Genomic DNA, 70012 nt, shown 5'->3' with positions numbered 1-70012 from the left:
GATTTTGTTTAGAAGCACACAAACAAACAGGAGTGTTGTTATTTCCACCCATCTGTCCTATTTTTCCACACACTTTATCTTTCCACCCACTATATAAATTTGGAAAAACATAATCCTATTTTTCCACCCACTATTATTCCTAAAATACCCTTTATAGTGGATCCAACCTTTGTTTTTGTAAATCATCCATATGAATTTAAATCAAGGATTAAAATATCGGCTGTGCAGATAATATCAGGCCTCCAATTTACGGATATTTCGGGGGATATATCGTTATCATTTTAGGTATCAGGAAAAAATCAACAAAAATGACATATATATGCATTGAAACACATAATTTTGGTGTAAAACTTTCATAGATGTTATGTACATTATTAATGAATATATTGAACAAATGATTAAATACAAGTGATATGTAATGCGTGTTAATGAAAAGTTTGAAAATAAAATGTTAATTAGAATGAATAAACCATGCATAAAGCCATAGTTTGTTTAAACATTGGATTACAATTTAGATAAATGTCCATCTACATAAATGAAGAACTCCTATGAGGTTCAAATAATGACGAACAACCATCTAGATTCATACAATAGTCATACCAAGTCATGTAACCAGAGCAGCTTGTAAGCCATGTTTGAACATGGTGCACATAGGTCTTTCTTGAGCTCCCTATTGTCCTCCCATATATGGGATAGTTAGGATTAACCAACTAGTAGGTCCATAATCTGTTTTATCATCTTAAGCTCCATAACTAGTTCCACTATAATCAGACATGACATAACCACAACCATCATAAGATTCATTTGAATTAGTACTAGGTCTAGTTCCTATGCTCATATATCCAAAACTGATTGCCATGTCCTCTTCGGATGGATTAGAGGTATGTGGGCAGTGGACTGTGCATAGATTCTTCATATTAATTAATTATAGGGTTCTAGACAAGGATTATCTATTTTTGGGTTTCAATTTGCTTTAATTGCCTTCAAAACTTCTGAATTTTTTTGGGTTCTGTTATGGGTATCAGGAAATATCGGGGATATATTGTCGAAACAGGGGAAGATATGGCCTTACCCGTATCGGTGTCGACAGTTAAAAATATCAATATATAGGCAAATATATCGGTGTATCGGCCGATATTTCAATCCTTGATTTAAATACAGATCATGAGTTTGGGAGTTGTCTGTGTAGATAGAAACTGAGGAATTGAAACTAACTTCAAATTTGGGAAAAATTGAAAACCACAAACATTGCATCACAAATCCAATGGCGGGTAACAAATTTGTTTCCTTGTATTTCAGTTTCTTTGTACTTTAGTTTTACTTCTTTTTTTTTTTTTTTTGTGGGTGTTAGTGCTCTAGCTTTGTACAATCTGTTTGTCCTCTTCGTTAATGAAAGCCTACTTTGATCAAAATAAAAAATCCAATAGCGGGTAACAAGAACTTGCAGAGAGAGAGAGAGAGAGAGAGAGAGAGAGAGGTTGAGTTAGGTCAATAAGGAGAGGGTGGGGGTGGGTGGGGGTGGGTGGCGGTGACACGAGGGGGTAGGGTGGGGGTAAGGAGATGGTAGGGTGCTAGGGTTTGGAGAGGGTTGTTGGGGATGATTTTTTATATTTATGAAAAATTGGAGATGAATTTTTTATTTTAAAGCTTTTCCCTTTGTTAAAGTTTTTTATTTATAAAATATTTAAATTTTACATTTACATTTAATTTTATTATTTTTAACTTCATATTAAATATTAAATATTTTTTCCTAAGTCCTTAGAAGTCATTTTATAAAGGGGTAAATTTGTCTTTAAAATTTTGAAGATAAGGTGGGTGGGGAAATAGAACAAGAGGGTGGAAATAGTAACACTCACAAACAAATATTGTCATTAATTTAAGATTCTCATAAAAATTTTGGACCACAACAAAAGCAAAAATTCTTAGACAAACAAGGTGTGATACAATTGGCAAACTGCCACCTTCAGTTGGTGAGCTACTTGAAACAACTAAAACAACTATTTATAGATACCAGGAAGATATCACTTACATTGAACCAAATCCCCCTATTTATTGTATATCTTGAATCTACAGTTGTTCGTCTTTCATAAATCCAAGAATTTCACCTATGACTAGATAATCCCAAAATATGAAAAGACTCATCTTAATTATAGATCACTAGGACACCTATTTATTATAACTGAATGAACCTCATCTTGCATGAATCCCATGGTCATGTATGTAAGTGCTAATCTCACTGCATCACTAACCAAACATTCAAGAGTACATGTCACAGACAATTACAATATCAAAATACACCTACATATATGTCAAGTACTATCTCATGCAAGAACTCATGAGTACTGACATGCTATACATTCATACGCACACATCTGACGGGGTTACGAAAAAAGAGAGCAGAACATAAGAAAAAGCTTCACAATGAACAAAAACAATCCAGCTTGTAGATTGTATGCCGCTTCGAGTAGGATGTTCAGTGGCCTACATGCTGATGGTAAAATTTCTCTCATAAGGTTATGAATGGTGTGCATTCAGGAGTGCTGCATATACCATGTCGATGAAATGATTGTCCTACAACACATTATCAAATTATGAACAGAGTTAGTAATAATCGTCATTAAGAGGAACATAAGGATTAGGCAGGAGCTTAACTCATGCAAAAAGGTTGAGTTCTTATTTGGTAGTTTAATTCAGAGTCTAGATAATTAGAACTCTAGTCAACCATTGACATGTAACAACTTCGGCCAAATCATCTCTTTTGTCAACTGACTTGAAATTTACCAGAGTTTATTTTCCACAGACTAGATTAAAATTACCACAAAGAAAACACACACACAAGGGGATAAAAGAGAGATAAGCTTTGAATGCACATTTCCTGGTTAAATTTAATTTCACTAGTATAATTTGCTGAATCTATTAGTAAGGGTTTCAGATCCTAGGTAATGACCACAAGGAAAATCATGTGCAAGAAACAACAATAGCTAAACTCTTTGTTCACAAAACTGGCACATTAAATCCAACAATCAAAAGATATCAACAGAAACTCAATAATTTTATCCTGTACAACCAGTAGCTAAACTAGGTATTGGTTTCTTTGATATACAGTATACCCTGTACAACCAGCTCCAAATATTTATCGAACATAACGCTAAAAATGTTCCTGGTGCATTTTGTATTTTGAAACGCTTGTCACAATATGCGTGAATGAATTTTAAAGATTAATGCAAACATGCGATCTTCTCAACTAAAAAGTGAAAGCAGTCACATAACTATGTAACACCAGTACTGAAAACTAACCTGCACAAGCAGCATGAGTGCATTTCGAACTTTGTCTCTGTTAAGTGGCCCACAGTTTGGGATAGGAAAAGAAGCAGGAGTGAGAGATGGTGGAGGAGCTGGTGGTGGAAAAGGTTGTAATAAAGCAGCACCATATGGACGTTGTAGACTTACAGCAGGGTAACGAAGAGGCGCAGTAGGCACTGATGAAGAGACACGTGGCATCGATGTTGGTGAAGAGGATGGAGGAACAAAAAACGAAGATGGCTTTACAAGATTATTGATCAGTTTGGTGTTTCTGTGGGATTCAGGGATGTCAAGGAAAGGGGATAAAGTTGCAGATGATATCTGCATGCTAGGAATAGGGGAAGGGGCAACTCCGACTGGATGGGAAGGTAGAGAGATTGTCGAAGAAGACTGGTAAGGCTGTCCAGTAATTGTTGTAGTTGAAGAATTCACGATAGTTGTAGCCGTCTGCAATTAATTATAAAATTCAGTCCAGCCCAGATATGGGAAAATGAAATAAGACGCACATTTGTTACATAAATTTATATCATCAGTATGTTGACCAACATATGTGCATATGCAAGGGTGGAATTGTGACAAACATAAAGTTATCTGCTTAAGAGAAAAGGACAAGAGTCAGAGACTCAATCCTAGATATCCAAGCTGTGTGCAGGTGTGTGCTGTGTTAATGTATATATATGCAGGCATCCATCGAGTATAAGAACAATATATATGTGAGCATAAAATGTGAAAGAAAAAAGAACACTAAACCCAGCACATTTAGGGAGGTAATCCATTGGAATTATTTATTTATTTTAATCCAACAAAACGACTCTATTACACATCACTGAATTTAAAAGTAGACCCAACGTTAGCATCAACAGCAGAAATTTTTAGACAAGCAAAACATTTTGATTCTACTACTGTGTATAGAACAATCAAAATTCCTACACCAATGACTCAAAAGTTAGAAATTCATGAAACCCTAGGCAGTTGATGCTACACACTTGAAAATCATGTTAGAATCATCCCATAATCCACATGGTAAGACTAAAAGTGCAAAAATAAAATACATACACAAAAACACATGCCAACACACAAATAGAGTGGCTACATTTTCTGTTGTTCAATATTACAATCATATTTACAAAAGATCCAAAAACAAGAATACTATAACAAAGATATCAAGTAGGAAAAATGTGAATGCCAGAACATATTTCCACAACCACATAATATCAAGAGGAAGAGAACATACACTAAAGAAGTTCACAAAGGCAGGATCATCTGGAACATCTGTGACAATGCAGGCAGTTGATGATGATGGCTCCAAAGGACCATCCATAAGAGCTATAGTTGGGACTGCTTCCAGTTCCTCAAACTCGCTACAAAAGAACACAAGACAACTGAACATTTAAGATGCTCGAAACCCAGAAGTTCTTATACTATTGTCCTGAGACCAGAATATAGGTAAAACATTCCAAAGGTTTAAAGGAAAATAAATTGTGTAATAACCCAGATCTCAGAAGTATACAAAAACAAAATATCAACCTTCAAGTTGATCAATAGCACAAACCCAGAAGTTCATAATACTATTGTCATGCAAGGAAAAAAACTCATAATACCACAGATTTCAGAAGAAAAAAAAAAAAGTCATTATCCTTTCAACATTTCAAACGGTATAACTAAATCTGTGAAGTATGAATGAACTAAATATTACCTCTTTGTCGATGACACCTTGGAATATGCACCAAGTATCCTGGACAAAAATAATACAAGATAAAATTTAATAAGAAACAAGACAATTTAGAATAAAGAAAAAAATCTGGTGAAATAACATTACCCTACAAAAACAGCAAGACATGGAAATTCTTTAAATACTGAAGAGTTCAAAACCCATTCCTCAGCCTACATAAATGCCTTATTGTAAATTGTAATAGAGATTTCAGACTTTGGCACTCATTTGAGATATATTGAGTTTACCCCCCAACTTTGCCTCCCTTTCTCTGTTTCTCTTTTCTCTTTGTAATTTTCAACCTCTATTCTATCTCTCTTTCTCACTCTATTTTCTCCCAGTTTCTCTCCCTGTCCTACACACTACCATGTAAAGGTACATCCATCCACTGCTATACTTATAGCGTCCACAAAGTTATTGATTGTATCAAATCAAAAACACCACAAAGATTAAAAAAATTTCAATCAACTTAGACTGCAAGACTACAGCTCTACCTGCTAAAAAGATTTGCCACATCTTCACATTCACTTGCATTGTAGAACCAAATACCATTGACCTCTCGGGCTGCATTTCGATACAAAAGATATGGAACTTGAACTTCGAATTCAAAATCTCCCAAAAGATCCTCCACCAAATTTTCTGCTTATGCAAACATACTGAATTGTTTTAAAATACAGAAACTGAGAAAAATAATAATTAAACAAAAATGTAAGCCATACAAAAATTGAAAATTAAAAGACAAAAACATCATCAAGCTTGTTAGTAATGTGAGATAGTCAAAACAAAACAAAATTTCTAGAAAGTCTTATAACCATACCAAAAGATCAATTGGAAGTCTTAAGTAAATGTCTTGTCAAATCTTAATCTCAAATACTGTCCTCTTGATCCTTAACCTTTCATGCAGGAGCAAATGCAAAGGATTTTAAGACGAGAGGCAAAGAAGAACATCGAACCAGAAAGGAAAGGAAATTGAACAGAAAAAATAACCCAGAAATGTGGTCCAGACTCCAGTAATGATGTGACATTTGGCTTACTTTCTAAGTAAACCCTAAACCTGTATCAATAGGATCATAGCAAATTTTCCATCATTCAATTTCAGTAATTTCAAGCATATAATAAGGAGTAGAGTTTAGCTTGTAAAAAGAGAATCTGATAAACCCATTGTCGAACACCAATAAAACTTCCAGTCGAAATAATTAGCTAAGCACCGAATGACAAATGTATCAAGAATTAGAACAAAATGCAAACACACTAACCAGTACTCCGGCGATTCATCACAATAAACTGAAACCGAGGTTGAGCATTCCTGAAATAACAACAGCACGAAACTTAACCCCATTTGAAAAAAAAAATTAACACCAAAACAAACCACCCCAAATTTTGCAATCCAAAAACCATCAACATAGTAAAGAGAAAATCGCCTCTTGACGACGAAGAGAGATCCTTCGACGTCCTTGCGACTCTGAAATTTGAAAACCCACAGAAAATGAGTAGAATGCAATCAGAGAATGACAAAAAAAATTTAAAAAAAAGAGAGAGAAAAAAAAGAGCATACCCATTCGCTGAGGTCAGTGTTGAACTCGTAGAAGGTGACATGAGTTGCGGTGATGAGAATTTCGTCGATAAATGGGTCGATTCGCTGGAGAACAGTAAGATTGAGAAGCTTTGTGCTCTGCTGGTCCAGATTTGGCCTTAATTTCCCGTCCTGTGCCATTTTCTTTCTTCTTTTTTTGCTTTATTTGTTTTCTTGTGCTGTCACTGGTTTGGTTCTCAGCCAGCAATGCCAAGCTTCCGCAGAGGAAGAGGGAGGAAGAAGAGACGCTATTTATGGAAGATGGAAAGGGCCCCACCCAAGCCTTCTTCTGTAAGTGACCCCGCGACGCCGTTCTTCACAATGACGAAAATACCCTCACATTCTACTGCAGAATTTTCTAGAAGAAAGGAAAGGGTAGTTTCGAGTTCTCAGCTCTGTCGTTCTGCCGCTATTCTATTTTCCCGCCTTTTTATTAAAATTGTCAACGACAAATTTATCCACTTGTCGAATGACGTGCGATGCAAGGACTAACTCAGGGCTGAGTTCTGACCAAATACCAAAAAACCGGAGGCATAAGTTTTGACCATACACCAGAACAAGGCAAAATAAGGATTAAAATATCGATAATATTGATGAAATTTCAAGAATATTATCATTTTTTCGGATCTATAATATTTTGGAATATATCCATACATATATCGTATAAGTATCAATAATATCGACGATAATATCGGAAAATATCGACGTCGATAATTTCTCACTTCAGCAACATTTTGCCTAAATGTCGCTACAATGTCGATAATATCGAGATGATGAAGACACTGAAAAATTTGAAGAGCTATTTACACTAACACCCCTTGAAATTTCTTGTGTTTTCACAAACCCACATCAAGTCTCAAAACTTACATGAACACCATATCAAAACTTACACGAACACTCCTTGATGTTTCAGTTTGTTTTCACAAAACCCATTTTTGTTTATTGTTTGTCCAAAATTGATGATTTCATTGAAGAAAAAAAAAACTTATGCAAATGACAAAATTAACCTCAAAGAAGTATATGCAATATAAAATCATTAATCTTTGGATGGAAAATCAATGAAAATGAGTTTTGTGAAAACAATTTAAAACCTCAAGGGGGTGTTCTTGTAATTTCTAAAATCTGAAGGAGTATTGTGAAAAAATCGAAAACCTCAGGAGGTGTTAATGTAAATGATAGGACCCGACCCAAATTCCACTTTGGAATCTGCCGAACCACTGCGTGTCAGACACAGCGGCGAGTGCAGAGCACAATGATTAAATTGCCCTGCTAGTTAAAATTCAAATTTATTACAAGTTCGACTTCTATCAAAACTTCGGCAGAGCCCTGTAATTTGATCATTTCCCAGAATTTCCATATGCCAAAAGCATATATATATACACATCCCAACCGACATGCAATCAGTTTACGTCTAAACAGTTCTACTAAACTAAACGGCCTCAGGCCATACAAGAAGTCCTAGGGCAATTCATCAGAGCAACTAATTCAAGAATTTACAATAGCACAATATAATTTCAAAAGAAATCCTACATAAGAGGGAGAGAGTGGTGCGAAGTGAGGAAACTGCCTGGTGGTGGCGCTCTGGTGCACATCTAATGCTTGGGGGCGCAAAACATTCAAAAATGTGAGTGGACAAAAATAAAGTTTTAGAAAATAGAGTATGAACAAACTAACTCCACTGTTAAAACATTTAGAAAACTTAATCAAGTTGCATATTATACTCGTACAGAAATCAGGCATGCATATTTATATTTATATAACATTCACATGCTCACATAAATCATCAAACCGTTTAAATATTGAAAAATGATTATTTCTCTACCACCTAGGTATACCTATTTTATTTCCGTCAATTCCTTTAGTTTTCGTCAATTCCTTTGTTTCCCATCAATTCCTCGTGCCACCGAAGTGACACGTCCTCGCAGGTCTCGAGAAACACAAGGTCACCCGAGCTGCAATTCTTGCTGGACTCAGGAGACATTTGGTCAATCTGATCCGCATTCCTCGCTCCCAAGGTCCGGGCGTCCCCGAAACTTATGGGGCAAATGTCAAGCACGCTGACAAAACCGAAGGCAACCATTTTTATTCCGAATGCAACATTAATTTTGAGGCAAGTTTTAAATCCGAAGGCAACCTTGGGTATCCATGGTAGCATTTATAAAACTATTCTTCATTATCTTAAAATCCTGTTGCCATTCAATCCGATAACTATCTCAATTCTTACTTTCCATATCCTTTAGCATATTCAACTAGGCAGCATATAAATAAAAATATTTAACTTCAATAAATCATGCTAGGGAAGCCATAATCAATAAAACTTATTAAAGATCAAATAATGAAATTCAATTGCATAAAATTATTTATAAACAAAAGTCCACTCACTGAGTGTCCGAGCTAGCTGGACCTTTGAAGGTCCCTCCTGCGTCATTTGGTGCATGAGTACCTTGATCGTCGGAAATAGTGGTGGAGGGGAGAGATCGAAGCCGTGAAGTTTCAAACGAAAATCGGGGAGTTTTCTTCTATTTCCGGCAACTAGAGTGGTGGATGATGGCGGTGATGGGCTAGGGTGTGACAGTAGGGCTTGGTCGATCGTTTTGGTACCAGTCTCGTCGATCGGGGTGGAGGTTGCAGTGATTATGGAGGAGAGAAGGTGACAGTTGTGCCACACGGAGGGGAGGAGGGGATGTGTTTGTCGAGACTATGAGAGGGAGAGAGAAAAAAGTCAGTTTTTAAAAATCTGATTTTTTAGGATTACAGTTTTGCCCCTCATCACAATTGGATAGTATTTTCTTCGTTATAAGTCCGATTCGAGCCTACTACGTGTCCATGGACTCGATTTGACGCAATCTACGCACCCGTACAATTGAAATTTCAAAATTCATTTCCAGTCAAAAAGTCAACTTTAAACCTAATAAATTATTCTAGGGGTATTTTAGTCTTTTCTTCAATAAATTAAAAATTAAATTAGGTTTGGGTCATTACAATAAATAACTCAAAAACCTTTGTTGAGGCTCAAAAAATTCACGGTTGGCCCCGAATATATTCTCGGCCCAAAACTATATATTATTGAGAAAAGACCTGATTTGGAGCACACGAAAGTCCGCCATGCACGAGTCGCACTCCACGTGCCACCCCAAATAAATAATCCACCATACTAGGAATCGAGATTAAGATTATAAAATGCATTAGTTCTACAAATTCATGCTAATTATCCCATCAAGCATCACAATTAAAAACGTGCCAAGCGACATGCCATGCCAAGCACGAAATCGTTATTTCGCACCCAACCACGCTACAAGTCTAAGCAGGCCCAAGCCGCTCAAATACCCGGGGCTTGCTTGAATGGGTTGTGGTATGGATAGTAATAAATCAACATGAGACCCATCGATGGGTCGAGAAATAGAAGTCTCGGGTCGCTTGGGAGCCTCGGGACTCAAGCCTATTTCTTAGGCCCAAACACATGGGTGAGCACAAAAAGGAAAATAACCCAACCAAAAATAAGCCCAATCAAAATAGTCTATTGACTCAACCAAAAAGCCCAAACGTTTTAAATAGCCCACTTACTTAAGGAACCACCTTGGGCCATACAAAACTCCAAAATAATCCACAAAAGCCTCAGCCCTTTGCGAAAAAAATAGAAGCCACATAGAAAAGGTCTGTGGGATCATTGAACATGGGCTGCTGGAGATTTCAGCACATGGGGAAGTAAGTTTCAAGCCAGAAACATTCAAAGAACCAAGGAATATTAGCATGCGAGCTGTCAGAAGCACCCTTTGAACCAGCATGTATATTCACTTCCTTTCCTTCATCAGATCTGGCCAAAGAAGGAGGAACAAAAGTAGCCAAGAATGGAGCTTCCCACTGAACAGCTGCGGGAAATGGGGCATTGAGCTCCCAAAATTCCTAAATTTGTGCAAATAGATAGAGGCAATTTTACTAAGATAGGGAAGTCAAAGGAAGAGGATGAGAAAGAAAGAAAAAGCTTGGCCAAAATAGGTAGAAGTCATTAGGGTTTCTTGAGAAGCGGTGGTTTCCAGCGGCTTTAAAATGGGGCTTCTCCTACCTAACAAATCCAACTCAAAATTAGGGAGCAAGCTTTCTCTCTAACTTGCAAAAACCCAACAATCTCTTCCTCCATTCTTCTCTGGCAGACAGAATATCTGTCGAGTTGTCGGAAGAGCATCGTTACTTATTTCTCTCTTCTTAGCCAAATCTCCGACAAACCTTCTTCTTTCTCACCTTAACACTTCCCTTTTTCCCCTAAGAAAGCCTAAATTCCCCCTCAGTGCTAAACTCATGTTGGTTTTGTTTCCATGCCACATGCCTCTCATGCCAAGCTCAAAAGTTTATCTGTAAGCATGCAAAAATTACCTGTAAGTTGCTATTTGTTTGAATAGTGAAGGTAACCAAAATACTTCATGAGGCTCTGCTGCCCTTTCGAGGTATTTTTGGGGCTTAATTTTCGAACTCAGACAAAGGGGACAATTTCATCAGTTTGCCCTTTGCAGCCCATTTACATCTGCCGGAAGAAAAGGTCCCCTACAACCTTATAAGAACTCTATGTGGTACTAAGTCATTCATGTATCTTACCATGCAATTTATAAAGTGTAAAATATTGTAGTAAATAATTATAAATAAATTATTATGGTGTGTTTAATCTTCTTTAATTAATTACTATATATATATTCTACACTCCCAGTGTTTGTCAGCTCACTATATAATCAACTTAAATCAATTTTTTGTGATAAAGTAATAGATAATTGACTAAATAAACATCCTCCAAAGTTTCAAGAAAAATTTCCAAGTTTTTCTTACAATTTTCTTGATTTTTATTCAATCTTTATTGATATCGATAATTTCCCAATATTTTCATCGAAATTTCCCTATTTTTGGACTACCAATATTTCCGAAACCATTGATATTTTAGACATTAGGCATAAGTTTTGACCAAAAGAAAAATAAATAAATAAAACTAAGGCATAAGTTTTCTATATCCAGCAACTTGGGATTTCGATTTATGGTGGAATTGGGATTCTCAAGTGGATTTTCTGGTGTATTTCTGTTTTTTATGATTGATTGTCTAAGATGGCATATTTGTGTTTGGGCCTAAAAATTGACACACCCAGCCCGGCGGAAGAGGCCCAGAATAAGGCTGCAAAAAATCAAAGCAATTTGGTCTTCGAGAAACAGGAAGATGGAAGCCCAAAAACCGAAGAGCCCAGCCCAAAGCTTATCAAAGCGAACAAAACTAACTGGGCCTCACAGGCCCGATGTGATAAAAAGGGAGCCGAAGCAGAAACAAACCCACGTGACATCTCTGGGATAAAAGAAAGTCAACAATGACAACTGTCATAGAAGAAGTGATTGAAAAGTTTATGACATCAAGCTGTTATGAAAAACCTGAAAAATCTGAAGATCAAAATCCCTCTTACATATATATATTCATAGATTTTTTCTTCTATTTTTACAGAGAAGGTAATTCTCCCAAAGAGATAAGCAAGCTACAATCTCAGAGAATGATAAGCAGGAAAGCAGGGAGCTGTCCAGAAAAGAAGTCAAACTAACCATCACGGATGAAATCTCACAAGGGGCAGTTGAAATTGGGAAAAGAGATTAGGTTCTTTTTCAAGAAAAACAGGGAAGTGATTGCCTATTTGAGAGCCTATCTGCCAAACTGATGAAATCCTATTTTCTTTCTTTTCATTAAAAAAGAAAAAAAAGGGAGATATCTTTTTGCCGCCCAATATTAAACAAAATCACCCTACTCCAGAAGACAATAAATACAAAGAAAGAGTGAACAAGGAAAAGGGACGAAAAAATTCAACACCCAATCAAACAAAATCTTATACAAGAAAACCATCAGTCAAATGGACAACTCAAAAATCAACCAAAAAGCCCACTTGAGTTTCAAGTGAAACCAGCTTCAGATCAGAATTTCCAAGGCTCAGACTTAAGGAATAAGTCATTCAAAACGAGATTTCTCTCGTTACAAATTTGGTTCAGCAAAAAACCAAGACAGGTAGAGCTTGAGCTTTCCCCAAATATGAAAAACCTCAACAAAATTCACAGTGCAGTCTCTAGCCCCTAAAGCCCTCAAAACACTGCGCAGTGAGAAAACCGCATTCGCCCACTCAAAAGCTTCACAACAATGAGGTACATTGAAGCTCACAGGATCAACCTTTGGTATCGATTTATAGTTGAAGCTTAGCAATCAAATTGGTCAACGGTCCAATCCAGCATGTCCAGTCTAGCGGATCGAACCTTCCATCCCGACAAATGGAGTTCCAGCTGTCTCTTCATCTCTTTCTAGCATGAGTATTTATTGTTATAGTTTTTGTAAAAGGCAGTTCCGCCTAAAAACAGTTTAAATTCCATCAACCATTCTGGCCAGAACAACCTCTTTATACTGAGATAAATTGTTAAAGTCCTCACCAGTTTGAGGCAAGAAAAGAACTTACTTGGGAGAATATTCCTCACCCAAATTCACAATGGTTTGTTTGCAGAAATCAGTAACTTGGCGCAAGTTATCCATTCCAAACTAAGTCTGCTAGAATTTTTATTACTAGCAGTGGCACGCTCGTACACCAAAGAAAGCTGACTTGTTGACCAATCTATGGTTCTCAAGGCAGTGGGGAACTTTGCCCTTCCATCATGGGAGTAAACGCAAAACGAGTGAACAATTTGTGTTACTGTGTTTGTAGCCTCAATTTATGGTGTGGTAGCAGTTTTCTGATGTCAAACGAGCCGTGGCATGGCGGCCCGATATCTGATCTTCTCAACTAAAATCTTAAATCCAGAAATTGAATACAAAAAAACAAAGGAAAGACAACAAAATCCACTCCTTTTTATATGGGTACTGAACAACTGACCTTCTCCCCAATATAAACAGAAAGGGATAAATTGCCATTTGGCAATTTTTATATAGTTCGTATCTTTAATTTACCAAAAAAATAGATCAGAAGATAAATTGACAATTATAACATCAAGGGGCAAAACAGCAGTTTACCCCTTTGTTGGGCTTTTGGCCCTTTGTGTGGCAATAGTTGGCCTTACCAAGTGTAATTGGAGGAAATGAGTCATTTTGTATTTATTGGAATGTCCATGAAAACCTAGACCTCTCCAATATGATTTTATTGTGTGTGTACCTTTTTCTAATTTTTCTATTTTAATGAATTTTTTTCTAACTAAGAAATGTAGTAAACTACAAATAAATTGTCTACTTGGCTTTATTAATCATTAAGCTCATTTCAATAAGAGCATTTTCACCCATTTGTTATGGCAAAGGATAAGGGGAGGTAAGGACTGTTACTATTCACGTGAATAGTGTTAGTTTTTGCAAAAGACTTGTGGTGTCTCCACTCTCCACCAATTGCCATGGCAAAGGGTAAATACTATTCACTTATTTATTTTTATTTATTTTTACTTAAACGATTAATTTAGATAAGATTTTTGGTTGTTATGTGTCAATATTTATTATAAAATTCACATCTCATATTTCGGATAAGATTTTCGGTTGCAACGTGTCCATATTTATTATAAAATTCACATATCAAATTTCATCATTTAAATTAAGTAAAAAACTAGCAATACAACCAATTAAATAAAAGACAAGTAGTACAACTAACTAAATAAAAGACAAGCAATACAACATAATGGTTTTCATCATTTAACTAATCAGTATTACTCGGCCCATCGTCACGGAAAAGCCTTCTCATGACATCCCTTCGTTCTAACTTGCAAAATAACTTTGTTTCAAGAGACATATAGCTCGTATCCATAGCCATGGTTTCCCGATCCTTCTTGTCCATGTCTTGTTTGAGTACATACTCTCTTTCTCTTGCAAATGCTTCATTTCTTGCCTTCTCATCCGCATCTCTTTTATGTCTCTCTCAATTCTCATTGTGACGTATTTTGACCCAAAAATAAAATGACGCATTTTAAATGGCATTTTCCACATTCCACTCTTTGTGATTGTGTTTCAAATGTCAATTTGCACAATCATACATCTACAATTCATGAGTTGAATAAAGAAAATTTGTTGATTGTGCACCAAATTGATTAAAAGCAAAGCCCCTGCGATTCTCCCTTGCTTCTTTTTTACCTCGAAGAAGAGAATTTCTTCCTTATAAGAATGCATGACTTCTTTTTCCCTCAAAGAGGACTGGTTTTTCGACCCTAAGGCCATCTTCAACCCTTGGACTCAAACCCAAAATATCCCCCCAAACCTCTCCCAACCTAAGAAAATGAAGGACCCAAAATTTGAGAAAACCTAAATTTGGAGCCAAATATGAGTCAGTATTGCACCTAATACTATTCACTGGAGCCCACGTTGAAGTGGCAGAGCTCATGTGCTTCGAAAAATAGCGGGACCCGTGCTGGTTACATATTCTGATGGGCTTATCTGTGGCATGGGCCACGCGTTGGCATTAGATGAGAGAGTTGTTGGGTTTTGACTGTCTCCTTTAAAAAAAAATCAAATCAAATCAAATCAAATCAAATCAAATCAAATCAAATAGCATCGATTGGGCCCACATTCTGGCTATTTCTATTAAAAAAAATTATGGAATTTCAATTCCTTTTAGGTCAAATTGTTCAAAAAATTAAATTATGATGTTATTTAAAAAGATTAAATGAAAAAAAGTTATCCATTAAAAAAAAATACTTAAATAATTTAAATAAAGTTATGGACTTAAAATTTGAGTCCGAAAGGTTGGGAGAAAAAACGGTTTGAATCCGGACAAAACCCAAATAGTCACTTTTTGGAGGAGAGAAATTTGGGCTTATCCCCTCATAGGTTGGAGAAGGCCTAACCACAAGTTATTCTTTATAAGGAAAGAGAGCACGATAACATTTTTGGAATGATAAACACCATCACACAACCCTCTAAACAGATTCGGCTCAATTTGCTCATAAGCTGAAAGTTATTCAAAGTGTGAATAACGATACAGTTGTATTTTCCTATATCATAATGGCGCGACGGCACCTCTGGAAACAGATTAGTTTGATAACAAAGACTACAGTTTATTGATTTAACGTAGATAACATATTTAAGGTTCACAGGCTACAACTGAATAGGAATCATTTTCTTTACGAAGACGGCAGTTTGATCACAAGGAAGCCAACACAATCTCACCAGCATTCCTAAATTTGTATTGTACCAGCTCATTCAGTTGCCTTGCCTTTGCGCCTGCTACTGCTGCTAGTTTCCAATAAGTAACAAACCATGGAATCAACATCATCTCCGAATATGCTGTAAGCCTCGATCACCTGCGGGTAGCTGAACCCCATCGACAGCACGACTTGCATACTGCTGCTAAGGGGGGAATCTTGAAAACCATGGTCCCTCACTCCTAGCTTAGTCTCACTTCCTGATGATCCTGTTACTCACAGGTTGCACAGAATCAATCAAGTCATTTGACAAACACACAACAAAGAGCAGCCAAAACTATATCCTACAAAAACGCAGTTTAATCCCATGTAAAATGATCCCCTACTACTAAAAACTTAACAAGTTCATCTACCCAGTTCTGTTTGTACGAGGAAAAAGGAAAGAAAACACAAGATAACTCACTAGCTCCAGAAGATGATGGCTCGGCGCTAGAAGTGGAAGATTCTCTCCTTCCAAGTTGTTGCTTGAATGTGTCATCTGCATGATACTCAGCCCTCGAAGCTTCCATCACCATGCGTTCAATTTCTTTCTCTGTGAGCTCAAGATCTGAGTAGAATCGTCCCTCAGCTAGAAGTGCCTGCCAGTAGGAGAAGATGAGGGAAAAAGATATGATCATGACATTCCAGGTAAAATATTCTTGAAAATTATAATGCACAAAATCAAGACACTTGCATTATCAATTTGTTGGTCTTGTTGAGCCTTAATAGCAGCCTTGACCTGATCCTTGTCAACATTTGCCTGCAGCAATGAAAAGATGAAATATCACGTTTGTTGAAGTGTCAATTGAAGAATGGTAACAAGCCATTAACTACTGCAAGGTTTACAGAACAATGAATAATTGCATATTTCTTACCCTTTATCCAAATTCCCCAAAACAAAAGAAAAAGAAAAAAAAAACACACACACACACACACACACTCTTATTAAATGATGCTGATGATCAGTTCCTGACGTTTTGACAACTTCTCCAATTGCTAATACTAGTAACTGAATTTTTTTTTAATGAATGGAGCTATTTCCAGCCCCCAATATCATCATCCCATTCATCTTATTTTCCACCCCCAAAAAAATTATAAAATCACTTTACCCAAACACCCCTTGAATCAATACTCCCAAATAACCCTTCCCCTTCCCTTTTCCATAACCAGAACTTGTTATTTATTATTAACTAGACATGGATGACATAGAAAAGGAATATCTATGTCATCCATGTGTCATCCACATAAAGTAATACTAACATAATCAAGGCCAGATGAAGATAGAATGAAGCACATACACCCATCCCGCGAAGACAGCTGAACCCAAGTCCTGCACCGATGGTCTGACGACGTGGATCAACAAGAGAGTTGTAATGATTTCCATGATGGTAACTTAATCGTAAGGGTGGTGTGTCCGTGCCATAGCTCCCGTGGAAGATATTAATAGGTTCTGTCATCAGACATAAAGTTAACAAAAATGATATATTGCAAACAGCAAAGTTCACTGAAGAAAGCAAGAATCATTATGCAGCTAGGATAATTCAGCACCTGTGCTATAGGAATAAATATGGATGGGTCGATTATACATTTCGGATAAGGCTTGGATCTCCACATTGTTTCCGTACACCTGAAACAGGATAAAATCAATTATTAAACGGATCAGCAGTTGAAAAGATGGGGAACTGTGTGCAAAATCCCACTGAGTCAGATAATCCACTGATTATCATTAAATTTAAAATTAAGCAAACATATTCACATGGTGAAACTGAAGCCACAATAATATGAAATTACTAAAAGAGGACTACTTGAAAGGCCATCAGATAATTAAACACTGTCTTAGCAAGTAAGGAGGCCGTGAGGAAGAGTAATAGGTACCATCCAATCTTAGAGATAAGATAAAAGGTTCAAAAATCACCTACCATAATTGTTGACAATCACTGATAGTCATCAATGTGCCATAATTCAACTTCTAGACCTTGCACATTCTCACAATCAGCATGCATAGGAAACCTAGTATCTATACTTTCAACGGGACAGTGCAATTGTCATCCTCGAAAACAACAGCCAATTAGGGCAATTGCGTCTCTGAGGGTGCCATGCTAGGTTTGGAAAGACTTCAGGTGGTGGACTCAATTTACCAAGCCTGAACTACCCTCTACCTTTAATTAAATAAAAAGTTAATCAATAACCAATGTGGAATTGGCTGCACATGTGTCCCACTATGTGGTGGTCTCACGTGAGGAGGGCATGGAACACTGAGGCCTTTTGCAATAAAACCTCACACTTGCTGGGCTATATAGGTGCTTAAGTTGTGGACACTATCAGTGTTGGTAACAGTGGGCCATAGGTTTGTCATCTTAATAGATACTACCAAGACTTTCGCTAATCTCCAACATAGACATAACTATTATGTTAATGAACTTTAAGAGGAAGAATTTGGGGATGAAATTCGAATATGATGAGCGTCTTTGATGACAATTTGGGAATAAAGGAGAGGAATTCAGGATGCCAATCTGAGAAACTATATGGAGCTTCTTACATGTGCAGCCATACCTCCTCTGCTCAATAATATATTTCAAGGAAACAACGTTAATGAAATTATGATACTGCATACCTTGTCTCTTCTTTTCCTTTTGCAATAAGAGGTGAATCCTTCTGTAATAAATTGAGAAAAGTAATCCCTCTCTCGCTCCTGGAAAAATAAAGAGAACTAAGTATCAAGAATCATAATGAACTACAGCGTTAAGAGGGTACAAGTTAGATTATGATAATTTCCTTTCTGGTCTAGTATGACTTTCTTTTGGAAAACCATCAGCCAATTGATGAGATTATAATAGTGAAAGGAAACATTTCTTTTCTCTCTGGTAATTTATTTTCTTTACCAATTAGTGACTAGGAATATAAAATACAACTGTTTTCGTATGTACAAAACATATACTCTTCTCCCTGATTTTATTCCCTTCTACTATTCAGTTCTTTCATTTTTCTTCTCATTATGCACGCATAAAGCACAACAAATAAATTATTGTTAAGACTTGAGATACCCACTAACTGAACAGAAGATCTACCGACTCATTCCACCAATCAACTTGAAATATCATTTATCAACGGCATCTATCACATGAATGAAACTCATTATGATGAACCAACCTCAGACAGTACATAACATTGTTCGGCAAACCACTGTTGGAGAACAAACCATATAGATATGGAATACTTTCAAGAAGAATTCAGAGTTCTTTTTATTATTTGTGAGCATGTAATAACATTAAATGACCATATTCCTAATTAACCTCTCATAGAATTAAAAAGTGAAAAAATGTGTACGTATGTAGTATTGTGCAGTGGCTAAAATCATCACAATAGCATGCAACAGAGAAGATCACAGATAAGGAATCGCACCATATAATCTATGCACATTTGCCTGATCAAGTCATATGCTTCAGAATCCCCATAAACTTGATCAGCAACAGCACGAAAGAGACAATTCCCATCCTCCAGCATTCTTTTCACTTCAAAACCTTTTGCACGTCTAATATCAATTTCGAACTGTCGTTCTCTTTCCTGACATACATTGAAAAATGTCAAATTGAGATTTCTGAATTTGAAGTGAAGAATGGAGCCAACAAATGATAACATCAAATTGAGAGTGCAAAATGCACAACCTCCAAAGTTTCACCTGAAAAATAATAAACATTTCAAAGATACATCCTCTTAGAGGATTAGCTTCTGTTTGAGATTCTTTGTTGAAACATTTCAGAGGCATTCCCCTTACTGCAGTTCTAATCGATTTTGTAGTTTGGAGTGTAGTTTGGTGGACATAGGAAGTTACTATTTCTAAGGTTTTTAATAAAATGCAAGTGGTCAGTGTTTCTGGATTCTTTATGGTTGAGTGATTTTTCTTGTATTTTAGCTGTGGCACTGGCTTCTTGTTTTTGAAGGGTAGCATCTTCTGTGGGCTGCTGCTCCACTTTGATTGTACTTCTCATTTCTTTTAATACAGTTATCTTAGTTCTTATAAAAGAACTGAAAAAATAAGCATCATAGTTTTGTCAAGGAAGATGTGAGGATACAATTGGATATAAGCAGAGCTCTAATTTGAGAAACCCAAAGTATTGTTTTGTGATATAATGTAAGGAGGTTCAATTTTGAGATGCGGCTAGGCTTGCGTGCCCAAAAACCAAAGCAAAATTTTAAATATTGTAACAAAAATCGCTAAAAGAGATGAATATCTTATGCCACACTTTTCAATTCAGTATAAACCACCAGGAATATATGCAATAAAATCCATGAGACAGACAGACTTGCCTAGATGTTTGTAAATATGAGATCAGAAACTTACAACATCATCATAGGAGGATACAAAGCAAGTGCTCTGTTCATCAGCACTATTGTACCCCTCGCCTTCACCATGAGACCTGGGGGAAGAAGGCCGTGACCCAGTTGGTGAAGTCCTAGTTGAAACAACAGGCCAGGCAACTGCTCTTCTCGAAGGTCCAATTCGCACAGAATTTGAACTTCCTGAAACAGATCTCCTCGAATTTGAGTTTGCTGAGGAAAGTTTCGGGGGAGGAACAGGAGGAGGTGGTGGCTGAGAACTCCCAATCGCATTTTGTAAAGAATCCCTGCTTGAGTCCACATTTTCAACTGTCACCTTTTCAGAAATCATCAACCCACCTAAACCTTTCATCATTTCCCCGGGGTCTGCAATGTCATTTTTACCAACTTTCTCCCCCTCAGCTAGCTCATCACTTGAACTCACATTGTCATCATTATGAATGCTTTCGGTCAATAGATCGTCATTTTTTACAGCCTTATTGTCACCACTCCCACAATACTCTGACAGCTCATCAACAATAATATGTTCCTGTGCCTCCTCTCCAATTTCCTCATCTTTCACAACTGAAACAACCTGAGGACTATTAACCTGTGGCTGTGCCCAACCTGAAGAGGACCCAGACAAGGAAGAAGGACGGCTTGGGTTCGAAGAAGAACCACTTGAAGAACCTCGCTGAACCAGAATCCGAGTCATTGCATTCAATGTTTAACGTCTTCAACAGAAACCCTAGCCTAATCTCCTTCACAAAACCCCAAACTTAGAGTTATGCTTGTCACGGGTTCTGGCCTTGGGTGCAGTCACACCTATCCCTTGGCTGAAGGTTTTCTTCCAGCCCAGCACGTTCTGCTCCTTGGGAAACGATCTCTGCATTCCCCTAACAATTCTCATGAGACCCAGAGCTCGAACTTTAAACAAGAAAACCCTCTAAGCTACTCGAATTTTACCCGAAAAATTGCCAAAAATTTCACCCTTCAACTATCCCAAGCTGCAAGCAACAAACACCATACATTTCCAAGAAAAATCAACAAAACAAAACAAAAACGCAGCTTTCTAATAATCCGCTTGGCTTCTGAGGAAAAAGATAGGAAAACTAACAAGATTATAACAAAACCCTTACTAAACTTGGGGAAAGTTTATCACTTTATCCAAAAAGCACAACATCAACAAAGCACAAAACTCAAAACTAAAATCTTTCTACTTTCTTTCAATTTGTTTCCCTTTTCCTACCTTTCCTCAGCAACCAAGCAGGCACAAATCCAACACAATCGAATCAAAAACTCCAAAACTCCACGACCCACGGCAGAAAAACATCAATCAGGGGCATCAAAGACGACCCAGTTAAAAAAAGGCACATAATTAACAAATTCCGTGAATTAAATAGAAAACCCTAGGGTTGACTCAGCACGAGTTGGCGACTCACCTGAGAACAAAGATAGAAACAGAGCCCTCTCAAGCTTCAAGCGCGACTCTGAGATCTGCAAAAGCTGAGCGAAATTTAATCAATTTTAATTAAATTTTAACAAAATTCCTAACTTTTGTGTTAAGGGTTTTGTTGATTTTGCAAGGTGAAAAAGAGCAGAGAGAGGAGGAAGAAAGGGAAAGAGAACTTGCGAGGAAGAAAATGGGAGGCTGCGTTTTAACGGAGAGTGGGAGACGGCCACGTGACGTGGACTTTACCAGCTACGGCTAGTCAGACACCAGGGGCTTACACGTGTCCAGTTCCCCTACGCTCACTACACTTCTGGAACAGGAGTCAGTCAGTTGAGTGCGCGCGTGCGAGTGAAGTTAACTTCTATTCTCCACTTCGTTAAAGTCACCTGACAATTAATGATGTGTAAATCTTTTATAAACAAGTCTTTTATTCAAGGGTAATTTTCTCCACTCTCGTACTCCGTTTATATGGATGCGATGACAATATGTATGAGTGCTCTTAAGTGAACTTTAAAATTAATTGAGCACATCTGATGATTTAAGTACATTCTAATACTTAAATTAAAATATAAAATTAACTAAGTATACCTTATCTAACTATCAAAAATACCTCTAATACACTTTATCAAAGATTTCTCTTTTTACATGAATTCATAACATTTTTCCAGATTTTAGACTTTCTAATTAATTTCATCTCAATACACAAGTGAAGCAAGCAACTCTCAACATCACAAACAACATAGTCATTAGGGTTAATTACAATTTGGTACCCTATGGTTACACTCTTAAGACATGTTAGTCCATATCTTCTCAATTTTTACAATTACATACCCCATTCTTTTCAATTTATTACAATGTGATTCTGCCGTTAGGGTTTCCGTCAAATCTCTCCGTTAGTTGCCTACGTGGCACCATGGGGCCCACTTTTTTGCTTAAGTATAATAAAATATTAATAAAAAAAATTAAAACATTTAATAAAAAGTGTTGCTATTTCCACCCTCTATCATATTTCCTCACTCACCTTATCTTCCCACCCACTATGTAAATTTAAAAAAGCACAGTCCTATCTTTCCACCCACCATTATTCCTAAAATACCTTTAATTATTACCTCTTTTCCGCTCTCTCCTTTTATTCTCTCTCTTCCTCTCCTCTATCTCTCATGGCCAAACATAGATAAGGCCACGAAAGCTAAAATCCACAAAAAATACGCCCCATAAAAATATTTGAAAATTTTAATTTTTTATCACCAAATCCTCGAACTTTCATGATACCCATAAAAGTTTAACCTCCAAAAACCCAACTTTGAGTCAAAGTTGTTCATGGAATCTGAGCCATTTGTGATTGGCTATAACTTTGGTTTATTGAACTAGGTATTGGTTTGCAAGTTCCCTTTTCTCCCTGGCAAACAACTTTGGTCCATCTTAATTGGGTGTTGGGTTCCATCATTGTAATCAAGCAACATTGCTGCAAATTGATGAGGTCAAGGATGTGGGTTGAATACCTCCATCTTTCTTGGCTTGGATTTAGCATAACTAAGCCATAGCAGATAAATATGAAATTCAAGATTGGTCGAGAATGCGTTTATTATATTTATATGTCTATTTAGTTTTGGTAGTTCGATTTTTATTTTTGTATTGCTTGAGGAGAGGGTTGCTGTAGAGAATAGCCTTACGGTGGGGCTGGGTCGGGTAGGTGGGAAAGATAAAGGAGATATACGTTTCTTTTGTTTTTATTTTTTTAAAAAATGCTATTTTATTATTATTATTTTTACTTTATTTTTGAATTTTTAAATATTTTAAAAGATTTAAAAGCTAATTATAGTGGGTGGGGAATGGTATTTGGAAGTCATTTTACAAATGGGTACATTTGTCTTTAAAATTTTGAAGATAAAGTTGGTGGGGTAATAGAACAAGGGTGTTTAGCAGCACTCTTAATAAAATATTCATATGTTTTTTAAACCAATATAAAAAATAAAATAAAAGGGAAAACTACATAAAACCCCCTAAACTATGGGGTCATTTTCATGTTCATACCAAATTTTAGAGTCATTTACGAGTATTTACTCAAACTCCCCGAAACCCTATAATTTGCCCCATCTGTTAGTTAGATCGTCGGGAAATCAATTATCTGCCTACGTGGCGTTTAGCTTGACAATTCTTGAAGGGCATTTTTAGCATCTCAAGTTTACGAAAATCCTCATACCTTAAGTTCAAAACATCCCCAAACCCCTCAGACCTTAAGCCCCAACTTGACAGAAATCGTTCCCTAGGTTCCAATTTGAAGAAGATGAAGACGACATGTCTGCAAATCGAAGATTCGAAGTGTGCTTGCCCATTTATTTCTGTAGCAATCAATGTCGTCTGACAACGTCTTGGACTGACAACAACCCTTGGAGAAGAATTTGGGGTTGTGCTGATTATGGGGTAAGAAGAGGTTGTGCATTCTTTGAATAGTATGATCCACAGGTATGTGAAAGGTCGAAGATTGTGATATGTGGGCTATTGAAATGATTACACAAGGAGGAAAAGGGAAACCAAAAATTGAAAATAGAGGTTAAAGCTGCCTTGAAAGCATAGAGATTTCTACGAATAAATCTTCTGGGTTCATGGATTTTTTTGATTGTGTTGTTAGGAATGCTAGTACTGGAATGGAGAAAGGATGGATCTTCCAAGAATGTGAAATTAGCACTTCAATTTTAGGGTCTACAATTTAGGAGACTTGGGTGATGTGTTTTGTGGCCATTTGTGGAACATTTTGGAAAATCAAAGTGCTTTATGTGTATGAAAGTGGTTTTGTGTAATCTCCCATGTTTATGTATGAAATGTTAGGCAATTTCCAAATGTATAACTGTTTGCTTCAAGGCAATTTTCATTATATATTGAGTTCAAAATACATACATCCTTTTCCAACATTTGCAATTCAAAATACAAAATGAACATAATTACTTAATTTGGAATACAACCATTTCCAAGTCATGATAAAAATTACCAAAAGTTGACAAAACGGCCACATCACAAAACCAAAAATTGTACTAGTTCAAAACACAATATAAGGCATAAACTAAGAACTAAGAGCCTATGTTCTCTGTCTCTTGGATGCTCTCAATCCAATTCCAGCAGTATCAGCTGCATTGGCTGAAGCATTTAATGCAGCCTTTTTTTTTTTCCTTCCTCTTCTCCTTTCTCTTTTCTTCTTCCTTCCCAAACCCCGTTTCTTCCCCCCCTCTCTCTCTCTCTCTCTCTCTCTCTCTCTCTCTCTCTCTCTCTCTCTCTCTCTCTCACCCTAGCATCAACGATGATGGGTCGAAGGCGGTTTCCAGAGTTGGGTATAGGAAGAAATTCCTAAAATACGTTATTTTCTTTTGTTGTTTGGTCCAATCATATCTTGGAGCTTCTGTTTTTTCAATCTCAATTTTGTTGAAGTGAAAGGTTCATGATTTGTTGGGTAATTTGAATACCCAGAAGAAGGAACGACAGTCAAAGAAGAAGGAATAGAGCGTGAAAAGGAGAAGGATAGAGCATGTAATTTGTTGAAACAGATAAAGATAATATGGGAAATCTAAAAATTTCATTAAACTCCTCTGCTTCGCTTGCTTCTTCCCGCAACAGTTTTTAGAAGCAGCCTCTCACTGCTTTTAAAAACTGCTGTGACCCCCCAATTTTGAGAAAAAGTTGCCTTAGAAAATCCAGGACCGACTATGATAGTGAGAGCCATTCCAGAGTGCAGTGTTGGAGGGGAGGGCAAGCCCAAAAAGGTTTCTAATGGCCTGTTTTGCCGGGTAGCGATGGGGCCACGAGACTGGGCTGGTCTAAGGGCAAAGCGAGCTCGAGCTCCAACCCGATTTTGGCTTACGTCTCACCTGGAACAACAGTAAAAACAATTTGCACCAGGCGCCTCGGTTTCCACCAACGGCTAATAGCCACGTGGCGTCGTCTGGGAGCTCCGATTGCTTTTTGTCCTCCAATCCAACGACAGTCAATTTTCTTTTGCAATAAAATTATGAAAAAAAACCCAAAAATTAATGATTTTTTTTTTCTTTCTATAAATACCAACCAATACTCTTCACTTTTTACACCAAATCCTCATACATTTTGTTCTCCTTCAACTATTATTCACTTTATACTCAATATTTTATTCACTTTCAAGTATTCATTTTTATTCACCATCTTATGACATCTTCCATCGAAGCCGGAGGGTCGTGTACAAAAGATCAAAAAGGTCAAAATCTTGACGATGAGGTAAAAAAATTAATTGTCGTTTTATTCAATTTAATGTCATTCTTTTTTATATTTTCTTGCATGTCCAATTTAATTTTTTTAATAAATTATTCAAGGCAAAAAAAAAAAAAAAAGGAAAACCATTACACATGGCTTCTCAAGTGAACAATGCCTGCAATCGATTTCCTTGGTGTGCTTCGTGTCGAAAATAATAGCACTATTACATCCTCCGAAGGAAAATACTCTCCCACATCGTGATTCGGTGGAACCGCCTCTGCCAATGATCGAGTCATCCTTGTACTCGATTGTGTCGAACTATGAGGACCAGGAGTATTTTAATTGTATGATGAGTGAGTAAGTATTTAATTGTATGATGAGTGATATGTGAATTTTATAATAAATATGGACATGTGGCAACCAAATATCTTATACAAAAATTTTATCTGAAATTTGAGATGTGAATTTTATAATAAATATGGACACGTGGCAACCAAAAATCTTATCCAAAAATTTAACATGAAAATGTTATCGAAAAATCTTATCTAAAAATTTATCCGAAATATGAGATGAGAATTTTATATAATCAAAAATAACACATGGCAACTGAAAATATTCTCCAAATTAATTTTTTAGGTAAAAAAATAAAATAAAAAACTAAAAATGAATAGCATTTGCCCTTTGCCATGACAATGGGTGGAAACACACATTGTTTTTTGTAAGGACAGCCACTATTCACTTGAATAGTAGTTAATGGTGGCAATTTCGGACACGACCCGTTACACGATTCGAAACCCAGACAAGAATTTAGCTGGTTCAACCCGCACGATTAAAATTCGAGTTATTTTCGGGTCAACCCGCCATGACCCGTTTAATAAACGGGTGGGTTTCGAGTCAACTCGCTAAAATACCTATTTAACTAGTTTAACAAAACGGGTCATGGTGGGTCAACCCGCCAACCAGCTAAAATACCTATGTAAGAAAACGCAAATAATCAACACATATTAAACATCATAAATTGACAAAAAAGACTTGGAGCCTTTCTTTCTGTCTTTTTTCAGTTTCAAACCCCTTCCCTTCTTCCTAAAGCCAGTCAACAAGAAAATACATACGCCCCAATCCATAAGTCCTGGCAACTAATAAACCTTGTAAAATAGTCAAAAACCTAATTTTCCTACTCAGATTACCTCCTACTTATTTAACGATTTTAATTATAGTCAAATACTAATTCCTACTGAAATTACCTTTGATAAAGGACTTTATTGATTAACGATATATTAAAAGAGACATGTATGCTGATGAGGTTGCCCTATTATCTTCTTCTTCTCCTTTTTCTTTCATACATTTTTCACTTTGAATCTCTTCCCCCAGAATATCCTTCTTCGGTCTAAAAATGAAATCATCTATTATCTGCTGGAATTCCTTATCGTTCAATTCCTCCATAGCACTTGGATGCCTCCCTGTCGGCTCTTCGCTGCAACTCATTTTTGTGTTGTCATCAACAAGAGGCACTACGGCACTAATACCCTCAGACCATGCGATTTGTTTGTTCTGATCCTCCTCCTCCTCCTCCTCCTCCTCTGGCGTTGTCTCTGGTTCCAGATATATACTCCACCAACACTCACTGTTGATGGCGGACTCTTCGTAGACATCGGGTGATCGCCCAATGGGGGACATAGAGTAGATGGCAACAATAAGCACATTGCAGAGCAAGAAAGCGTACAAATGATGACTACCGAAGAGTGCCATGAGTGCCCAGTAAAACTGGCGGGACAGATTGGCGGCGGCCGGATGCCACGCGGAGGAGCACCAGAGGGCTAAGAAGAGAGGCGGGAATGCGAAGCACAGTGTGATCAGCATCTCCTTGTTGAAGTTTTGGTAGCTTCTCAGGACAATGGCTTTCTCAGCTGCCATCACGTTATCAAGGGGTTGGTGTGAATGCATGCTTTGCAAATGACAAAGAAAATTAGGGTTTAGGGTTTAGTGTTTGAACGTCTTTTGAGAACGAACGCAATTGCAGCCTTGGGGAATTATTAAGCAAGGAATTAAAGACTGAGGAGATCATGGAAGATTTTCCGGGAAATAAGAGCGAGAAAAAGAAAATCTGTATGGATTATGGTTATTGGGTTGGGGAATAAGTAGGCTTTATTGTATTGGATTTTATGGAAATGTTGAAAGAGAAACTTGGACATTGAGACTGATTTGTTGCCTTCTTATAGAGCTATGAATAATTATTGCGTTTTTCTTCTGATAACGTTATGTTATGTGATCTAATTATTGATAGTAACTTTATCCAATGATATTAAGGGATTTTGTAGCTCAAGTAATTAAGAGTATTTATTTATACATCTGAGATCCTAGATTCGGTCTTGTATAAATTTTTTATCCCAATAATGAGATACATGCATGGTCAACAAGATATCAAAATTTAGTGAAAGGGACTCTTCTTCCTTAATGTTTGTTTTGTTTTAAAATGGTTTAATTTGGGAGCTTTCATTTCCTTAGTTTGTATTTTAATTTTAATTTTAAAGGGCTAACAAGATAATGCTTGATTATTAAGTATTACTTACAATTAATTGGTTGTGTTCGAGTAGACCATATAAATAAGGAATCTATATGCCGGTGCGTACTGGTCAAGAAACAAGCAGCAATCGCATTTAGTGACTTTGGATATACTCGGGGAATCATTTAGATTTTGGGGCTTAAATAGATCAGATGATTTTTAAAATATAATTGAAGTTGTGTTTTTAAAATCCAATGCCACATCATATTATATATAGTACCTCATGTGAGTATTTCTTCAGAGTGACAATTATATTGCCACATATTGTTCTCAATCCATTATATCATGTGTACATATATTTAATACTATACCTTAGGCAGGGATCCATGGCATATGAGCCTTGTCGTCGTTCACCCATATTGTAATAATTGAATTGACAACACCACATGATTGTGTGATAGTACCTTAAAATTCCTCCTACCATACCTCTATATTAAAGTTGTCCATCCAACTACGGTGGTGCAAGTAGCACCATCGCACATGATATTGACACAAATGAGTGTTCAGCAATTTTTCCAATCATCACAACCAAAAAAAAAGGGTAAACTGTCATTTTACCCTTTGAACTATGTCATAATTATCAATTTGCCCCCAATCTCAAAATTATAGCCTCTTAAAATATTAAATAATAGAGAAAATACAAGGGAGACTTTGGAAAAACACAAAAGAGAGAAATTTTGTAAAAGAAGCAAAAATAGACAAAATTACCCTTATTTAATTTTGGATTTCTAAGGAATCCTTTACATTTGCATGTCTTTGATTTGAAAGTTGAGAGGTTTTTCTGTCTTTTTCAAAAAGCTTTGGCTTTTTCCAAAAGTGAAATTTTTTTTTTTGCTAAAACCTAAATTTACTAAAATACAAAACCCCACTGCCATCAGCCACCTCGAGAATAAGTCGGCCTTGCCCATTCACAGCAACGACATCCACACTGGCTCCGGGATGTGCGACCTCCTTTCTGTCTCTTTCTCCATTTCTCTTTCTCTCCCCTCACCTCATCTCTCCACCTCCCTCCTATTTCTCTTTTCCTCATGGCGTTGACTTGGATCTGGCTATTGGCGACGAATTCGAGTGGATTTTTCCATTTTTCCATTTTGAAATTATTTTTTTCTTTTTCACATGCGAAGCACGTGACATTTTTTAATGGAAAATTGGATGGAGTCTGAAATCTCACAGTAAGGGAGAAATTGGCTATTTTTATATAGTTTGTATCTTTAATTTACCAAAAAAGAAAAGGAAAAAAAAAATTATTGGGTGAATTGAAAATTATGATGACATAGTTCAAGGGCAAAAGGCAGTTTACCCAAAAAAAATTGCAGTATATGGGTTCTCCCACTGAAAACAAAACAAAAAAAAATTCATGTCTTATTATTCCTCTTAAACTCTTATTTTCTGTTATGTAGAAATCATTATCAATCTCTCTCTTTTCTTTCTCCCACACTCAAAAAAAAAAAAAAAAGGAAAAAAAAAAGAGAATTGGTGGAGTCGTTCAAAACCGAATCAAGAGTGAAATATATTGGAAAATATAATTTGGCTTTTTGTCAAACTAATGAGAAGATCATTTGGCAATGGATTCTTATTTTTGTACCAAACATACTAATATTTAACTCTCTCAAATTGAAACATTAAAACTTTTATGAATTTGATTTGTGATTGTCATTAAATATAATTTGATTATGAATTTTAATTATAAACAATTATTTTATGGCATTAAGTCATGATAAATTAATTTTTTAGTATTTTCGTATTAGATTATGTGAGGCCCTGAGTTTAAGTTTCGCATATGACCATCAAAATCTTAGGACCGGCCCTACAACAAATACATTAGAAATAGGAAATTGATTTTATAACAACCAAGAATAACTCCACTCAAATACTCTCGTCTTTAGCGGTCGTGTCATATTAGTGTTCATGTCATCAAGTAATGGTAAACCCTATCCTACTAACTTCTGTCGTTTTAAAGTAGTCGAAATTAATTTGAAAACGCTCCTATGATGTAAACTAGTACTACTGCGTTTGGCCACATAGCTAATGCAAAATGAAGGTATTGAGATGGATTGTAGCAATATTATGTTGGGTAACACAATTTCGCACACTTTGAGAAAAGATTTTAAGAACTGCAAAACGAGAAAGAATAATGTAAGGGAGGACTACTGGGGTACCGACCAAGAACACTCAGACTGGAGCCTTATAACGGAATATTCTCCAGAAACTGGGGAAAATAAACAAAAAAAATGAAGAAAAACACCTTGAAGCAAACCCACACAATTCCTCCATTACTTTAGTAGTTTACATAAATCCTAATTATGATGCAATTAATAATATACACAGATAACATATATATGTCCCTGGCATTTAATCAAACCCGCACAACACAATTCCTCCACTCCATCACTTTACTAATTCACAACAGATACCAGAAACTAGAACCATTGTGGTTTCTTCTTCTTCTCCATCTCCTTTCTCTTGAAATATGCTTGTGATGGCCATGATAACTAAAGCATGATATTCAATAAGGAGGTGGTTTCTCATTTTCTTTTTAGAGCAAAAGTAGAATTCACCACCAGCAACATGAAAAAGACTGCAGCGACAAACGAAGCCACAAGAGCCCCAGTAAGCGCCTGGCAAAAGTCAGTATATTGCATGCAAATAGCAAGCCAGTTGGAGTTCAAGTTCCCATTATGAGCCAAGTATACAATTGCTGAAGAAGCGCCAGCTGCAGACATAACTAGAGCAACCATAACCTGCAAAGCATTTAACAACAATTTTGGTATCCATTTTGTTACCTCTTTCTCAAGACCAAGCAAGCAATGTTTTCAGCAAGTCAATCTTTATCCAACAAGCAAGAGAAAAACCCTAAACCCTAGTATTTATTTATGTAATTTGTGAGTCAAATGGCTTTATATTAGCTTACTGTGTCAAGGAAAACAAGTAGTAGCCTTGGCCCTATTGCATGAGGTCGAACGATGCAGACTATCGAGAAGGGCAAGGAGACGGCTATGTATCCACCAGCCACTGCATTTGCAGCCACAAAAAACCTGCATATTTTTTCAATGAAACCATCACTGCTCTTAAATTAATTAAACACAAAAAATATTTGTTAATCAGAAGTTTGCATACGTGAAAGTTGGAAGATCATTGTACTGAGCATGGAACTGGAAGAACTGGGTGAAGAAGGGAAGAATCTGTTCAGTATTCCCTGAAATGTAAGCAGCAGCAAGAGCAGCTGAACCGGCGCCGAGCCTCAGCACGATGTCTATAATTGCCAGACCTTTCTTTCCTCTGATATTCCGGATTTTGGTAGCTTTTGTGGTAACTACAACAGGCGGAGGAGGTGGAGGAGGAGCACCTTCGACAGCCTTTCCTTTGGCATCATAATTGGCCTTGGCATCCCTACTAATTGCCACCTCATCACTCTTTTTTGAGTCCATATTAGAATGTAGAATGTGAGAGGTTTCTGTGATCAGCTTATTGAGAGGGCTTGGGATATAATGTATTTGTGCAAAGGGATGCTGGGATATGCGGGTTTTATATAGGGATATGATATGAGAGGAGAGATTTATAGTTAATGGGTTAGTTAATTTTGTTCTTTGTTTTAATGTATACATCATAAAACGCATGTACAGAGGAACAGGAGTTGTTGCCAAAAGCTCACTTGCTCCACCTATGCAACATCATGGGCAAATGTGAATGGAAGTGCAAGTGTTATGTAAGAGATGGTGTTTAATTATGTACAACCTATGCATTAAGTTTATGTATGACAATGATATGAGTATAATCTGCACTTAATTAGTATATAATGATTGATTTGGGTGATGGATCAGATTAGTGGTGGGATTTAGTCAGCAATGAGATCACGAAAATAATTTACACATAATGTAATTATAAGCTTGATGCTAAGATTTCCTTGAGTTAATTTACTTCACATAGTATATATTCAGAAACACTAGAGGAGCTCTATGACCATGCTAGGTCTTTGAAAAAAGCACATCCACCAAGCTAAGTAGACCAAACACTAGTAAATAGTTGGCGGTTTCTTTCTGTAGTTTTCGAATTTTCAGTTCTTTTACTCCTTCCCTTACTAAATTTTCTCTAATTTTCAATGCTTATATATTACTTTCCCGATAAACAAAAAGAAAATTTGAGGATTTGTTTTGACAATTTTCAAATATTGCTGGTTGTATAATTGTAGTACATTTAATAACTGAGTGCACTGTGCCAACGAGGTTTAGCTTAGTGGAAAATAGTTTTGACTTGTAGGCCAATTATCTTAAGTTCGAACTCCCGTGACATCTTGGTAGTATGTGTGTGAGAAACCCTCCTCCTCATTGTAGTTTAGAGTATTGCTTGTATTCAAATAAGAACTAGGTGCACCTCTATTGTGAATAATTGAATGTACTCCTACCCTCCGTTTGGATAAAGGAATTTAAAATTACATAAAATTCTAAAACAATGGAATTTAGAATTCTATCATTTCAATTTCTGGCAATTGAAGATTTCAGTGTTTGGATTTATGTATGTTGAATTTTGTAAATGACATAATTTTGTAAATTGCACTATGAAATTTGTGAAATGATGCATGTTTTAGTGGAAATTAAACTTGAGAATTTGATGTCACAATTTCCACGCTTCTTTCCATGCGTCATTTAATAAATTCTGCGCTTTGCCAAACAAGGGAATTGTAAATTTCTCCTCTTAAATTCCTGACTTTTAGCTAAATTCCAAGTTATTTTCCCTCATTCAAACGGAGAGCTATAGAATTACCCTAATTATTTCTATACAAATTTATAAATAAACCCATTCTTAAACATGTATTTATAAAAAAACTCAAACACTATTTAAACATAGAAACACACCCAAAATCAACCCCAAAGTCAACAATTGTATATTTTTTGGGTGTGTTTATAAATGGGTTTTGAGTGTGTGTAATGATGGGTTTTGGATGTGTTTATGAAGTGTTTTGTGTGTTTGGTTCTTTTATAATTTATGCTCCCATTTTGGGTGTTTTAGTGAAGAGTAATGCTACACTTACTACATTTATATCCCACATTTTCATACCACCTTATGTGGCAGATGAAGTGGACAATCACATCAATTAAAAAGTGTCAATAAATCATAAAAGATAAGAAAACTTTAAATTAATTTTAATTGATGTGTTGTCCACCTCATCTGCCACATAAGGTGGTATGAGAATGTGGTATACAAATGTGGTAAGAGTAGCATTATTCTTTAGTGAAACTCCCTTATTTCTATTGGTACTACTTTAAGTTTCAAATTTCACAATTGCAAGACTTTCGGTCTCGAGGGCTTTGTTCTTTCTCCTCCCTTGAACTCCAATTACTAGTGAACTTTAAGTCCATGTTAAAGTTCAAGTACAAACTGGCTCTTGAAGGACGATTTGATAAAATTCTAATCAACCAAACAAAGTCCAAAAACATTTAAACAAGTTCTAGGCAGTCAAATTAATTAAATTAATCCACTATCTCATACTTGGGTGTTATGTTGCTCGATCCAAGCTTGCCTTGTCCACCAAACAATGCTAAAGTCTTCGAACACAACTCCAGACAAACACAATTCTGATCATACTAATTTCAAATCAATTAGGAAACGAAACGTAAGATAAAAGAGGAGATTAACATAACATCTTTTTGGGAAATTTTATGTTGCCACCCTGTCAATATTAACTATTAATAATCTGGGACCTTATTTAAAGGTACGGTAACAATCTCATAACAATCTACTACAGAATTGCTCTAAGTAATTGGAAATAGAAAAGAATCTAGTAAACCACTTTAAATTACAAATGAATTGTTTTCAGAATAAAGACCAACCCAACCTTAGAAAAATAAAAGCTCGCCCCTCAAATTTACAAGCCGCACAATTATAGATAGCCTTTATTCTACACATCTCAAGACCCCAAAAAGGGGGAAAAATCAAAATATACGTGCTACCACAGCCTTTAGCTGTCATTCCTATACGTGCTATCAGGAAAACCTAATTTGTAACGGGTGTACCTTTTAACATAAGATTTGAATGTGTTTACAAGAAGCAATGATTATCAATTCACTTCCTATGGCCGCAATCTCCATCCACGCTCAGCAAGTGCTTTATGCACTCGACTCGCTGCTTCTGCGGTGTCATTAAGTGGAGGGTAACTCCAGCTCTCTGAAATCTGTCAAAATTTGAATAAAGCAACGAGATAATAAGATAGAGAAAAAAGAAGTATAATTCAGACCAATATAAATCTTCCTTCTGTAAAGATGGCGATCAAAAGAAAGTAAGAATATGGTTAGAATAAGGGTAAGTAAAAGAATGAGTTTTTAAGCAAATTCCAAGCACGAATATTTAACTTATCATTATAAGCAAACTAAAATGTACACATTTGCGGTGCCACCAAGAAATCTAGAAGAGTAAGAACCTTATAACACTATAATGGCCCATAAACCTCATGAAACTATAAAAGAAAAAAACAGAACCCATCCAAAGAGAGAAAAAACACATTTACGAACAAATAGTTACCTACAATTGAATACAAAGTAACATTTAATTAGAAGAAAACATCTGAATTTTCATTCATATAAATATGGGTTCATCAAGAAATGTTAGTTTAAAAAATCATCGGCAGAAGTTTTAGGTGAGGAAGGGCCAATTAAAAGGGTCAAAACTTGGATCTGAAGGGATATCAATATCACCTCTCCCCTTTGTTTTTCTGTCTCTTTTATTTCCCAACAGTCTGTCAGTTTGTCTATCAGAGTGGACAGAAAATGATGAAAAGAACAATTCAATCCTAAAAAGGGCATCATTCTACAATCAGATGACCCTTGTATAGGAAGAGTAACAGAAACAGATTAATTTTTACTTACATTCTCAGAACCTGTAAATGGTCGAACTACTCCTCTCTCTTTGAGTGATTTATGGAACTCTGACAACTTCCATGTACAACGCTCAGCTCCCATAATATAGACAGGCTTCCTGAAAATATGGACAGATAGAATTAATCTACTTAAATAAAAAATAATGTTAAAGAAAATATGCCCTAAATCGTCAATTACAGATGTAACTTCCTTAATCTTACCCAGTGCTGCAAACCTCACTTATCATACTGACAGAATCTGCAGTGACAACAAAAGCATCGGCCCAGGCTAGATGGCCCATGTGTGGGTTTGGCTCTGGCAATCATATCAGTACAACATAAAAACCCTACATCATTTCAACGATAAATTTGACCTGAAAAAAACAAAAAACAAAATTCACATGATACCTTGACCATCCCAGATGTAAACTTTTGGGTTATCTCCAAGCTCTTTTGTCATGACATTAGATACCTGTGGACAAGCAAAAGGGAAACAATGAGTGCCAGCCATAGTAATACAAATTTTTCTAAGAAAATGTTTTCTGTAGCAATACTTTTTCAGGCGTCCTATTAGAGAAACATATTCTGATGCTTCCACAGCTTGCAAGAACACTATGCAGATTCGTTGTCAATTGCTTTGCAAGGTCAGCACCATAACGACAATTTCCTATTAAAAAGGGGAAAAAAAAATTAAAACCTTAACTAGAATAAATGGACCATTCCAAACAACAATAACAAAGTAGGATGAGAAAAATTATTCCAAACATTCTAGAACACTAAGAAAAAGAATGATCTAATATTCCTCAAACAAATGAGGTCTGTATTGACTCTTCAATCACATACGTGAAATGGAAATCTCTGTAACATAAAAGATAAAACATCTTAAGCTTTCCTAAATGTCCTTTAACAGGTAATAATGATTTGAACTTGAGATTCAAACAAATTCCAGAAAAAGGAGAGCTATAAAATAATTCTTGCATTATCCTTCGAAGTATAAATTTGGAGTGAGCCGGTAAAAAATGAAAGGAAAATAGTATGCCACACAACATAAGTCACTCCCTTTGTCAAGGAATGCATTTTATTAGTACACATATGTTTTATTAGTGACTTGTAAACTCTATGTGTCTATCAGCTTATAAACTACTGTATCTTATCAAGTTAGTTGATGAACGAAAAGGCAAAAAGAAATTAACAGGTATTTAAAAAGAAATTCTAAGAAATTAACAGGTATTGGAAGGAGAGGACTAGATGGAGTTTTTAGGACAACAAGTATCTTGTTGTACAGTTAAAGAAAGAAGTTTTGCCTTCTCTGACTGATCCAATACTAGAAATATGGGTAGCAGGGGTACTAATATAAAGTTCATGGATTCACTACACTTGTAACATATACTCTGTGTATCCTGGGCTCCTTTTCTGGTCTTTTTTCATTAGTACAAGCTATTGATAGAAAAATAAAAAATTAGAAGAGAAGAAAAACATCACAGCCAAACGCTAACTTTTTTGCTAGCATTCCAAAGAGCTTAATCTAACCTAAGTAGTTTTGTCGAGACGTCTAGGTCAAAAACCTACGGCAAAAAACACTTGTTATTTAGTTATTTAAATTAAAAAAATTCTCCTTTCCTCATCTCATTAAGTTCTCTGATACAACACGTAAACGCTCTAATTTTAATGATTATTTTATGATCCTAGATTCAAAAACAGCATAATAGCAATCATCATGTAGTGGGTCAAATAATTAAATGCCAATCCTGTAAAACATCAAGCAAGAAAGATTCAGTGTATAACAAAAGATTACCTGTAGGGCCACCAATGTTCACCACAAGTATGGGCTTTGGAAGAGTTGCAAACTCATCACGCCATGCACTAGCTGCGTTTCGAAGTGCAGTAGCGTCAATTTGATGTAAAGCTCCAGTAGTGAGGACCTGATTTTATAAGTTTTTAGTTATCATAGCTTTTGGGAGGAGGGGGCAGGGGAAGGGAATTATAATAGCATAAAGCTTCAAAGTGCAGGGAGCAGTTGATATTTAAGTAAGGTTAAAGCTTCTCAAATTTGCAGTGCAAATAATTAGGTCTTCATACATACCACATGCCTGTCAGGAGGTTCACGAGGAGTTAACCACCTATGAATAAATTGAGGAACCTGCTTTTGTGCTTCAGGAGTCAAAGGATAATAATCGTGTTTAGGGGTAATCACCAAGTCAAACCTATTTAGATGCAACCTGGGATGTTGTATCTGCGAATGGAAAAAGGTGGGTCAATCAAATACTCAAACACATTTTGAGGTATTCCAATGACAAGGCAACAAATGACCACAGCCACAAAAGAGATCTCCACAGTTAAGATGCTGAAACTTATGAACCTAGTCACAGAGTAAAAGTCATTTGGCAAGCCAGCAAATGATTCCATAACTGTATCCAATAGGCTCCCACTCCAAAGATCTCTCTAACCTTAGCACTTAATGAAGATAAAATTGTGTACTTTAAACAATAAAACCACATAAACCGTTATGTAGGCTTCCCAAACATGAAAGTTTCAAACTCCCTAAGTCCTCATTGCCAAACAGATGAATAAAACCATAATAAACTAATAAAAATTGATGATGGAAGAGGAAAAGCATTCAAAGTGAAAGAGAAACTACCACGGATTAGCATAGAGGCATTGTCTTAAATAAAAAAGGATGGCACATTGTTAGAGTGGATATTTTATGCTAGGCTGGAGGTATTATTGTAATCTCCTATTTTTGCAGAATAACGTTATCATATAAAATCATTATTTAGATGACAGGGCTGTTAATCATCAGACCCCAAACCTTTTTTTCTTAAATCTCTCTCTCATACTTTCCCTTTCACTCTAATATGTAGTTGAATATCATGATATGATTTTGTTCTAATGATGGGAGCTGTCTTGAAGAAGCTTTTTGATAGATTTGGTGTTGAGTTTGGTTATACGGCTTCTCCCCGACTGAGAATGCGAGTTTTTTTTTTTTTTTTTGGTTGCTCTATGTTTGCTTTCCTCCTAGTGGAGCATATATACTGCTGTTTCTGTTCTTGTGAAGCATGGTAAAGCCGAGAAAACTATGGGAAAGGGAAAAGGAAATGCCCAATGGAATATAATGAACCAATAACAAGGCTATTATGTGTTAAAAAAGAAGAACAACATTTACTCTGTTCCAATAAAAATTTACCACAAAATAAAACTGTACTTGGGAGTAAAAATAAAAACTATCTCAAGTTGACCTAAACTCGAGCAAAACATGTAGGAAATTATTAATGTTAAAGGATATTGTGAACACATCACAATAAATGTAAACATTGACATATTCATTTATCGTTATCTCTGCATCTACAACTAAACCATGTCATAATATAGGTTCATAGTCCAAAGTAATTTCAGAACAGAATATATAGTTAACTGCAAACTGATAAAGCCAGGTCCCATTGACAAACCTGAACAACAAAAACATTATCCGATGCTAGTCGTTTAATAGAACTTGCAACAGAAATGGTATCCCTGCCCGAAGCTACCACCAATATAGGTCCATCCCTAAATAAAAAATAAAAAATAAAAAGAAGAAGAAAAGAATAAGTACCAAATATGAAACAGAGATCAAGTTAAGCACCAGATTCTAATTTTTAAGAAGCAAAACCCATTCTGGTTATTGAGCATGTTTGTTTCCTGAATAGTAAATACACTCATTGGATACCCAGAAATCACCCAAACCCGCTTCACAGACTCAGTTCGAAACTGGGGCTCCGTACCAAACCCTACATTCTTTGAAGGGAGGAAACTCAAGCAAATAGCTAGATAGGTTCCTTATGGAATCGAATCCCAGACCACATCAGAGGAAACCACAGGCCTAACCACTCAACTAACCCATGTTTCTTTACTGAATACACAATTAGGAAAGCAATCAAAGAAAGCACTTCTTATAACTCTGTAAAAATACAAGAAAAAAGAAATTTACTTTTCAAAAGTCTGACGAGCCATTGTCACAATCTGCTGGACATCAGCTTCTAAAACACATTTCAAGCCCGCACTTCCACCATTTTCTGTAGGTGAAGGCAAAGTTTTCTGCCCTCGATATATCAATAAAACACAGATCCGCCTTATGATGTAATCTAACTTCTTGTGAAGAGAAACCGGGAGCCAGTGAAGCCATTCATTGATTCCTCCTTTTGGCCTTGTAACCCGCTGCATGGCATTGTCAATTTAAAAGATAAACAAAATCAAAAGGTACGCATGTAAGTAACTGCAGCTGAAAGGCTGGTAAAACACTGATGTTAAGACCATATCCCCAGAAAATGATTGGTTCTAATATGGTAGTTCTCAAATCACATGATTTATATAAAGCATGATTTTACGATGTTGTTGCTTAATGTAATTTGGGCAGAATCTCATACATAATATAAAAACCAAAGGGGAAAAAAAAAAAAAAAAAATTCTGAATCCTGATAGTTCAGCCATTTACACGACAAAGGGATGTATAGTTAACATGTATGCGTGAGTTTAAAAATTAAACTATAAAACTTATAGGGAAAACGAACCCTCAAACACATATTGGAAGCAATAATTTCTTTACTGCAAGTAAGGGACTGTAACAAGCAATAACAATGTGGTGGTCACTCAGGTCACTCAGGCCACCATCTTCGATGAAGACACCAATATATCAAAAACCACCTAATCGTTCATATTAAGTATTCTTTTCACAACTGAGAAATAAGTGATCAACAAAGCAAAGCCACAAAATCCTCTACCAATGACCATTGGAAATCCCATACATCTTGAAAGACAACAGTCTTTGGAAAACTGTACATTGGTTCATACCAATTCTAGTTGGACCTGATAGTGAAATCAACCTTAACTAAACTAGTTTAATGTTATATGTCTAAAATTTAGCTCTAAGGTGATATTTTGCTAGAGTTATCAAAGGATGATACTTCAGTGCTAAGTCGCTAACACCCTCATCCTCATGTCATGTACATTAAGGCACTAGAAATCACATATTTAGGTTTATAAGTGATATGATTTCTACATAGAAATTATAAAGGTAACTTTGCTATGAAGCCAACCATTCTTTTCTTTGTTTATATGCTCTTGAACTTAAAACTGCAGCCGCTTAAAGAAAATTTAGTTAATGGGTAGTTTAATCTTCATAATTATAATCATAGTGTGAAGAAAACAAAAGGATTAAACCTGTTATTAAGTGAAATCAAGTAATTAACTTACATATAACACATGCTTATCAGCGAGGCCGAGAGCACGAACCAAGCCGATGCTCTGATTCTCCGAACCCGGGAAGCCGTTGCCAATCACAACGGCGCGCCTAACGACGCCGTATACGCCACCTTCGAAGATTTCCGGCGTGCCCAGTTTGGGACTGGGCGGCTCCGGAAGTTGTATGGGCCTCATGGAACTTGAGATTTTGGATCTTCAATTCGAAACTTGATGCCAAGAGGCGAGCAGAGTTGAGGGTTAGAGGAAAGAATCGGTGAGAACCGCGAAGGATGGTGGAATAGATACGGTAGTTAATTTTGCTCGACTGGCCTGCCTCTGTCTACTCTTTGGTTGCCCAGAAAGTCACCCAGCAAAACAAGGCAACTCCACGATGCCTTTCTTCTTTCGGTTGGGCCTTATGGGGTGTTACAGGAGGTAGAGCCCAACTCAGGATCCATATCATCATCCATTTACAATTCTCTACAATTATACGTCGCCTAGAGTTCGGTTTGGATCAGGTGAGAACGCTTATGTGAGAACATTACATGAGAACACCGTTGGATCTAACAAGTAAATCTTTTAGGTTGACCCAACAAGTAAATATCAATTTCACCCTACCAAAACCCTGCAATTAAATTTTTGGGAGGTTTGGTTTAAACTCAATGGGGAATTTATTGTTGTGGTAAATAGTAACCTAATTTTCATGCCTAAAAAATAAAATATAATTTACAATAATATAATTGAAAAATCTCAGAATTACACACATTGTCAATCCTTCTAAGTCAATCACATTATGCCCAGGGACGGAACTAGAATTTTATACTTTGGGGGGCCAAAACTTCAACACAAAGTTTAGTTATATGTTTTTATTGGCCCATTGAGTAAACTATTACCAACAAATGTACTAAATTGAAATGAGTGGTTTTCTTTCATAAATGTAGTATGATTTTACTACTATATTCATATTAGAACACAATTTTGACAAGTATTGATTTGTGGTAAGGGGTCCATAGGCTTAAGCATAGCAATTTTTCTTTACATTTGTTACAACACCCAATATATATATATATATACATTCAAAGGAGTTAAATAAAAGTAGGGGTTACGTAAATGTGGGCCAAGGCCATCCCTGGCCTTAACACAACTGAAAATACCTGCAGGATGACTCAAAATGCCTAGAGGAGTGTGAATAGGCCAATTTAAGATTCTAATCAAATAAATAAAAATAAACTTCGGTAGCAGGATTGATATGGCTTATCAATCCTGTAACGTGCTGGGCATAAAATAAAAGAACACGCAGAGAATTATTTTACGTGGTAAAACCCCACCTCTGGGAAAATCCACAGGACTCCTCAGTCCAACACAAATCCACTATAGAACGATGATTACAAGAAGTACTCACACACTTATCCTAGACACATTCTAGATAATGTTTACCGACTTCTTCGTAACTCAACTTCATCACGGGATGATCTTCGACACTCCTTATGTTGAACGCAATACTGGCCACGATTGCTTCAAGCTCACCGGAGGAAAACCGCCACCACGGTCTTGGTGCCCTCAACCGTATGAGTCACCGACATGCATATGAATGCAATATGAATGATTAAAGTGTTTGATAAATCACCAAGTAAACATTGAACACTTGATGATTTATCTCAAATATACGCACAGCAGCTTTTCTTAGAATTCTATATGCTCAAAACAAATATCTCAAAAGCTCTACAAATAAAAGAATGGCACATGATCTTTTATACAAGACTTGTTCTCTCTCATGGGATGGGAGAGAAACCCAATAGGCCACGAATATTAAACTTCCTATTGCACCACAACCTATCATCAATAAGAGATTTGATTCACCTTGGACTCAAAGTAATGACGCCTCTCTTTAAACCAAATTAACTAAGAGGTAAGCAACGTGCAGAGTCACAATAGGAAAAGATAATAATTTAACTTCAATTAAAATAGAGTTGAACTAGGAAAGTAATCTCAAGAGATAAAATCTAATCTTATTAGAAATAAGATTAACATAAAAATACTTGAGTGAAAATAACTCCAACTAGGAATCCTATAATGAATGCGTGATTATGTCATGATTTACCTGATGTCAAGATTCTCATATGGTCAGGGCATGCCTCGGAAGTGTGGGGTTGAAAGAGTAGTGACAAAGCGTTCAATAACAATTCCTCACAAACTAATTTTCACCCTATACTAAAGTCTAGGAAATGCCAATACGAATTTCGTACTAACAATCTCCCCCTTTGGCATTTCCTAGACAAAACACCTATTACAACTCAAAAGAAATTACATGGGATTTAACAAATGAATTCTTATTCTAAGCTTGAAGCCCTGAATCCCTGCACATTATGAAACAACAAAACCAGTGAAGCATGTGGGAGAAGAAATGTAATTCAAATCAGAATTACAACACAACTCCCCCTTAATTCCATAACACAATCTCTCCCCCTTTTTGTCAGGAAATCCAAAGGGCAAAGAATGAACATAAGGGAGCATATATAAGAGGGAAAGAAAAAGAAAAAAGAAAAATAAAAAACAAAAGCAATACACTCAAGACAGAAAGCTCAAAACAATCAAGACATAAAACATACTGTAGATGCAGACCCAAAGTTCTCTTGAAGATATAATTATTTTCCATTCATAAACATGCCAAGTTTGTGGGTAAAGAATGAAAGGAGCAACAAACCCTTTGCTGTCTTGAACGCATGTGAAGCAAAGCATGTCAGGGACAAACACACGACAGCACACAAGACTCACAAACTCACAGAGAATGAGGCATACCACAGTCATGGTGAAAGATAAAAAGGCATCAAATGAGTCTACCATCAAGGAGCAAATGTGTTAAATGAACTCTTTTTCAATTAAGCACAAAAAATATGTCCACACAAAACGAATCCCACCAAAGATTGCACAAACACTAAGTGCATAGTAAGTATAAGAAGATCAATTTATATATTTTTTAATACGAATTTTGTGGCTCACTTTATCTAGCTTTCGACATGATCCATGTAACGGATGGTCAATCAGTGTGCTTACGTCAGATGACTGGAGGCAACTGGGTGATGAAGCACCCCTGGGGACATACTGATCCGAATCATGAAGGCTCCAAAGATAAGCAAGGATAGCAAACCATCACAACCTGTTGACTCGAACCTCGACGTTGGTTAGACAAGAGGCCCGGTTACTGAGCAATGAGTGGTTGACACCTTTTTTTTTTTTTTTAATTTTTAATTTTTTAATTTATTTTTATAAACAGATCAAGAACTTACGCACAGTAGTGTTATGACAATCCAAAGAGAGACAAGTGCATGATAAGAGATATTCAAAGGACTTCAAGGAAAAGAGTGTGGCGAGCAAAATAAAAATAAATAGATGGATAGATCATTTAATGAAGTTTATAATGCACCAAGACAATGGAAACCTTTGTGTGAAGCTGAGAGTGTAAGTTCTTAATGTAGTCCAATGTCAGAGCCCAATCTAAGATCAACAAATACGTTCAGACGATTCTGAGGATTGATACACCTTAACAATCCTTGCACGAGCTGGACAGATTTATAAACACAGAAATTAATTGAAATATCATAAAACATGAAAGAGGCTTTGGCATGCAATAGACTCCAAATTAATCTAGAACACATATACCTAAAGACTTTCTAAGAGTGTCAAATCGAAGATTATCCAAGGGTTTTGCAGCAATACATTTAAGATCCAAACTTTCTAAAGCAACGGGTTCATGCACAACATTAGTGGAGGAAGACATACAATTATGATTTTCCTTTTTCCTCCAAACTAACTTTGTCTTAGTTGACGGCAAACAATGAAAAGAAGATAGTTTGGATAAGCGGTTTACCTCTTTCATAAGATTTGAAATCTTATGTTGGATACTTACTTTTCCACCCATGCCATGAGAATTTGAACGAACAAATTCGTTTCGAAGCTTATTGCATCTCGGTCTTATGTGCCCACGAGTTCCACAAAAGTGACAAATTGGAATAAATTTCTTGACTTCATGAGAGGCAGAAGGTTCAATAGGTGAAGTGGATTTGACAAACTTTGTTTTAGACACATCGGAAGACTTATTACTTGGTTCAAATCCCAAGCCTCGTTTGTCACCATCTCTTCGTCCCATGCTAATCATCTTGTCAATTTTTTCTGCACCAATGGTTAAAGAAACAATCCTTTCTTTTGAATTTTTAAGTTCAAGTTCAAGGGCTTTGTTGTCAGAAGTTAGAGAAGCAATTAATTTATTCTGATCAGTCAATTTTTTCTGCAAAAACATCAATTTTTCGTTCATACCTGCACTTACCTTTTCGGAATCTGCATCAGGGGATTGAAACTCGTTTGCAATCCTGCAATTTTCCAGCTTCAGCACAGCAACTTCTTTGACGAGCTCACTATTTTGTTTATTGAGCTTCTGAGATGCAGCCAACAAATCATCATATTTGTTCATGATAAACTCAATATTTATACCTTTCGAATCTCGACTCCTTGGATCTTGATTCTTGAGAAAGTTCATGAATCGTCTTGTGAGAATCGTTAATTCCTCATCACTGCAATCTTCATTTGAATGCCCATCATCTTCTTCATTCACAACCTTGAACGCAACATTTTTGCTCTTTTTAAGAGGTAGATGTTTCATCTCATAGGTTTGTATGGACCCTATGAGTTCTTGAACTTTCAAGGTGTTCAAGTCACGGATTTCTTCAATAGCCGTGATCTTTGGTTGAAACCGTTGAGGCAAGGATCTCAAAATCTTTTTCACAACTCTATCTTCTGGAATTTTTTCACCTAAACCTGAACAAGCATTCACAATTACACAAAGTTTAGCATAAAATTCAGAAAAAGTTTCATTCTCATCCATCATAAGTGTCTCAAACTGTAAAGTGTGCATTTGAAGCTTGGCTCCTTGACAGTGATCTGTTCCTTCATGAGTAACCTGCAAAATATCCCAAGCTTCCTTAGAAGTATCACAAGCACATATATATTCAAATTGATCGGAAGAGACAGCAGTAAATAAAGCATTTAACCCCTTTTGATTATTAGTGCTGTGTGTGACTTCTGCAGTGGTCCACTCCTCTCTAGTTTTGAGGACTGTGGTTTCTTCATCTCCTTTTCCGATCGTCTTTGTGGGTTTAGGAAATCCATGAACCACTGTGCTCCATACACGTTCATCTAAGGACCAAAGAAACGACTTCATTTTGGCCTTCCAAGCGCCATAGTTGTTGCCATCGAAATATGGTGGATGTGCAATTGAGCCCGAGGCACGATCCATCCTAAGGTATGTTAGATCTTGCTGAGTATGTCCAGCAACCTGCTCTGATGCCAATTGAAAATACCTGCAGGATGACTCAAAATGCCTAGAGGAGGGTGAATAGGCCAATTTAAGATTCTAATCAAATAAATAAAAATAAACTTCGGTAGCAGGATTGATATGGCTTATCAATCCTGTAACGTGCTGGGCATAAAATAAAAGAACACGCAGAGAATTATTTTACGTGGTAAAACCCCACCTCTGGGGAAAATCCACGGGACTCCTCAGTCCAACACAAATCCACTATAGAACGATGATTACAAGAAGTACTCACACACTTATCCTAGACACATTCTAGATAATGTTTACCGACTTCTTCGTAACTCAACTTCTGTCACGGGATGATCTTCGACACTCCTTATGTTGAACGCACATACTGGCCACGATTGCTTCAAGCTCACCGGAGGAAAACCGCCACCACGGTCTTGGTGCCCTCAACCGTATGAGTCACCGACATGCATATGAATGCAATATGAATGATTAAAGTGTTTGATAAATCACCAAGTAAACATTGAACACTTGATGATTTATCTCAAATATACGCACAGCAGCTTTTCTTAGAATTCTATATGCTCAAAACAAATATCTCAAAAGCTCTACAAATAAAAGAATGGCACATGATCTTTTATACAAGACTTGTTCTCTCTCATGGGATGGGAGAGAAACCCAATAGGCCACGAATATTAAACTTCCTATTGCACCACAACCTGTCATCAATAAGAGATTTGATTCACCTTGGACTCAAAGTAATGACGCCTCTCTTTAAACCAAATTAACTAAGAGGTAAGCAACGTGCAGAGTCACAATAGGAAAAGATAATAATTTAACTTCAATTAAAATAGAGTTGAACTAGGAAAGTAATCTCAAGAGATAAAATCTAATCTTATTAGAAATAAGATTAACATAAAAATACTTGAGTGAAAATAACTCCAACTAGGAATCCTATAATGAATGCGTGATTATGTCATGATTTACCTGATGTCAAGATTCTCATATGGTCAGGGCATGCCTCGGAAGTGTGGGGTTGAAAGAGTAGTGACAAAGCGTTCAATAACAATTCCTCACAAACTAATTTTCACCCTATACTAAAGTCTAGGAAATGCCAATACGAATTTCGTACTAACAACAACTATGTTCCTGACTATGCCTGAACATATGTTTAGGGATGACAATTTTTCCTGCAGATAATGGCAGGGATTCGACCCTAATAGGTTGGGTACGGGAAATTTTTTGGGTATGGTGTTTGGGGAGGGGCAGGGATGGTATTTTAATCCCCAACCCGAACTCTCCCCATTCAGAATATATGCTATTAAAGTGATTGTACCAACTAAGTTTTATATTTTCTATTATTATATTATATATTTATATAATTTATACAAATCTCAAGCCACACTACTTATTTATTTAGTTAACTTCTAGTTCATATATAAACATTCTTATATTGTCTTATAAGTATATATTATATATAGTCATTATCTTACCTTAATACCTTTTTTTTTTCTTTCAACAAAGTGGTTATATATTGATTTTTTCTTCTGTAATGGGGCGGGTCGGGGAACTCATTCCCTAACGAAGGTGGGGATGAGGAATCACTTATATGAATATTGCGGATATGAAGGTGGGGATGGGGATGGGAATGACATACCCACCCTCGATTCGACCCATTGCCATCCCTACACATGTTCACCTTCAACAACCCCTTCCGGCTTGCCACGCCGACCGCTGCCCGCTTATTGCCGATAACCACTAGCCATGGCCTATCTCCCATGAGCCATTGCCACTGTTTCCTATTGCTAGACATCAACTGCCGCCGCCTCCCATCGCCAGGGAGCTGGCACCATCATCCTATATTCACCTTCAATCCATTTACTAAAATTGTTCATCATTACAAGAAGGAAAACTTGATGGTCTTGTTGAAGTGCCCTGTGTAAAAGCTACTTGATGGCTTCGTGATTTTCTCTTTATGGAAAAATTAGTTGCAGGTTTCTTATGTGTGGAGGGTGAAGGGTGGGGGTAGGCCTCGTCAATGGGCCAGGCGGGGCTAGCCCGATTCAAATTTAATGGGTTTGGGCCTGGCCGGGCTGGATTCAAAAAGGAGAGAGAAAATAATGGGCCAAGCCTTGCCGAGTTTTTTTAGAAAATTCAAAGCCCAAGCTGAAGGAAACATCCATATAATACTTAGGAAAAGAACTTTAGCCACAATCTATACAACAAAATATTCTAAATGGCGGATTCATTTTGTTTATACTAGTTGAGCTAAAAAAAATTTCATTTTAAACTAAGTATCTTAGTCTAGTCTCTTTGAACACAAATAGAAAAAAGGAAAAAGGGAATAGATCATTTACTCTTGATGACCTTTTCTTGATTTATCAAGAATGAACACCTTTGTTGGAAAGACCTTTTGTTTTTCTTAATTTTGACTCCTTCACCTAAAGGCTCCAAGATTGGAGTCCTCTACCTCACCACACCAAATGCTCCTAGAGATGAAGAGAAGGCAATCAAGAAATATGAATGCTAGTCTACTTCTTGATTGGACCAATTTTTGGTTTATGAAAGATGAGATACAAAGATGACTGTTCATCAACCAAAGTATGAAACCAACCCTAGCTAGGTTTTCTCCAACACTTAGCTTATACATGATAACACAAAAAAGGCAATTGGGTGGGTATTTAGGGCTCCATTTGGTCCATGGGTCATGGCATCTTATGCCACTTATCTCTTGGGCCCAATAGCCTTTTGGGCTATTTTGTCAATTTCCTTTTAAATCATATTTAAAAATCCAATCCAATATTTCTATATGTCAATATTAATTCCATAATTAATCTTTTTAATTATAATTTAACTATTAAATTATAATTATAGTCTTACATAATTGACTCGGTCGAATTATTTGACTTTAGTCAATTGCTCCGGTCAACATGTTGACTTTGACATTTGATTATCAACCATTGACTTATGTCTCCTCATTTCATTTCTTCTCATTTGTACATCTAATTGTAGGTTCCTTTTAATAAGGTAGTGGGTTGACTCAACTCCTCAAAGATGATATACGAATTAAATTCCATAATTTAATTCTTCCTATTAATAAAGGTTAATTGAAACCTTTTAGGACATCCACAAACCATGGTTGTCGCCTAGCAGCAAGGTTATCCGAGCTAAATTAGACGTTGTGAATTAACCTATTCAAATTGGAATGACCATGCAATAGAATCCTTCTCTTATGTCAATACTCCTTATTCACATTATTAGATCATGAAATCCGATAGTTAATATCCTAATGTGAATAATTCCTTCAAGTCTTTTCCACTACTTTGCGCAAAGATTTGACCAATCATATCTTGGAGTATTCTCTCTCCTTTACTGAGTACAGATTCCTTATTGTACATTCATTTACTTCCTCGACTCTATTGAGAATCTTGATGAGCACCTTTAAGCTATGCCTAATTCAGTATGACCGTATAGTGCCCTCAAATATTAACAACATAGCCACAAAACATCTATGATGCCTCAGGTCTAAGGATTAGTTTGCACCATTGCAATTTATGAGTTCTAGTTTGACATGTGATAAAAACTTCCATGCTGTAACTCATGTGTTGGATCACGTTCAATGTACTTGTTCTTCTACAAGCACTTACACATATATATCGATGTGTCTTCACACTTAATGACTTGAGACCTTGTCATTCTCTACATATAGAGACGATATTATGTGTACTGGTCTTTGCGGAGTATTGACGCCCAATCAATATTCCTATGAGCAGGAACATATTCAGGATTTAGGGATGATGAGAAATCTCTATGTATGCAATCTCATTACATAGCTCTCATATACACTTGTGTATTCCTTGGACTATGGTTGTTCTACATATTGAAAGATAATATAGGATGATTTAATGTATAAAACAACCTTTCTTGCCCATTGATAACATAATATGTCTTTAACTCTAACTATTACATAATTAGTTGGTGTTAAGGGCATATTTCTAATACAAGCCCATCCCATGAGCCAGGCTTAAAAAAACCCATCAGGTTGGGCCAGGTTAAGCCTAACGGGCGGACTTAAATGGGCCTACTTTATCTTGTATTTATTTTATATGGATTTTTTTTTTGTAAATTCTTTATTTATTTTTCTATGTTTTGGTGTGTTTTTATGTTTCCATTTTTTTTTCTTCATAATTCTTTATTTACATTTGCCTATATGTTTATGTCTCCATTTTTTTCTTTGTTCATAACTTCATAGTTCTTTTTTTTCCCCATAAATATAAAGATATAGTTATACAACTGCCATATTAATAAACTCATATTTTATCCCATACTTCATTTTATTTTAGTTCTTATAATGATAATAGATAATGATTTTCTCCATCTTTCATTTAACTTGGTTTATATATATATATATATATGTATATATACAGAGAGCTTCCATTGAAGGATCCCTCAAATAAGCTTATTTGAGGGACACCCCTTGTAGGCCCCACTCCGGATTGCATTTCACTAATCCAAACCGTCTATTTTGTAAATACTCATTCAGAGATCATCTCTACAAAAAATCACTTGAATCCGATATCATTTGACCACTCAATTGAGTTATTGAAATTTTAGTACTTTCTTGAAGCACCGTGTTCATTGATCTTGTAAAACACAATTGGATGTCGAACTGGTTTCTGATTTGTCTAATTTTTTGTAAGGTTGATCTATAAATGAATATCTAAAAACTGGATGGTTTGGATCATTGAAAAAAAAATTGTAGAGTACTCTAATGGGCGTCCCTCAAATAAAATTATTTGAGGATCCTCAATAAAGATATATATATATATATATACATATATATATTTATATGTATGTGAGCTCGTGGGCTAGGCTTTTATGGCGGGCTATGCTCGCTTTCTTGGCTCAAACGAGCCGGGCTTTAGACACCTAAGTCAAGCCCGGTCCACTCAATAATGAGCAAGGCCAAGCTGGGTTTTTCTCGATAGTCCGGAGGGCCCCATAGGCCCACGGGCTCGCGGGTCTAATGATGACTCCTAGGTGGGGGTGGCCAAGTAGGGGTGGTGGATGGGAGAGGAAGATGGGGTGAGTTGGGTTGGGATTTCTTTAAAATTATTATTATTTCTAAATATTTTAGGTTTTAATAAACTTAATAAAAAAAACTTAAAACAATAATCAAGTGGAAGGCATGTGACTTTTGGGCAGAAAAGTGGATGAAATTTGAAAAATTTGATGGTAAGGGCTAAATTGATTATTAAATTGAATTCGAGCGCTAAATTGTCTGAAAAAAATAATAAAATAGGGAAGACAAACCAACACTTTACCCTAAAAATTTATATATTTTATACCTTGAAAAAGACCTTGAATTGTGATGACTAACCAAAAGTCACCAGAACATATCTTACATTTATTTTATGCATTGAAATGTTAGATATAATATTGTTTTGCTTCAAGTGCTAGATTACCTATCATTTTAACAAAGGGTACAGCAGACTTTGTAAGAAGTTCAACTCTAGATGAAACAGAGGCATTGCCAAACATAGATAAACTGAAAAAGGCAAGCTCTGTTGGGGACAACCTTGATGAAAGATAGCCGTGCAAGTAATACGGATCCAAGTCAAAGAAAGCATCAAAGAATCTTCGAGTCTCATTCAGATCTAGCGTCAACAAAGTCTCCATCCCAAAAGAGTAAAACTCCCTAACACATCTCCTCTCAATTGGCCACAGCCCCTTCCACGCTCTGTCATAAAGTGGCTGCCCTCGGATCATTGGGGTCGAGCCAAGGCACTGCACAATGGCCTCGGCTAGCACCGGGGCTAGAGTCATGGCCGACGCCACCATGTACCCGGCTGAAGGATTGACAAGCCCGGAAGTTCCTCCCATAGCCATCACCTCTTGAGACATCCGAGGAAGAGGACCTCCCATTGGGATCAAACACTTCTCAGCCTCCAAAACCCTCTTCACTCTAATTCCCAAATGCCTTAGCCTTGCAACCATTCTCTTCTTCACCTCCTCATAAGACAGCACTGGTCTACCAACCAATGAAGTTTCCATCAAATATATTAGGCTTGAATCAAATGGCATGGCAAAGAGAAAAGTTGGAAATCTTGAATTTCTAGAGAGCATTGAAGGCTCATTTCTGAGATGGGAGTCTCTCCAATCCAACTGAACAACCTTATCCAAGTCAAAAGGGTGAAAATCCACTTCAGCCAAAATGCCATGGCCAGTCTGATACCCATGGTTCCTTGGTTTGTCATACTCCATGAAAGTGCTTGCAAACCCACTAGCATCAACAATTAGGCTTGCCTTGAGCTCATTGCCATCGTCACAGAATATCGAAGATTCAAACTCTTGGTGCTCAATTTTCAAAACCTTGGCCTTATGAAACTTGACACCATTAGAGAGGCACCTCTCCATTAGCAAAGTCTTGAATTTCTTCCTGCTAATTCGACCGAAAGGGCGGTCTATATACTTGACGTTGTCTTCATCAATATAAAAGCAAGACCTAGGCCATGTTTTTTCTAAGCAACTCTCAAGCTGCAGGCTCTCAAACTCATCAACCCAAACACTATAGGTATTTGGCCACAAAGATTGCGGTGAAGGATCAACACAACATACCTTAATGTCATGCTGTGACACTTGCTCTGCAAGGCGAAGCCCGGCAGGGCCAGTGCCGATGATGATCACGTCTAAGGAAGACCTAGTAGATGTGTCAAACCGGGGGATGTCGAAATCTAAGAATTCAGGTTTTGCCTCCGGTTTTAAATCAAGAAAATTTCCACATTCGCTGCTCTGGGCTTTGGAAGGAGTATTTCTCGAAGATGTGCCACAGGTTCTTGGAAATGAAAATGGAGGATTGAATGAATGAAAAAATTGGCTGCTCTGGGTTGCTGGTGGTGGTGGTGAAAATAGCCTCAGAAGAGTACCCATTAGAGAGTTTATTAGAGAGATGAACCAGTTGAAATGAATCCTAAAATACTATTATTTATAAGGAAATGAGACGTTTTTATTTGTTTATTGGGGATACTTTTGAGCAAAACGTAGATATAGCAAAACAATCTTGATAAACTTGTATAAGACATTTCCTAACGCAGTCCTTAACAATATTGCATTTGTTTTGGGCGCTTAGTCATCTATATATATAAAGCAAAAGATAGAGAGTTGTGAAATATTCAAAATACCAGAAAATACCCTTGGTTAAAGCAAACATTAAAAATTGAAATTATTAATTAAATTAGGATAATATGTTAAATTTACACTTTTTCATATTAAAAAAATTAAAAGTAAAATCAGATAATAGATCCTATTTTTATGAAACACAACTACCCATTATATTTTTTAATTTTAAAAATAAAATAAAAAATAAAAAATGAACTCAATTTGCACATACGTGAACATGTGCCAAGGTGCCAGTGCAAACTTATCCCAAAGATAACTCAAATAGTCTTCTTCAATGATGGCCCTTGAAAGTCAAATTTAGCCTTCTACTAGCTACTCTTGGATCTTATGGTGATCGCGATAACTTTTCCGGGTGTCCATACTTCAAATTATTAAACAGTTTATCTCTCTGACCCAAAAAAAAAAAAAAACAATTTGTCCCATGTGATGCTCTGCTCATGCTCAAATTAAATAAATAAATATGAGCGGGCCGGGGCCAGATTTATCAAAACTCCACATGCAATTGGTCTACCGAATTTCATACTTATGATATCACGACTTCACGTAATATCAATGAAATTATTGAGAGCATGCATATGATTCCGTGCTTCGTTATTGCAATGAATTGCATTATATTTGGTATAGGGCCACGGCCACCGATAACAACAAAAATAAAATAGAAAAAATCATTGTTTTTGGTATAGCCGCCAGATAGTGTAAGTGTAAGGTGTTTAGTCTTTATAGCGTGCACTCTTGTTTGAAAGCCTATTGTATGGGCATTAAGTCCCTTGATATTGAATGTGATTCTTTGTCTGTTATCTCTCTAATTGCTAAGGCTTGTAACCATTCACATCATCTTTTTTGTCTGATTGAAAACTGCAAGTTGTTACTTAACCGTGATTGGAGATGCAACGTCTCTCATATCTACAGGGAGCAAAACAGAGCAACCGATCACCTTGCTAATTTGGGGTATGAGTTACCCTTGGGGCTTCATAATTGCGAGTCTTCTCCTATCTCCCTCTCAAGCTTGCTACTGTATGATGAACTAGGAAGAGCCCAAAGTAGGGCTATGCCTTGTTAGCTTTTTTCTCTTTTCTAGCTCCGGCTTGCCTTGTAACTAAAAAAAGAAAAGAAAGACTATTGTGTAATGAGGCTGGGCATGTTGTTAGATATTATGATAAGAAATTAAATTAAAATTTGAAATTATAAAAGAAGAAAAAATGCAACATCGAATCTTTTGGTGTGGGCATGACTCTTCGTAACTTTTGTATTATAGTAGTAGACCAAACATTAAAAATGACTTGCAATGGGTCGAATCCACGACGAAGGCCCATACAATTGAAATGAGAATTTACAAATTTCATTAACATATTGTATATAGATACGTCGGTCCATTGGTTTTCTCTATCTAAGACGTTCTCACCTTTATTTTATTTTTTAAAAATCAAATATGACGTTCGTCTTTTTTTTTTTTTTTTTTGGTGAACTAAAAAACACTCCAAGGGAGAGAGGGTGGTGTCCACCAAAGAGCTGTGAAAGGGACACAAGAGCCAACTCCAGCTGGATCCCCGGGCTACCCTCATGATGCCACGCACTCACACACTTTTATCTCCAGGTAATTGACCTGCCCACCCGAACCTATTGGTGGGAATCGAACTTAAAACCTCTTGGTAAGCAGCTCGACCCCAATGTTTGATGGTTGGTATATGACGTTCTTCCTTTGAGTTTGAAGTTACAATGTCAATAATCCGTTGACACGTTTGAGGTTCATTATTTTTCTGAGTACCCCTTTAAAAATCATCCCCGTTAAGAAAAAAAAAACAAAAACAAAAAAATTCAGCCAAATCAGCCGCTTAATTGACATCATCAAAATTTCATTTTCATCGGAGGGACTATGTTTGTCTTCTCATTATTTGTTCCAAAAAAAAAAAAATTATTTATATAAATAATTTTTCCCGGGAGGTCTTTTATGTTCCTAGGTACGTAAATATAGGTATTTTAAGCAGAAAAAAAAGATAAGCAAAAACCTAATAAAGAAAAACATATGTTCTGCACACAATTCGATCTCCACAGTAAAATTGGATTCCAGGGTGATCAACATTTTGAAATTGAATCGCAATTAGGTTTTGTCAACGGTGATCAAGGATTGATCTTGAATCAAACAGGACCACGAGTAATGTCACATGGTTAGTGATCTTTGACTTTGTTGGTGGATGAATTGGCACGTGCGTTGGTGATTGTCTCGAACTCGATGAAGAACAAGAAGTCTTTGAGTTGTCTGGTGTTTGATTTGGACAGAGAGACTTCACGATTTGTGAAACGCTATAGTAAACAACGGTTGACTTGACGGTTAGACCAGAGGGGGTCAATGCTGTAATGATGTCCAACATTATGGTTGTTTTTGTTAATCTTTAAAAGATAAATGACCAAACTCACATGGTTAGAGAGCCTAATTGAACCTATGTTTTGTTATTCGTTTTCTTGTTCCAGCACTCACACCATCTCCTCCAACCCAAGAAAACCTCTCAATTGTCCACCAACTCAGAGGCCACTCAAACTCCAACTTCTCCACCACCAAATAAAATCAATCCACTCACGAAGTCAACTACACATTTGAAAAACCTTTCACACCAACTGATCAGCCATTTCCAGGTCCTCCACCCCTTCTCCCCCTTCCATAACCACTGAAATTCAATGGTAAATCTCTTTCATCTCCAGTAGTAAGGTTTGTTTTTGAAACCATCAAAGTTTGTGAGTTGCTGCAATGTTTCCTTCATATTCAGTTTCTCTTAAACGGAAACCATGGTTGTGTTGCTATTTTAACAAGTTTTTGGGGCAATGAATATGTAGCAGGTCAAATTTTCTCAATTGGGGTGCGAATGCAAACATACAAATAGTTATTTCGTGGAGAATGCTGTTGCAAAAAAAAAAAATTCGGTACCGCTATACTTTAGAAGCTTAAGCAGACTCAGGACCACTAGTAGATGTACTAGAAATGCACTCCCTTGCATGCCGTCATGTTTTACACATCAGAAACAGATACCTAAGGGAATATGAGATGTAAACAGAAAACTAAGGGAATGTGAGATGAGGTTCTAATCCAATCATTTAACAAGGAGCACTTGAACCTAGAGCTCTAATATTCTGGTAAAGTATACTGTATAAGGAATGGACCAATGTGTATAGTCCAAGCTAACAACACGAACAACATTACAGAATGAAACAAAAAGCAATTGTTTCCAAGTGTTACAGTATTATGCAGCTTCAAGTGCTAGATTACCCATCAGTTTAACCAAAGGCAAAGGACACTTTGTAACAATATCGAACCTAGATGGGAAAGAGGCACGGCCAAACAGCGATAAACTCAACAAAGCAAGCTCTCTAAGAGACAACCTTGAGGAGAGAAACCCGTGCCAGTAATAAGGATCCAAGTCAAAGAAAGCATCAAAGAACCTTCTACTCCCATCCAGATCAAGCTTTAACAAAGTCTCCATACCAAAAGAGTAAAACTCCCGTACACATCTCCTTTCAATTGGCCACAAGCCATTCCATGCTTTATGATAAAGTGGCTGCCCTCTAATCATTCGGGTTGAGCCAAGGCACTCTGCAATGGCCTCAGCCAATATCGGGGCTAGAGCCATGGTCCGAGCCACCATGTACCCAGTTGAAGGGTGGACGACCCCAGAAGTCCCTCCAATTGCCATCACACTTTGGGGGATCCGAGGAAGAGGGCCTCCCATTGGGATCAAACACTTCTCATCTTCAATTATCCTCTTCACTCTAATTCCCAAATGCCTTAGCCTCGCAACCATTCGTTTCTTAACCTCTATATAAGATAACACTGGCCTACTAACAAGTGAAGTTTCTTCTAAGAATACCAAGTTTGAATCAAATGGCATAGCGTAGAGAAACGTCGGAAATTTAGAATTACTAGTACGCAAATAAGGTTCATTTCCAAGATGGGAATTTCTCCAATCCATCAGAAGCATCTTATCCAAATCAAAGGGGTGTTCTTCCACTTCAGCCAAAATACCATGAGCAATCTGATACCCATGGTTCCTTGGCTTCTCATACTCTATAAAACTGCTAGCAAACCCACTAGCATCAACAACCAAGCTTGCCTTGAGCTCATTCCCATCGTCACACAAAATCGAAGACTCAAACTCTTGGTGCTGGATTTTCCACACCTTGGCCCTGTGAAATTGAACCCCATTGGAGAGACATCTCTCCAAGAACAGAGTCTTGAGTTTCTTCCTACTGACTCTACCATAAGGACGGTCCAAATACTTAGTCTTATTATCATCAACATGAACGCAAGCCATAGGCCATGTTTTGTCTAAGCAATTTTCAAGGTTCAAGCTTTCAAACTCATCGACCCAGACACCATAGTTATTTGGCCACATAGAAAGGGGTGAAGGATCAACACAACATACCTTAATGCCATAGCTTGAAACCTGCTCTGCAAGACGAAGCCCAGCAGGCCCTGTGCCGATTATAATCACATCCAAGCGAGAACGGCTTGATGGGTCGAATTTGGGGAGGTCGAAATCGAAGAACTCGGGTTTTGATTCGGGTTTCAAGTCAAGGAAATTGCCAAACTTGCTGCTTTGGATTTTGGAGAAAGATTTTCTTGAAGATGGGTGATGGGTTTTTGGAAAAGAAAACGGAGGGTTTGATGAATCAGAGAAATTGAACTGACTAGCTTTTGCTGCTGGTGGAGGTGAAAACGGCCTGAAAAGGGCGGCCATTACAGAGAGAGAGATACAAAGTCATAGGGAAGTGGAAAGTCGTTATTAATAGAAGAACAGCTGAAGGAGATACCGACAGAATGGAATCTGAAACTCCTTACCAAGAGCATCAACAATGGGCTCTTTAAACCATCTGCTTAGAGCACTTTTACCAGTTAGCACACTAGGGTAATTCTATTATTATGAATAGTAATGCTAAATTTCACAAAAAATGTGTTTCCAACAGTTTAGGGTTACTATGGCAAATACTATTCATTTTTTGTTTTTTCATAATTTTGTTTACTTAAACAATTGATTTGGATAATATTTTCGAATAAGATTTTTGGGTTCATACGTGTCAATACTATTCATTAACAATTATTAGAAATGCAAAACAAAATATATATATTGCAAGAAACATTCATATTAATATTGGAAATACAAGAAATATTAACAAAATATATAAATTGCAAGAAATATTTAAATAAAAATTAATGTGACATAGAAATTAATAAAACGAAAATTACAAATAATTTACCTCACAACTTTGTTTACTTAAACAATTAATTTGGATAATATTTTCGGATAAGATTTTATTTTATTACTTGTATTGGTTGGTATTTATAGAAAAAAAATGTATGAGGATTTGGTGTTAAAAGTGAAGAGTATTGGTTGGTATTTATAGTGGCGGACCTATAATTTTTTTAGCGGAGGTGCAATATTGACTAAGTATGAAAAATCGTTTTTCGGAATAATAATTTTCTCAAGATAATTTTTGGCGGCTTTTATTCCTTACACATCAAATAAAAAAACTTGATTTTATGAGATTTTAGTATGAATTTTTAGCCTAAATCGTATTTTGCACTAAAACCGATTTTTCATATGTTGATTTGGTGGGAATTTGATTTTCTAGTATTTTTATTTGAATCCAAATGGGGGGTACTTCCTTATTTACATTGTAAACTTAAGTAAATGGAGTAATATAAAAATAAATGAAAGTAAAAGGACAAAGACATTTACTTAAATGTTGAAAATGGAAATAAGGTATACAGAAAGAAAAAAAAATCAGTAATTTTTTGGTATATTTAAAAAAAAAATTCCCTTTTTCATTTTTATTCTACAAAATTTGCTGCCATTGGATTGCTAGAAAAATCTGATCGAGAGCCAGTGCGCCACGTGGACGAGGGCACAGTGGGCGTGTTCAAATTTTTTACTGCATTGCAGACCAGCGTTAAAAAATTTTGAGAGCCGCGTCACTCACCGCAGGACAAGCGCTTAGGCGGCCAGTGTTAGTCCCCACCTCATGCCGGGCTCCTTTGTTCTGGAAATGCCAAAGCCCCAAACCCGCCCCCGAGTTGCTAGAAATGCTCTTAAAGCATCTACAATGGGTTCCCTAAACCACTCCCTTAGACAAATTTTAGGGAGGAATCGTAAAAATGCAACTCCAACTACACTCCCTATCCACCTCCTAAAATAGGGAGTCCTCTAGGAGCTCCTAAATATGAGGAGAGAGAAATGACTTCTAGTGGCTCCCTATAATTTAATGCTGCTTTATTTAATGAGTATTTCAAACCTTTATTTAATGCTAACTATTTTTTATTTTATTTTATAATAGAGATGGACCAATTAAAAAAGAGTTAAAGCATTTATGACTCTTCAAATTAGGGAGTATGGTTGGAGTTGAAATTTTTTAGAGAGCTCATAAAATAGCTTTCTTAGAGCATCCACAATGATGCTCTCTATTTCTTAGCTAAAATTTGGCTAAGAATATAAGAAAGCTATTTTAGGAGCTCTCTAAAAAATTTCAACTCCAACCATACTCCTAATTTGGAGAGTCATAAATCTATAACTCTTTTGATTGGTCCATCTCTATTAAAAATAAAATAAAAATAGTTAGCATTAAATAAATGTTTGAAATAAATAAAGCAGCATTAAATTATAGGGAGCCACTAGAGTCCTTTCTCTCTCCTCAGATTTAGGAGCTCTAGAGACTCTCTATTTTAGGAGGTGGATAGGCGTAGTTGAGTTGCATTTTTCAATTCCTCCCTAAAATTTGTCTAAGGATGTGGTTTAGAGAGCCCATTGTGGATGCTCTTATATTCTTAGCCAAATTTTAGCTAAGAAATAGAGAACATCATTATGGATGCTCTTAGACAAATTTTAGGAATGAATCGTAAAAATGCAACTCCAACCACGCTCCCTATCCACCTTTTAAAATAGGGAGTCCTCTAGTAGCTCCTAAATATGAGGAGAGAGAAAGGACTCATAGTGGCTCCCTATAATTTAATGATGCTTTATTTAATGAGTATTTCAAACATTTATTTATTGCTAACTATTTTTTATTTTATTTTTTAATAGAGATGGACCAATCAAAAAAGAGTTATAGCATTTATGACTCTCCAAATTAAAGAGTATGGTTAGAGCTGAAATTTTTTAGAGAGCTCCTAAAAGAGCTTTTTTATATTCTTAGCCAAATTTTAGCTAAAAAATAAAGAGCATCATTGTTGATGCTCTAACAAAATTATTCTTTAGGCTAAATTGCAACAATGGTCCCTGGACTATACATCCACTCTCAGAAATCGTCTTTTCCTTCCTTCACATTGCTAAATTGCAGCAATGGTCCCTGTAACAAAATTATATTCTTACCCAACTTTACTTTTCGTCCTTCACATTGCTAAGTTGTTACCGTAATACTTTAATTATACCTCTACTCTTAAAAATTGTCTTTTCTGTCATCTCAGTCAACTTTTTCATAAAAAATAAGGACATATTTGTCTTTTCATTAATTTTAAATTGATTAAAATGTTTATTTATAAATAAAAAAAATATTAAAAAAAACTCTCTCCCTCTCCCCCCGATTTCTTCTCCTCCCATTCCCTATGACCATCACCCGCCACATGAACCCATAACCCATAACCCAGCGCCCCCCAACCCACCGCAACAGTCTACCACCTAGTGATGTACATGTAGAATAAAATAGTAAACCCATGTTGGCAGAGAGCGTTTGTTGCTCCCCAAGGAGCTTAACCACTTGTGCCAACGGTAGGCAGACAACAACATTGGACAATAATAAATATCAACAGGTAAGACCAGACACTAAGCAAGACCAAGCCCACAAGAAGTTGATTGCATGAAATTTAAATTCAGCCAATCTAATCTGTGCCAGAGGGGGAAAGAAGAAATTGGGGAAGAGATCGGGTGGAGGTGGGAAAGAAGAAATTGGAGAGAGAGAGAGAGAGAGAGAGAGAGAGAGAGAGAGAGAGAGAGAGAGAGAGAGTGTGGGGGAAGAAGAAATCGGGTGGAGGTGGGGGAAAGAAGAAATTGGAGAGAGAGAGAGAGATATGAGATTACTTTTTTAAAATTTTGTGTGAAACGACATTTTTGCCCATGCCATGTCATCAAATTAAACGGAAAAGTTTACTGAGATGACTGAAATGACGGTTTCCGAAACTGGAGGTATAATTAAAGTACCACGATAACAATTTAGCAATGTGAGGGATGAAAAGTAAAGTTGGAGCTTAGTCCAAGGACCATTGCTACAATTTTGCCTATTCTTTTTTTATTATATATATATTTTTTTTTAGAAAGCAAAATTATTCTTTTTGACCGAAAAAGGACACATCATATTTTCATGGACCTTGGCTAGGGCAAAACATATAGTCATGTCATTGGTCCAAATTTTTTTTTAAGGTCAATTAGAACTTTTAGAATCTGAAGGAATTAAACAAATTTTCTTCATTTCATTGGTATGCTCACTAATTCGAACTTGGGAGAGGAGGAATTGAATTGGGAAGGAGTCAGGATCCGGATTTACATTGAAGATGGTTAATAAATTATTTAGAATCGGAGTAGAAATGATACTGATTCCTTATAAATTGTTACTAAATTCCCTTGAATCGGAATTGAAATTAGTTTGGTTACTAAAATACATTCTAAATTAATTAATTTATATGCAATTTTTTATTGGGTTAATTGTGTGATGATATAATGAGTAAATATGATGAATACCTGATGGGTTAGTTCTTCAGAAATTAGTATACCACTACTCACCCTAGAACTCCTGATTTTGTGTGGGCCCCACTTGCATTTTCATTCTTTTATGTGAAGTAAACACAAGAGTAATACGTAAGCGGAATCTAACTCCTTATTTTGATTCTGATTATGGATTAGTAAACATGTTATACACAAGACCCTTTAGCGTATACCAATTGTGTTTTTAATTAAATTTTTTATTATATAGTTTTTCATTTTAAAATTTGTAGGTGTCTTTTTGTTGAGAAGGCTTAGTTGGGCTGGATAGTTGGGAAGATGTGAATATGGCCTTCAAGTGCTCGTTTCTAAGTTATCAAGAATTAGGCCCAAAGTGTTCCGAAGGAGAAGCAAGTCCTAGGGAATACTCTATTCTTCTTCCAACGAATGTTTTGATGGTTTTATGTCTGAAATAAGTGGTATTAAATGTCTTCGGCTCCTCTTTGGAGATCTTTGAATGTCTTTGACAGCTGCACTGATATTACGTATAGGCTTGGCATGAGAGAATTCTGTGTGGGAGCTAAGAATCCATAAGTTTAGCAAGATAGAGTGATTTGCTTGAGAAATAGATGACTATGGCAGTGTATTGTTGAATGATTGGGTGGTGTTTTGGGAAAGGTTGATGATTGAGTCTGGTACTTCTTAACAGCTAGAGGATGGGGTTGAAGTGGTATTCTGAAGAAGAAGAAAAAAGGAGCATGGAAAGGTTAAGGCTTGGATTTTGGGGGTCTCTAGTAGCTAATGGATGAGCTTGCCTCTGCTTGGTTTTGTGTGTGTAGGTTTGGAATGGCTAAGGCTTATTTCTGGGATTGGCTAAGGCTTGGTTCTGCGTGTTTTCTAGTAGAAGGTGAGCTTGCCTCTGCCTTGGTTTGTTGTGTTTTTCTGCATTCCTTCTTCCTCTATTTATAAGGTGGGATGCATAGGCTTTTGGTTATTGTGAGAGTGTACATTAATGTATAATAATTCACAATAATGGATATGTGAGTGTGCAGTAATGATTGTGTGTACAGTGATGAACAGTAATGAATAGTAATGGGTTTTAATATGATTGGTAGTTGTGGTTTAATGTTGGAGAAGAGGCTAGGAGTTCTCTCTCTCTGCTTACATGTGTAATTAGGGTAAGGAAAGTGAGCCTAAGTTTTGGTACTCCCAAGCAGCCCCAAAGCTTCCATTGTCTGATCCTTCAACATGCCTTATGAACACTTATAACCATCCATACCACAACCCACTCAGCAAACTTTGGGCATGTATGTGGCTTGGGCCCACTTAAACGTGTCAGATGCACTACTACAAAAAGTGAAAAAGACGACCAAAAAAAGACGACGGTAGAAGAAAAAACCGTCATTGTATTTAAAAAGACGACAGTAACAAAAAATCGTCGTGGATAATTGACTTAAACAACAAAAAAACTAAGGTACTATTGAATTTTTTTTATAACGACGCACACAAATAAAAAAGCCTCGTCTTATTAAAAATGTTTTCTTGAGTTAAAATCGACCAAAAAACAACGACAGTAGGTATAACAAGCGTCGTCTTTTAAAAATCAAGTGTCTTTTTTTTTGGTAAAGACATGGTTGTTTTGAAAGAACCGTCGTCTATTATATGTAAAGTTGACGCTTTTTATACAAATTGTCGTTTATTATTTGTAAAGATGACGCTTTTTATAAAAACCGTTGTCTATTATATGTAAAGATGACGCTTTTATAAAACCGTCGTCTATTATATGTAAAGATGACGCTTTTTATAAAAACCGTCGTCTATTATATGTAAAGATGACGCTTTTATAAAAAACCGTCGTCTATTATATATAATAGATGACGCTTTATAAAAACCGTCGTCTATTATATGTAAAGATGACGCTTTTTATAAAAAATCGTCGTTTATTATATGTAAAGATGACGTTTTTGTAAAAAAACGGTCGTCTATTATACGAAAAGATGACGGTTTTTATAAAAACTATCGTCTATTATATATAATAGATGACATAAAAACCGTCGTCTATTATATGTAAAGATGACGCGTTTTTATAAAAAAACCGTCATCTATTATATGAAAAGATGACGTTCTTTATAAAAACCGTTCAATTATATATAATAGATGGCGCTTTTATAAAAACCGTCGTCTATTATATGTAAAGATGGCGTTTTTATTAAAAAGGTCGTCTATTATGAAATAAAGATGACGATTTTTATAAAAACCGTCGTCTATTATGAAGTAAAGATGACGGTTTTTTTTTATAAAAATGGTTATCTATTATATATAAAGATGACGCTTTTTATAAAAAATTGTCGTCTATTATATGTAAAAATGACGCTTTTTATAAATGAAAAAAAGGTCGTCTATTATATGTAAAGATGATGATTTGTTAAAATAACCGTTAAATCATGATTTTTCATTTATAACCGTCAAAATTTTTTGTCCTGTTACTTGATCTCTGAATGTTTATTTTTTTCGATTTTTGGTGTATATGATCTCGAAGTATAAACAAACAAGTTCGACGGTTGGATCATTGAAACTAGTTTCTTAGAATGCGTATGCCATCAAAACAATATATTCACTAACAATTAAGAGTTTATTTATACTTTCATTAAATATAACATAAGATTTTGTGGTATCCACTAGTGTAAATATTTTAAATTGAAGATCAAATTCAGTCATTGTATTCATATAGGGTCAAGGAGTGTAGCGGTAAAAAATCATCAAAACCGGAGTTAAAATAACCGTTAAATCATGATTTTTCATTTATAACCATCGAAATTTTTTATCCCATTACTTGATCTCTGAATGTTTATTTTTTCCAATTTTTTTCGTATATGATCTCGAAGTATAAACAAACAAGTTTGACGGTTGGATCATTGAAACTAGTTTCTTAGAATGTGTATGCCATCAAAACAATATATTCACTAACAATTAAGAGTTTATTTGTACTTTCGTTAAATATAATATAAGATTTTATGGTATCCACTAGTGTAAATATTTTAAATTGAAGATCAAATTCAATCATTGTATTCATATAGGGTCAAGGAGTGTAGCGGTAAAAAATCATCAAAATCGGAGTTAAATTAACCGTTAAATCATGATTTTTCATTTATAACCGTCGAATTTTTTTGTCCCGTTACTTGATCTCTGAATGTTTATTTTTTCCGATTTTTGGCGTATATGATCTCGAAGTATAAACAAACAAGTTTGATGGTTGGATCGTTGAAACTAGTTTCTTAAAATGCGAATGCCATCAAAAAAATATATTCACTAACAATTAAGAGTTATTTATACTTTCGTTAAATATAACATAAGATTTTGTGGTATCCACTGGGGTAAATATTTTAAATTGAAGATCAAATTCAGTCATTGTATTCACATAGGGTCAAGGAATGTAGCGGTAAAAAAATCAAAATCGGAGTTAAAATAACCGTTAAATCATGATTTTTTATTTATAACCGTCGAAATTTTTTGTCCTGTTACTTGATCTCTGAATGTTTATTTTTTCCGATTTTTAGCGTATATGATCTCGAAGTATAAACAAACAAGTTTGACGGTTGGATCATTGAAACTAGTTTCTTAGAATGCGTATGCTATCAAAACAATATATTCATTAACAATTAAGAGTTTATCTATACTTTCGTTAAATATAACATAAGATTTTGTGGTATCCACTAGTGTAAATATTTTAAATTGAAGATCAAATTCAATCATTGTATTCATATAGGGTCAAGGAGTGTAGCGGTAAAAAATCATCAAAATCGGAGTTAAAATAACCGTTAAATCATGATTTTTCATTTATAACCGTCGAAATGTTTTGTCCCGTTACTTGATCTCTGAATGTTTATTTTTTCCGATTTTTGGTGTATATGATCTCGAAGTATAAACAAACAAGTTTGACGGTTGGATCGTTGAAACTAGTTTCTTAAAATGCGTATGCCATCAAAACAATATATTCACTAACAATTAAGAGTTTATTTATACTTTCGTTAAATATAACATAAGATTTTGTGGTATCCACTAGTGTCGTCTATTATATGTAAAGATGATGGTTTGTTTAAAAAAGGGTCGTCTATTATGCAATAAAGATGACGCTTTTTATAAAAACCGTCGTCTATTAAGTAAAGATACGCTTTTTACAAAAACCGTCGTCTATTATATGTAAAGATGATGATTTTTATACAAACCGTCGTCTATTATATGTAAAGATGACGCTTTTTATAAAACCGTCGTCTATTATATGTAAAGATGACCTTTTTATAAAACAACCGTCGTCTATTATATGTAAAGATGACGCTGTTTATAAAAAATCGTTGTCTATTATATGAAAACATGACGCTTTTTATAAAAACCGTCGTCTATTATGTGCAAAGATGACCATTTTTTTTTAAAAAAAGCATCGTCTTTTAAAACATGCTAAAAAATGGGTGCTTAAGTGAATTCGAGCTAGACAAATTTTTAAATTTTCACCCGTCTTTGAAAACCTTATCTCTCATTAACAAGCGTCGTCTTTTAAAACATGCTAAAAAAAGGCTACTTAAGTGAATTTGCGCTCGACAAATTTTCAGATTTTCCCCCGTCTCTGAAAACCTTATCTCTCCCTCCTTGAAACCCTCATGCACTCTCTAAAACACCCTCATGAAACTCTCTACCCAATCATCAAAAAATCGATATCAATGAAGGAGTTGAGAGATTGAGGTCTTTGCAGATTCATAAGATGTAGAGGGATGTTCTGTATTTGAGAATCAAAGCTGGTTGAAAGGTTTGATTTGAAAGTCACCTAATCTCTTAATACCCTTCTATATCTTGCTAGTGAATTCTAGATTAGTCTCTTTGCGTTTCTGGTATGTTCTTTGTCTCCCTAATTTCATATTTTGTCTCTCTTGATTTGTCTGGTTTGTTTACATATTTTTTTATATTTCTAGTTTCTTTTTAGATTTTCTGATTTGGTTATCAGGAGATGAGGAGGAAGCTTGCAGATTTATAACTTTTTCTTTTGCAGGTTTTCTATGTGAGTCGTATGTTTTTTTGTTGTTGAAAATTTGCAGGTTCTCGATGGTCTTTTTTATGCTCATTTTACAAGTTTTCTATGGAAATGTGGACCAATGGTAAAATTTCTCTTCCACCTAATTTTTTATGTTTATAATCTTAGTTTTTTTCCTTTCTCTCTTTGTCATTTTGATTTATTTACAGGGATGATGGAGGAGACTTCAGTTGTGCATCATTTGTATGTTTGGATGAGGAATGCTTGGATTAGGAGTACGTAGGTCTTGTTAGGAATTATGTTTGTTGTAATAACTATTGAATCTTCAAGTTTTACGAAAGAAACTATTTTTGATGTATATATTCATTAATAAAGCATTATGGTTGGTTTTCTAGTTAAAATTGTTGTATAGCATCATAGGAAATAAAAAAGAACTAAAATGTAGCAGTTTGGAAACTTATTAGACGATGGTTTTTATAATAAATCATGGTCTTTACAGATAATTAACGAAGATTTTTATAAAAAATGGCCGTCTATTATATGTAAAGATGATGCTTTTATAAAACCGTCATCTATTATATGTAAAGATGACGCTTTTATAAAACCGTCGTCTATTATATGTAAAGATGATGCTTTTATAAAAAACCGCCGTCTATTATATGTAAAGATGACGATTTTTATACAAACCGTCGTCTATTATATTTAAAGATGACGCTTTTATATAAAAAATCGTCTATTATATGTAAAGATGACGCTTTTTATAAAAACCGTAAATCTATTATGAAATAAAGATGACGCTTTTTTAAAAAAATCGTCTATTATATGTAAAGATGATATTTTTATAAAAAACCGTCGTCTATTATATGTAAAGATGACGATTTTTATACAAACCGTCGTCTATTATATGTAAAAATGACGCTTTTTATAAAAACCGTCGTCTATTATGAAGTAAAGATGACGCTTTTTAAAAAAACCGTAGTCCATTATATGTAAAGATGACGCTTTTTATAAAAAAACGTCGTCTTTATAAATAATGCACGATGGTTTTCATAAAAAAATCGTCATCTTTACATACAATACACGACGGTTTTATTAAAAAATAGTCGTCTTTTCTCCTATAATTAATGATCTTTATCTCTAAACAACGACGATTTTCTTTAAAAACCGTCGTTGTTACGGATAAATAACGACGATGAAAAGCCGTCGTAGTTTGACACCCAAATAGATGTCGGTCGATTTCACGACGGTTTGAAAACCGAATACACGACGTGAATTACCGTCGTCTTTTGCCTTTTTTGTAGTAGTGATGGTTTAGCATAGGAAAATGTGTTAGCTTGCACATATTTAATATTTTCTTGGCATGGAATGTACACTATTCGAACTTTTATAAAAATACTTTTATATTTATTTATTGAATTAATTCCCAAAAAACAGCTTGGATTAACGCATGGCATTATATGTTATATTGGACTTTAAATATCATTGGGCTTCTCGTGACAACATGGGCCTCAACATTAGTCCCCTTGATTATTGGGGCCATGAAAGAGTATTAAAATGGTACGAATAATCAATTTTCAACCCAAAATAAGTGGTAATGGCATCGTTCGTTTTTTCTAGTATTGACATCATCATAATGGTCTTTCAGCAGCCTTTAATATGCATCAAGTGTCCATATTTGCTTTCTTGGCCGTAGTCATTTTTTGATTTCTTATATTTTTCATGGCATGGAGACTAGCATGGTTTTGGCAATATCATCGTGAGGGCATAGTTTTGAGTGAAGTTTTTTTTATAAGAGAGTACGAGTTTTCCTCATACTTATAATTTGCTTGCTTGATTACAATTGAAACAAAATGTAATTGCTTGGTGTTTGGTAATGCATGTTTTACTTGGGTTACTTGCTTTGTTGCTTACAGGGTTGGATTTTGCATGTCATGCTTGTTTGCTTGCAAGAAACCGGAATTGCATGAACTTGATATTGCATGGCAAGGGTTGGCATGGGTTTGGATATGTGTCCAAATGGCTTGAACTTGAATAATTTTGATAGTTCCTGATTGTTTGGATTGCTTTCTCGACATGTTGCAATTTTCTTGGCATGTGAATTGGGTTTGTAAATCTGCTTGGCACGGTGAAATTGGCTTGTAAGTTTCTTTGAGGCTTTGCATTGCTTTGATTTTCTTGATCAGCGAGCTTGGAGTGTTGGGAACTACTTGGTATTTTGCACATGTCAAGCTTGGGGTATTGCTGGATGAGAATTATTGCGAAGGTAGCGGTGTATACAAGATGTGCATTTTGTACAAAGATCTGAAGAGGTCCTTGGAGTTTATTGTTTATGGCAATTTTCCTGAATTGCAGGGAAGTTGAATCAGTTGGAGCTGTTCACAACTTTTTTTCCGAAATTGCAGTTAAGTTTCTGAAAAGTTGGGATTGGATTGAAAAGAGATGAACTACGTCTACGAGACATGGGTCGAGTTGAAATTTTTTAATATTGACAAGAAGAGTTCGAAAAACATCAGATTCATAAATCGAGGGGGTGTGGATCTCGAGAGTGGTTTGGGAATCGAGAGATTCGTAACGGTGAATGGATGTTGGATTTTCCTCGTCCATTTAGGATGGCAGGATGGCATTTACATGGCTTGGTTCATCCATATGAGTAGTGTGATAGTTTGAGTATACAATACAACTAAAGAAAGGGTTATCGTATTTCAGTTGGTGCAGTGAATTGTAAGCTGCAAAAGGAGAATGATAAGCTATCGAGAATGGTAGTAGGATACTCCAAGGAGATATAGGTAAAGCTGGATGCTCTGGAGAGTTGAAATAAGAGGGTTCGGGAGGACGATGAGAAGATTTTTAAAGATGCCAAGAGAGCGTTGTCTGGGAAGCTGTTCAGGGAACCAAGTGTCGAGACCAATGGCTGGAACCTATAGCAGCAGAGGGACAAAATTCGAGGCATGCTGAGGCCAACGTCGAGGCTCAGAGTTCTAAGCCTGTGGTGCTTGAGGTTGAGGCTGAGAGTCCGAATTCGGCTGAGCCCAATGTAGAGTTTGGGCATTCGAAGTCTTTTTGAACTGAAGTCTCTTGGTGGGAGACGAAATTGATGTGGTTGAGTTTGTGTGAGAGTTGCTTTTGGAATTTTGTATTGTTTTTCTATTGTACAAGAATTGAAATGACATGAAGTGTTTGGTTTTGGATTTTCCCCCTTGCTTGGCTTTGGTTTGCTTGATCAGTTAGCTTGGTATGTCCTGAATTAAATTGCTTGGCAAGTTGTAAAATGAATTGATGACGCTTATTGCTTGGCATGATATACATAGATTATGCTTGGATCATTGCATTATTGAGGGGCTTGTTGCATTATTCTTTCTCCAACATATCTTTTCTTGTGAGTAGTGTGACTAAAAAATTGTCATGATACCGGTCCTTCAGTGATTACTTAACTGCTTGCTTGATTTGTCTGTAATTAGAGCGAGGATTTGAT

General features: G+C 36.1%; 6 protein-coding genes across 11 annotated transcripts; all 6 read right to left on the bottom strand.

Annotated features, from left to right (window-relative positions):
• Window positions 1–2221: 2221 nt before the first annotated feature.
• LOC103328416 (mRNA-decapping enzyme-like protein) lies at window positions 2222–6860 on the bottom strand. Its single transcript, XM_008230808.3, has 8 exons — window positions 6570–6860; window positions 6436–6476; window positions 6271–6320; window positions 5509–5653; window positions 5000–5038; window positions 4538–4664; window positions 3298–3750; window positions 2222–2571 (listed from the first exon to the last, which is right to left on the bottom strand). Exons 1-8 carry the CDS (start codon window positions 6726–6728, stop codon window positions 2515–2517), a joined length of 1071 nt encoding a protein of 356 aa, XP_008229030.1. The 5' UTR covers window positions 6729–6860; the 3' UTR covers window positions 2222–2514.
• Window positions 6861–15471: 8611 nt separating this feature from the next.
• OTLD1 (OTU-like cysteine protease family protein) lies at window positions 15472–21709 on the bottom strand. 6 transcript variants are annotated; one of them, XM_008230842.3, is made up of 10 exons: window positions 21494–21686; window positions 21018–21058; window positions 20077–20937; window positions 19137–19298; window positions 18349–18426; window positions 17283–17361; window positions 17033–17184; window positions 16429–16494; window positions 16159–16333; window positions 15472–15964 (listed from the first exon to the last, which is right to left on the bottom strand). In XM_008230842.3, the coding sequence occupies exons 3-10, from the start codon at window positions 20764–20766 to the stop codon at window positions 15750–15752; spliced, it is 1617 nt and encodes a 538-aa protein (XP_008229064.1). In that variant the 5' UTR covers window positions 20767–20937; window positions 21018–21058; window positions 21494–21686; the 3' UTR covers window positions 15472–15749. The 6 variants fall into 6 exon arrangements, with proteins under 6 accessions (XP_008229064.1, XP_008229039.1, XP_008229052.1 ...); XM_008230817.3 differs by having other exon boundaries at window positions 20077–21058; window positions 21494–21709; XM_008230830.3 differs by lacking the exon at window positions 21018–21058 and having other exon boundaries at window positions 20077–20947; window positions 21494–21709.
• Window positions 21710–30500: 8791 nt separating this feature from the next.
• LOC103328456 (casparian strip membrane protein 2) lies at window positions 30501–31899 on the bottom strand. Its single transcript, XM_008230852.2, has 3 exons — window positions 31400–31899; window positions 31194–31317; window positions 30501–31023 (listed from the first exon to the last, which is right to left on the bottom strand). The coding sequence occupies exons 1-3, from the start codon at window positions 31897–31899 to the stop codon at window positions 30808–30810; spliced, it is 840 nt and encodes a 279-aa protein (XP_008229074.2). The 3' UTR covers window positions 30501–30807.
• A 2141-nt stretch (window positions 31900–34040) lies between these two features.
• ELM1 (fission ELM1-like protein (DUF1022)) lies at window positions 34041–40736 on the bottom strand. Its single transcript, XM_008230859.2, has 10 exons — window positions 40359–40736; window positions 39097–39323; window positions 38579–38675; window positions 37216–37365; window positions 36928–37054; window positions 35687–35799; window positions 35541–35604; window positions 35355–35448; window positions 35143–35251; window positions 34041–34451 (listed from the first exon to the last, which is right to left on the bottom strand). Exons 1-10 carry the CDS (start codon window positions 40539–40541, stop codon window positions 34350–34352), a joined length of 1266 nt encoding a protein of 421 aa, XP_008229081.2. The 5' UTR covers window positions 40542–40736; the 3' UTR covers window positions 34041–34349.
• Window positions 40737–50982: 10246 nt separating this feature from the next.
• LOC103328471 (capsanthin/capsorubin synthase, chromoplastic-like) lies at window positions 50983–52761 on the bottom strand. The gene has a single exon (XM_008230865.3). The coding sequence runs from the start codon at window positions 52591–52593 to the stop codon at window positions 51091–51093; it is 1503 nt and encodes a 500-aa protein (XP_008229087.2). The 5' UTR covers window positions 52594–52761; the 3' UTR covers window positions 50983–51090.
• A 2977-nt stretch (window positions 52762–55738) lies between these two features.
• LOC103328479 (capsanthin/capsorubin synthase, chromoplastic-like) lies at window positions 55739–57657 on the bottom strand. Its single transcript, XM_089053724.1, has one exon. The coding sequence runs from the start codon at window positions 57567–57569 to the stop codon at window positions 56076–56078; it is 1494 nt and encodes a 497-aa protein (XP_088909850.1). The 5' UTR covers window positions 57570–57657; the 3' UTR covers window positions 55739–56075.
• Between the last annotated feature and the right edge of the window lie 12355 nt (window positions 57658–70012).

The sequence above is a fragment of the Prunus mume genome, linkage group LG1 (genome assembly GCF_029339155.1).
Source record: "Prunus mume cultivar Tortuosa linkage group LG1, ASM2933915v1, whole genome shotgun sequence".
Lineage (NCBI taxonomy): Eukaryota > Viridiplantae > Streptophyta > Magnoliopsida > Rosales > Rosaceae > Prunus > Prunus mume.
Note: the sequence above shows the minus strand (reverse complement) of the source record. Positions and strands in the feature narration are given on the sequence as shown.

Excerpts from the sequence above, each read along its gene's own strand:
- LOC103328471 (XM_008230865.3), bottom strand. The coding sequence starts at position 52,593 with ATGGGTACTCTTCTGAGGCTATTTTCACCACCACCACCAGCAACCCAG.
- OTLD1 (XM_008230817.3), bottom strand. The coding sequence starts at position 20,766 with ATGACTCGGATTCTGGTTCAGCGAGGTTCTTCAAGTGGTTCTTCTTCG. Across the intron at positions 16,495-17,032 it reads GCTGTCTTCGCGGGATGGGT|GCAAATGTTGACAAGGATCA; the intron begins GTATGTGCTTCA and ends TCATTGCTGCAG. Across the intron at positions 15,965-16,158 it reads GCCATCATCTTCTGGAGCTA|GATCATCAGGAAGTGAGACT; the intron begins GTGAGTTATCTT and ends TGTGAGTAACAG.
- ELM1 (XM_008230859.2), bottom strand. The coding sequence starts at position 40,541 with ATGAGGCCCATACAACTTCCGGAGCCGCCCAGTCCCAAACTGGGCACG. Across the intron at positions 35,449-35,540 it reads TTACATCTGGGATGGTCAAG|AGCCAAACCCACACATGGGC; the intron begins GTATCATGTGAA and ends TATGATTGCCAG. Across the intron at positions 35,252-35,354 it reads AGTGAGGTTTGCAGCACTGG|GAAGCCTGTCTATATTATGG; the intron begins GTAAGATTAAGG and ends CCATATTTTCAG.
- LOC103328416 (XM_008230808.3), bottom strand. The coding sequence starts at position 6,728 with ATGGCACAGGACGGGAAATTAAGGCCAAATCTGGACCAGCAGAGCACA. Across the intron at positions 6,321-6,435 it reads TCTCTCTTCGTCGTCAAGAG|GAATGCTCAACCTCGGTTTC; the intron begins GCGATTTTCTCT and ends TTGTTATTTCAG. Across the intron at positions 3,751-4,537 it reads CCTTTGTGAACTTCTTTAGT|ACGGCTACAACTATCGTGAA; the intron begins GTATGTTCTCTT and ends AATTAATTGCAG.
- LOC103328479 (XM_089053724.1), bottom strand. The coding sequence starts at position 57,569 with ATGGCCGCCCTTTTCAGGCCGTTTTCACCTCCACCAGCAGCAAAAGCT.
- LOC103328456 (XM_008230852.2), bottom strand. The coding sequence starts at position 31,899 with ATGCGTTTTATGATGTATACATTAAAACAAAGAACAAAATTAACTAAC. Across the intron at positions 31,318-31,399 it reads AATGATCTTCCAACTTTCAC|GTTTTTTGTGGCTGCAAATG; the intron begins GTATGCAAACTT and ends AAAAATATGCAG. Across the intron at positions 31,024-31,193 it reads TACTTGTTTTCCTTGACACA|GTTATGGTTGCTCTAGTTAT; the intron begins GTAAGCTAATAT and ends AATGCTTTGCAG.